Consider the following 72089-nt stretch of genomic DNA (forward strand, 5'->3'; position numbering starts at 1 on the left):
TTGTATCTACTTCACTGTCTGCAGAGGTTTGGGAAACAACTGTTTATCTCAGGATCTCACAATAATCCCGTATCTGTGAATTGTTTGTTTTTGTGGAGTTTTGTCTTTATGGTGAGGGTAACAGCTTACTTGTGTTGCAGGGTTAACTAACTTGTCTATAAGCTGGTTACATCATAGAATTTCTGGAACAAATGAGAACATAGTATGTATTAGGTGATGGTGAAGCAGACAAAGATATCATATATTTTGTAAATAAAGTAAGCACATTTTTTGGCACTAAAATAACTGAATACTGTATTTTTTTTTCATTATAAGCAACATAAAAAAATGTCAATCATGACAATATAGAGCTTTACCATATGCATAGCCTAACAAAGATTAATATGATCAAGCCATGTTAAACAGTCCATTAAAAGTATTCCTTTACTTTCACTAAGGAAAGGAACTAGTGTTTAACAAGTGCTTACGATATGATGTACTGTAGGAGAAAAACAGTCACACAAATTTTCAAAACAAGCCTGTTGTTTTATGACAGAGTAGAAAGGATTAAAGAAGCTTAGAGACGAAAGTCAAATTCTCCTGTGACACACAACCTGTAAAACGCAAAGCCAAGAATTAAAACCTGCTCATCTGATTCCCTGTCCAGTGAACTATGCTTCACTTAAAATTAATGAAAGAGAATCTCAATTGGGAGGGAGATGTTACCTATGGAATTGGATATAGGAATCACACTACACTAAGAAATAATCAGAATTTTAATACAGAGCAAAGTTTTACATAAAACACCTGCTCAAATCTATCAACCTGAGTTTTAAAGGCATTCCTGTTTTGATAATGTAACTGGCAGGAAAATTGTTAAAGTGACATCACTTTTTTTCTATTTTTATTTGTTCTTTTTAGTTATACATGGAAGTAGAATTTATTTTGACATATTTTTACAAACATGGAGTACAACACATTCTTCCACTGTAGAATTAGCTATCTTTATAAAAACCAATTAGTGAATGTTATATAGGCAGAGTAACAACTTAGCATGATTAGCAATAGGTTATTACACTTGCTTATTATTCTATTCACTAAAAATATGTTTATTTATAGCTTCTTCTGAAACTGCTCTGTAGTAGCTGGAAAAACCACAGTGGAAAACACAGACTCAGTCAAATGTATGTTATTTAATGAAACGCATATTGTCATCTGAGTTTTTAAAAAAAGTTCCGATTATTTAATTATTCTCAAAGACTTACTCCTGCTTTCATGCAGTAAGTAGTACTGTGATACTGTATGTCTTCCTAATTTGAGCTTAAAATAGTAGAGTAAATGCAAGGTGGAGATCTTTTCATCCATTTACTCTTTGACTACATATCTCACATTGGCAGTCAGCTATGAGTTGGTGTGAATGTAGTAGAATTCAAATCAGCAATCTGAGCAAATAGAATGTGTGATTCCTCGACTTTCCTCTATAAAAAAAGACAATAGATTCAAACTTAATTGAATCAATATTAATCTAAGGGGAAGAGATTATGATTTTTTTCCTTCTAGCAATAACACACTACTCATGAAAACAACTAAAAATATTGGAAAGTAAAATTTGTGTGTTTGAAAACACATAAATTATGTATTAGGTTGGACCTGATATTCACCTTTACAATCTCTACCTATTTATAAGTGACAATCTAGATACTAAGATGCTAACAGAACTTTTGGCACTCTCACAGAGCAGAGAAGGCAAAAATTAAAGATTTGGAAGGCCAGCTGGGAGGGACCCTGGAAATAGTATAAGACTTCACTTTGGGCAAACAATATGCTAAAGGAATGCAGTCAAGGTAGAACTGGACTAGCCCTCACTAAGAATAAAGCTAAGCTTGAGTCTGCTCAATCCCAAATTAGATATCTACCAGTAGCCGAATTGCATACCAGAAACAAAATACAGTCTCTCTAGACAAAGATGAATTCACCCAGATTCTTGAGTTTTCTGTCATTTTTTTATGCATAATGTTCAGCATTTGCTAGAAAATCATTTGGACAAAACAACAATTGATCAAAAATCAGAAGAAAATAAAAGAAGCATATTCACAGAAGGTCCTGATTGACTTTAAAATAAGTGTTTACTATGTCTAAGATATGACATCATTTTAGAATTTTAGCAGAAAGTCTAATCACATGAAAAGAATATAATTGGAAAGGAAAAAATATATAAAATTTTAAGAGCCCAAACATACTTTCTTTTCTGATGAGATAGCCCTGAACTTCTAGTACTATGCTCCTTATTATGTCTAACTTTTCTATATGAAGGATTAACATACTTTAGTGTTTAGAGTCCTGAAGTAAGACCTTGCTTGATCTGCCTGCCACATCCTTCTACAGACCCTTAACTCCACTCAGTTTGATTGCTTTCTGGTCTGAATTTGTAAAATTGCTTCAGATGCAGTAAGCTGAGTTCCATGTACCTTATCCATGTTATGCTCTCATTGAACTGTAAACTTTCCCTACCTTCTCACTTATTTTATTAATGACATCACTGTTTCCCACAAGACTCTTAAGTTCAATGAGAACAGAGAGCCAGGTACCATATTGAAGAGTTTATATTTAAAATTTACCACAATATCTTACACAAATAAATGTCCTGTGACTCAAATAAAGCATTTCAACTCACAGCCTGACTTATCCTGGTGTTCCATGTTCTCACAAAGAAATACAATTTAATTTCTAGAAATTCTGGACCAAGATTATCCCTGTGATTATTGTTTCTGTGATTATTCTATTAAATTATGAAATGATTTGAGGAAGTTTATTTTCTCAGAATGTTTGTTGGGTTGTGCCACAGAAAAACATAAAGGAAATTTGGCAAAAATACATCAGCATTCCCTAACTTTCAGGGAAAAGTCTAGCAACCAAGATGATTCATGAGTCAGATGAATCATGGGAACACTGCTGAAGAGTTCTTTCCCTACTCCAAAACATCCCTATTTCTTCTCCCAGATGTAAGAAACTGCCGTGCCAGGGAAATGCATGTAGGCATCTGAAGTTCAGCTTGCCACAGAGGATGTAAAGCCAGGAAGGAGGGCAAGTTTAGCTGTAAGCTGGGCATTGAGCTGGGACTGCCAGGGAAAACAAGATATCACATCCAGGGGAGAAAGCATAAAATAACCAAAGTCCTGTTACTGATCCTTTTTCATACACCCAACCTCCTACAGGGTGCTCAATCCATCCTGTGGTTATTTTATATTATAGTAGCAAATTCTCACACATAAGAAACAAGAAAACCCTGGCAGGAGAGTGAATGGATTAGAAAAGAATCTACCCAAATAACTTTTCCATAAATATAAGACCTGGCTAGGTGTCTCCTCATTCAAAAAAGAGTGAAAGAAATACATAGCATAAGGTTTACTTATAGCAAAAATTACTATAATGGCAAAGAGGGGGGAATTTTCGGCTTGAATGTGTGTTCTGGAAAAGTTTTACAACAAGCCAACAAACAAAAAGCAGAACAAAATGAGTTGATTAGGTTCTGCTCTGTTCAGCCAATGAAGAATTAACTCAGGTATTCAACAAGTGAGATTGGACAAGAATTCATAATAAGGACAATGAAGTGAAAAGGGAGATGGCTGTAGTTAAGAAGAAAGGTAAACTAAATATTCAGAAGAATTTTAAATAACATACAAAACAATAAAGATCTATACAAATTGAAATTTCAAAAGTGATGCAGAATATAAATTTGAGACATTTCCCCAAAGTGTAGAGAAATATACCAGAGGTAAAAATAATCAGAGAGAAGATAACACAAATGACAGAGGACATCAAAGTATCTAACAGTAGCTCTCATGAAGAAGAAATAAGAGCAAAAAGAAAACAGTGAAATGATCAACAATGTACTAGAAAAAAATATTTCTGATGTGAAGATAAAATTTACAAAGTCAAAATGGATTTACAGTGGGCCCAGTAAAGTTGAAGGAACAATGCTTATATATATGCTAGAAAAACAATTAACTATTATTTTATTAAAAACCACTTCCCTGTTTCCAAAAAAACCCAAATAAAAAGTTTTATTGTAAAAATGAGACATTAGGCTATCCTCATATTATTAAAAATAAAGCGGGAATGAAACAGATTCCATCTATGGAGTTTTGAAGACAAAAAGTTTGTGACCAGAAAGTGTTTTACCCAGATAATTTGTTATTTATGTCTATAAAAGTCACAGTAATATAATCTTAGATGGAAAATTGTGCATCTCTTTTATGGAAATTACTTAATGTTATATCCCAGGCAATGGATGATTCTTCAAAATAAATTCTTAAGAATGGGAAGTCATCAATAAAATTTTAAAAAATAAGTGAGTTGTATTTATGAGAAAAATGTAATCTAACTTGAAATATGGTTATAAATAAGAATTCAAATGCCATGAGTAATTCTTGAAAGAGGCGAGTGATATAATAATCATCATTATAAAAACAAAAGAGGGTAGAAGATCTGAAACTATGTAGCTAATATAAACAACAGATGAGAGGAGAAAGGTGCAGATTCAGTTGACATAGGTATAAGTCATTGAGTAAATTCATAAAATTAATTTTTGTTAGAAATTAAAAGATATTAGTCCCAATATTTTAATTACTATCATTAATTAATAATTCACTTAATAATTTGTTTACTTACTATTAAAATTCATATTCATGTTAATATAGCATGATAAAATATATATATAATTTTATATATATATAATTTAGAAAGTTGGCTCAGGAACAAAAAGAGTTAAATTATCCTCACAATATTTTGGAGAGGTGATATTAATGGAACTTATGAAGAGAACACTATATATAATTTATTGACAGACCTAAAAAATGTGAGATTATACTTGTGGTTAGATAGCAACAGTCTTTAATCTTAATATTTTGAATACTAGTAATAAATTTTAATCCTAATTAAAATTTCTGGTTTATTTTAATTATATACTCAGCAATGGAGCTATCAGTACAGAAAAATAAATGTGCTGGGAAGTTTATGGTTTTGTTGCTTATTATAGTGAAAAAATGGAAACAACCTAATAATTATGGCTAAAGGATTCATTAAACAATATAAGATGTAGGCCTACATTCCATTGCAGGCATTTGTAAAAAATGGGCTCTGTGTTTTTTGAGATGGAGAGACCTACATAATATTTAATGAAAAATACTGAATACTGACATGTATTATGATCCCACTTATGTAAATGTCCCAAATAAGCATATACAAAACAAGTTTTAAAAAGTATTTCTAGTGGAAAGCTCTAGGAGAAGAAAATTCAGGGAGTTTTGCCTTGTGCCATTTAGTTTTCTGTATTATGTTAACTTCCTAATACTGTATATATCCTTTTAAAAATAAAAATATATGAATATATATATTCAAATATATGAATAAATTTTATTAAAAAGTATACAAAACTGGAAAAATAATGTCAGGCTAGAGTATATGATGGACAAATAGTTGCTATTCTATCTTGAGAATTTTTACAAAGCATTCAGGGGAAGGGTGAAGATTTTAATACAAAATTGCAATAAGAAATTGCAAATCACAACAGGAAAAATACAAATGGTGAATACCAAGCCTCTAATACTTTTTAACAAATTGAAGAATTGATGAAATATTTTATTAGCAATAAGTTTGACACAAAAAGATTCACTTAATATATATTTTAAATCAAAATGAATGAAATATCTGCTAGCTCCAGGTTTACAAATGCAAATTAAAGAACCAAATAAAGTTTTGTCTCTTTTACTTATCAAGAAGAAAAAAAGTTGTGGCTCAGTGTAGAGCACTTGCCTAGCATGTGTGAGGCCCTGGGTTGAATTCTCAGAACCACAAATAAACAAATGAATAAAACAAAGGTCTATCAGCATCTAAAAAAATTTTTTTTAAAAGAAGATAAAAAATATTTACATTGCTCTCCAATGTTAGTGAAGGTGAGAAAAAAAATAACAAAATAACTAACTCTCCTGTAGGGAACATAAAGTCTTAAAAATACATACAGATATAAATTGGCCTGTATTCATAAAAATCTGTACTAATCTATGAACCATTAATCCCATATAAAGCATGAAAACATGTTTAGGTGAAAATAATTCATAATAGATTAAAATAAAAAATAAATGTCAAACAATAGGAAATTATTTAGATAAGTTCGTGTACTAGAGTTTTATAAGACTGTTGAAACATACTGAAAGATCTTTATGAAGTAATATTAAATGAAAAATAAAAATAAGGACAGCATAACTTTAATTATAATTTCTTTTCATACATTTTATTAATTCATAAAATGCTGCAAAGTTAAAGTCCTTCATGTTACCTGCATTTATATGTGTATCAGGGGATTACTGTTGATTGGGTGCACACTCAAGGTTTTTTTGTCTTCCAAGTTTCCATAAAGGAACATTTTTACCTTTTTAAATAAAAAGAGATAGCTTTATAAATGTTATAAATGTATAATACAACCCCCCCCCCCCTTAAGAATGGATAGGTGGAAAGAATTTCAGTGCACATTGGTTTTTATTCTCTTGGGGTTTCCTGTAACTCTACTGGACTGTAGGTGCATTATTTATGCCCAAGTGATAATGGACTTACCTGTAAAATGATTCTTCAAATGACTGTCGAGATCATTATTCTCAATTGCCACAAGGTAAAGGGTCTTTGGATAGTGATAGTTGACACTGTTGAGTCCTATTTGTGGTCTTGGCAGCATCATAGGAACTTCACGTGGGTTACCTCATTTCATCCACGTGAGAGACCTAAGAGGTAGATATTATTAACATCCTCATTTTTCAGAGGAAGAAATCTAAGCTGGGATGGGGATATAGCTCAGTTGGTAGAGTGCTTGACTCGCATGCACAAGGTCCTGGGTTCAATCCCCAGAGCCACAAAAGGAAAAAAAAAAAAAAGTAAGCCTATATAATTAAGTGCATTAAGTTCTGTAGTTAGTACATAGAAGATGTTGGATTTAGATTTAAGTAATCCAATGCTCAACAGAGGAATGCTTATGAAAATACTTTTGCTATTTGAAATTTAGTAAATTCACTTCCTTCACTTTTTAAATTTTGAGGCTAATCATGCAGCATGTCTACCGAGTGTTGACAGCCAGCCTGTGGTGTCGTTGGAGGTTGCAGGACAGAATAATCTAAAGTGACATGGCTGCCTCAAATCACTGTCTTGGAATTTGTTGAGAAAGATTAAGAAGATGGTTTGCTCAGGGACTACATGTATGAGGCAGTGTCCTGTCAAGGAGCTGTCCAATCATGCCAGGTCTCTCAGAAGCGCATTCCAAGAGACACCTGTCACAATAATGAACTGGCAATCTGGCATTCTCATAAGCGCATGAGGAAGAAAAGTGTTTATCTCTCAAACATGGTTTCAGTATTTTTATTTACAGTTTTAAGGGTGATGACTAGTTTTATCCTGTAAGTCAGAAGAAGGGCTGGGGATATGGGCTTCAATCCTAAATTTCTTAAAAGAGGGTACCTGTTTGAGGAAAATGTTATTTTTCTTGGGCATAAATGTTAGTTTCTCAAGCGTAATAACCTTTTTCTTCTGATTATTTCAAGTTAGGCCATTAGCAGTCATTAAATTAATGTTAGAGTGCAATGTGGTATTGGAATGAGGGCATCTGAGATTGGAAGCATGAAGCTATACAATTATTTTCTTTCTTTTTAAAAATCAATGTACCCAGATAAATTAAAATGTCAGGAAACCTCAAAACAAAAAGAAAAAGTGCTAAACCATATTTTATCTGAAAAAAGCAAACAAAGAAAAGGAGGCATATTCCCTGCGTCTGAATTCATTCCACAGCATTTACCAAGAATTTACTGTATTAGGTGTTAGGGAAACACAGATGAATAATCCAGACAGAATTGGCAGTCAGGAGCTCAGAGTTCAGGTAAAGACCCAAAATGCAAACTAATAATTAAGCATACCACGTGGTGTGCTTTGGAATGAGAGGGATTTTAGTAAGCACATTTCTACAATGAGGAAACACCTCTGGTAGCCCTGTGGCTTGTGTTACAGAGGGGTGGAAGCAGGATCACCTAACAAGTTTGGTAACATGAGGGATGGGAGAGGAAGTGAGGCTGGAGCTAACTTGTGGCAATTAGATAAAAAGAGAAAGAAGGGGAAAAAAAAGAAGAAGAGAAGGGGAGAGGAGGAGTGGTAGAAAAGGAGGAGAAGAAGACAAGCCAAAAGCATGAAATTAAATTGCTTTCATTTCCACAAATGTGGCTGACTATGTAGTTTGGCCAGGAAATGTAAAATTGAAATATCTGTTTTATTTAACATTCAATTAACTGTTAGTACTCTTATGCCTTCTCTATGTTTATTCATTTCCATTCCCATGACTGAATTTTAAGCATTATTACACATTCTTGTAGCAGCAAAATCAGAATTTCTGGACTCACTGGCTTAGACTGGCTGAGGTAAGCAGAAATGGCCATGGCCATACCATGAGGGCCTTTGATGTTACTCTAAAAAATTATGGTAAGAACATCTATTATGAGAGCTATTCTCTAAACAGTGTTTTAGTGTACCACATACCCTTGTTAACTGTAGGTTCATTGTTGAATAGCAGATTTAAACCATCTTGCATAACAAAATTTTTTGTATTGACTGCTTAACAAAGACATGCAACTAAGAAAATGTGAAAAATTCTCTGCTCTAATTTAATTGTTAATAAGTAAACAAGATCTTTTTGGACTCCAGATGCTAAATAGTCAAATCTTGGATCTTTATTTATAGTGTATTATCAGAAATTTCCTTTTAGAAACTGATCAGGATTCTATAATGGCATCCACAGAATTTACTCTCTCACTCCATAAGCAGAGCTCCATTTGACATCTTTATAAAATCATATGTGAAGGCCAGATGAAAGCAGCATCTTTGGAATACTACCTGGCCATATGTCTTGCTTTAGCTAAAAAGTGAAAACACAGCAGGAAATAGACAAGGAGGGGCTCTGTGAATTGGGTCAGCTTTGTGGAACAATCAGCTGTAGGTGTTTATGTTCTTAGGTGTTCTTAGGTGTCTGTTATGTAGGTGTCTGTGTTCTTAGCTGGTCCTTGTACAAATGTATTGATTTTCTCTTCAGGGTCACTCTCCGGTCAATGTTATCATTGCTGATCCTGAGGGTTAAACACTGACAGTATATGGAAAATGAGTAACAAAGGCTAAAGGAGGACCTGAGAGATGCCATTAAAAAAAAGGTAAACAGTCGGGAGTGATGGCTGAATGATGGGTTTTGAATCTGTCCTGTGACAGAGGCTATGCCCCTCTGGGAATATTCTCAACTGTGTGGTTTGGGAATGTCTTCCCTGCGAGGGTGCCGATTGAGATGGCCCAGTTGCATGGTGCCGCCCAGTTCTAAAGGAGGTTCTGCACTAGCCACAGAGCCATTCAGTTCTTGATCTAGATTTCAGACTCCCAGGGATAGAGGATCCTGAGCATAGCAAGATAACTACAATATTTTGTCAGTGCTATAACCTTCAAGCCTGCCAGCTTAGTAGAGACTTTGAACAATGGTCTTCCTCAGTGCCACAGGAAGCCCCAGGCATTGCAACAGGGAAATAGCTGTGGGAATGTTTCTAGTCCTGTAACTTTCTAATGCACAAAGAACAATGCCTCTATAGTCTTTAACTTCTTGACTGTGAGACCCTGTATAAATAAATTTACTGGGCCAGCTCTTCAGACACTGTTTCTCTACAGAGCACAGTGCTCCACTTGATCCCAGCTTTTTATCTTTTAAAAATTAAAAAAAAAAATAAAATTTTTATTTTTACCGACTGCATTTTGATTCATTGTACACAAATGGGGTACAACTTTTCATTTCTATGGTTGTACACGATGTAGATTCACACCATTCGTGTAATCATACATGTACATAGGGTAATGATATCCTTCTCATTCCACCATCTTCCATACCCCTACCCTTCCTGCATCTCATTTCCCTCTACATAATCTAAAGTCCCTCCATTCATCTCTTACTCCCCCACTTCCATTATGTATCATCATCCACTTATTGGGGAAAACATTCGGCCTTTGGTTTTTTGGGATTGGCTTATTTCACTTAGCATGCTCTTCTCCAACTCCATCCATTTACCTGCAAATGCTATAATTTTATTCTTCTTTACGACAGAATAATATTCCACTACACATATATGTACATACCACAGTTTCTTTATCCATTCATCTATTGAAGGACATCTAGGTTGGTTCCACAATCTAGCTATTGTGAGTTAAGCTGCTGTAAACATTGATATAGCTGCATTACTGTAGTATGCTGATTTTAAGTCCTTTGGGTATAAACCAAAGAGTGGAATGACTGGGTCAAAATGTGGGTCCATTCCAAGTTTTCTGAGGATTCTCCACACTGCTTTCTAGAGTGACTGCACCAATTTGCAATTCCACCAGCAATGTAAAAGTGTCCCCTTTTCCCCACATCCCCATCAACACCTTTATTGCTTGCGTTCTTGATAATAGCCATTCTAATTAGAGTAAGATAAAATATTAAGGTGATCTTAATTTGCATTTCTCTAATTACTAGAGATGTTGAACCAACTTTTTATCTTAATATATGTGCATGTTTTTCTTAATCCCCTATTGCCCCTTGCTGGTACCTCAGGTTCAGTTGTGCAGGTTTGACTGTGCAGATCTCTGCAATAAAAAAAGATTTTCTGAAGCTCCAACTATTTCTTTTTAACTGTAACACTATGAATATGTTACTTCTTATATGAACACAGCAGTAATAGAGCAAGTCAACAAAAAAGAAGACTTTGTTCGAACAAATCCTTCTCTGTGATCCACAAATTCCCAAAGGATATTAAAAGAACAATTGGGAAATGATCTTGAAGTCAAAAGCCAAGGATACACATGCTACAGATTTTGAAAGCATTCTGCTGGATAGCTTCTAGATAGGACTGTATTGAAGCACCACTCTTTTCTGAAGAAGAAGATGTGGTATTACAAAAAGTAAACATAGGAGACACTGACAAATGTCACACATGGCCTTTAATATCCAGGGACAGTGCATGTGACAGTACCCTTTAGCATGAGGAATCAATAGTACAAAGAATCAGCTGCACCAAGACCAAGAGCACCAGAAAGATCAGACAGGGGTAGGAGGTGGAATGCTGCTGTTGAGGAGTAGAGAACTATGTTTGGTTTTTCCCTAGGGTACTCAGTTGTGCTGCATTAAATTTCTTCACAAAGATTTTCATATCCTTTGATCCAAAGTCTCTGCTTCTGGAAATGTACTCAGAGAATTGCTACTGGCTATTAACACAGATTTAGTTACATTTCACTAGCGTAGAATGATAAACAACTAATATGACCAAAATTGATAATTGTGAAACTATGACAACTATATAATGAATATGATTTTATTATAGAAACAATGTTTGAAAGGAATAATAACATGAAAAGCACTCCCCCAAATCGCCCTTCAGTGAAAAATCACACTTTAGTATAACATTGTTTTTGTAAAATTATATAAATTACATATGCACTGTTATATAAATTACATATGCACTATTTCTGAAAATCTTTCAAAGATCACATTTTATCCAAATTTCTGAAATCAAGTATGACTTACAACTGATATCAAAAGATTGCTGGCAGTCACTAAGCAAGGGAGACATCTTCCTTTCTGGCTAGAATTCTTCAAGCCTCCAGGATAAAGGACTGGCTTCGGTTCATCATTCCAAAGCTCCAATTCAGCAAAAGACTGCAGCAGGTCTTACCTCATTTTTATGTCTCCTGTGGGGACCTGAGTCAGTCCTGTGCCTCCGGAGACTTTGAAGGATGCTATTCATCCTTAACATTCATGGTACAGGATCTATGGGAAGTATTTCTCCATAAGGTGAGAGCAGCCTTCACTGTGTTGCTTTTTTAGGTGCTCTTACTACTTCGGCAGCCACTCTGTATTAGGAGGATGCCAATGAGGATTACCCTGAATTTCTGGTATTTTTTCTTCCAGGACACTGGACTTCTGCTGAAAAGGAGGTGTGTGTTAGCCCTTAACATCCCTCTTCCAGACTAGTTCTCTCTGTGCCAAATATCAAAAAAGGTGATGTGTGTTCACAGTGTTATCTAGTCCTTCCCAAGGGTGCAGGTAGGATTTTCCAGATTTGTGTATTTTGTCATCTCTGCCTGCTTCTAAATGAAAGCAATATGGAAGTGAGAGAGTTGGGGTATGAGAGAGGAAAGGTGAGACTCTTACATTTGGGTGAATCTACCGGAGCCCTGTAGTCTCTGCCTGCCCCCAACTCCCATAATGCTAGACATAGCACTGAACATGCTTCATATTACACCAGGAAAACTGAGGCTGAGGATGATCTCCTGTAATTTGACAGCTTCAAATCTCCAAGCAGAGTCATAGGCTTCCAGCTTCACCTTCTGTCCTCTAGTCTGACTGAAGGTGATGCCCTTTTTGATCAAAGCTATTGCTTTCACCTCAACTCTGATCACCTCGAATGTCTTAGTCATTTCCTGTATTTTCCATTCTGTGCTTCTCTCAATTTTCTTTCTAACAATTTACAAACATATGCAAGGAGATTCTTCCATATCTGATTCCACTCAGGGGCTATACTCCTCTTTCATTTCTTTAAAAAATTGCTCCTAATTATTGCAACTTTAAAGTTTTCTGTCTCTTTAAATCCTTCACTCCTTGCTACAGCTCTTCCCCATTATTCTTGCCAAAGAATTGTCAAATCATTTTGGAAAGCTTTAAAAAACCCTTCACAATCCTAATAGGAATTTTTTATATTAAAATTGATTGAAGGATAATCAGTTTTTTTTGCACAATTCAGCTTCACCATCCAGAAACATGACAGGTTGGCTTTCTGTGGAGTTAAACTGAGAGATGTACAAGAAGGTTTGAAGTGTTACTTTTCTCTATCTAGATTACTTACATTTCTTATTACCATTGTTCCAACACATTTTATGATTTTTACAGTTTTTAATGAGTGGAATTTTCTTGTTAAATACTATAAATTTACTTTTGGCTCATAGAAAGTTACTGATTTTTATATGTTTTGTATCCTTCACCCAGTTTGTGGTTTCGTCGCTAGTGATTAAAACTGTAATTTTCACACTTGTGATATATTATTTAATACACTAGCCAGTATTACTCCTGTTTTCCTATTTAATTGATGGTGTTGCAAAATATATTTTTAAATTTTTAAATTTTATGCATTCTCTCTTCCTGAGGAGAACTCTGTTTGGTTGTGGTATATTGGTCTTTAATATGCTGTTTAAATCTATTTCCTGATTTTTTTTAAACAAATTTTGCTTTAACATCCTTAAATGATTCTTGCCTCTGTTTCTTTGTACTGATTGCCATATTTAAGGTTTTTCCAACTTCAGAAAATAAATTTAATAGTCTTTCATCTTTTCCTGTGCTCCAAAGAAATCACACAATTGAAATTGTTTTGTTTTTTTTTAAGTATGAAATAAACAGTTCTTAAAACTATAAAAGGGACCTTGGTGCCCATATATTGGAATAACTATTTTGAAACTGATTTTAGACTTACAGACATTAGGAGATACATGGCTGTGCATAACACCAAGAAGTAATTAAGTTCATAGTAATATTAACAGTTAATGATTTGAGGTGAAGCCATATTGGATAATTTTTGAGTTGTTGTTTTTCTATACTTTGCAAATTATCTGTAATGAATGTGGTATTCTTAAACAGTTAACACTTTTGAATGAAGGATTAGGAGCCTTCAAAATGACAATTCCCACTAATTGTCTATTTCATGTAATGTTGTAATATACATAAAGTTATTTTGTGGAAAAATACAATCAGGGGACTACATTTATTCTATAGAACTTTGTTAAATAAACCATTTATTTTCACAAAGACATCATCCAAGAAAACATTCATAAAAGACTTTTTAAATAAAAATATTTAAAACATTTCTAAACATTGTGAATATTATATGGTGTCATTATTAGAATAGTTGCGTAAAACTCCACCTATTCCTTTAATAGGACCTGTGTCTGAAAAGCATGAACTTTCAATATATCAAGAAGGAAACTGGCACATCTTATTGATGAAGTCTTTAAAGTATAAGGTTCAAAGGAAAGTATTATTTTCCACAAAATGATTTATCAAAAATTATGCAGACACCTCAGATGCATGTTCTTAATATATCTTGTTTCACAAACTGAGTTATAAATTTATTAAAATCCTAATAAAAAATACCAATTTATATGAACATAAAAGGGTCTAGACAACCCAGACAAGGTGGAAAGGCTTTCTCTACTTATTTTCATTATTTTTATAAAGTTGAAGTAATAAAAATAGGGTGACATTAGTACACAAGTAGGCATAGCAGAATAATGAACAAGAAATGGACCCATACATACATTAATTCTCAATATATATGAAAGTCTTTCCAATAAATTATGCTGGAGCAATTTGAGGTCTGCTTGAAAAAAATGAGATTGGATAGCACAATATACTTATATTGTGGGTACTTATAGACCGAAAACGAGAAAGGCAAGCTACAAGACTCTTAGGAGATAATATAGAATCTTTACTAACTAGGGGATATAAAAAGATATGACAAGATGAAATGTCTATATATATTAAGGAAAATGAAAAATCTGATTATGCTATAGTTTAGTGCCAATCAGAAGATATCATAAAGACATATATGCCAATGGATGGGAGAGAATATTTACTTACAATAAATGTGACCAAGGCAAGACCTACATACAGAACATTTACAAATAAAGTTTTTTAAGGATAAAAAACAATAGAAATATTTGCCAAATATTTGAATGAGCATTTCATGTAAGAGAAAATTCAAATGATCAACAAACATAGGCAGAGGTATTAAACTTGAAATTTAAAACTTCAGCCACCATATTGTCAAATTTGTCAATTTTGGAATTTTCATACATTGTTTTATCATTGGTATGACAATTTTGGTGAACAAGTTAGCAGTAAGTCTAATGACACACATACCTTATAACTTGGCAGTTTTCCATGTGGTGGTATACTGGAAGAAACATGTCCATATGCCATGAAACATGTGCAGAGATGTTCATAGTAACATTGTTTGCAATAAATGAAAATTCAAAGCAACCCAAATTCATCAATAGCATTCTGTATAAGTTACTTATAGACTTTTCATACAGTGGCATTTATGCAATAATTGATAAAAGAAGTGAATGCACTACAACTATGTGATACAATAACACAAGTGCATTTCAAATATAAAATGTGAAATAAAAGAATCCAGCCAGAAATATGTTTTTCTACTTAAAAATTATTTAACTGAATACCTAGTTAATTTTTATACTAGCATTTATATCTAGATTTAAAACATGAAAAACTAAACAATGTGCTTTGCGGATGCTCCTATGGACTAAACTTATAAATACAAGCAAGAAAGTTATTACTTGGAGTTACCTTGCTAATTACATCTTCAGGAGGACATGTGTGGAGGGCATCCCAAGGACAGGAAATGTTCCACCTGTGACTTGCAGCATGCTACACAGGTTCTCAATAAATAGTTGTCATTTGGGATTATCACTCTTCTGGATGTGTTTATTTTTCACCATTTTTTTTTTTTTTAAAGAAAAAGGATCAGAAAGGTTTTTATCGTATAGTAATTCATGGAATAGTTTACAACCTAGGGAAGTAAGTTTTTTTTTTTTTAATTCTCTTTTTAAAGTTTTTTCTTTTCTTTTCTTTTTTTAGTTGCAGATGAACACAATTGCCGCATCTATTTCCTACCACTCCAACACTTGACACGGTTCTGTTGGAGTAGAGGATCTAATACTTGACACGGTTCTGTTGAAAGATCATTCTCCCTCTTGGGGGCCTTAGGCGTGGTATGTCTCCATGTGCAGTTGCTTTTAATATTAATAATCAATATATCCTTAGATTCAGATTATAGAGAATACTGGGGAGATTTCATGGTGCTGGAACACAAAATAACATACAATAATTTTTAATATTAATACTTAGATGAAATCATAAATAAGCAATTATGATTTACTCAAATTTGTAAGGAGCCTGTGATTTCTTTAGTATACAAATTCTCTAAAAGTTATATATAAGCATATGAGAATGTATTCCTCTGAGCTTTGATGTGGTGTTTGGTCTTCATTGCTTTCTTAGTGTTTAAGTTTAAGGATATTTTTCCCACTTAATAAAAATAAATAGGTTAATCATAAGTACAATTTGTATTCTTCCTATGTCAAGTTCTTTAAAGATCAAAATAGAGTTTTAGTCTGCCATTGAGTACATGAAATAAAATAAATATTAACTCTAAGCTGATTCCTCTATTCCCTGTTAGTAATAACAAAAACTTTCCACTGTTAATAACTAACATTAGAGTTCTTGGAAAGGGTAACTTCTATAGAAACTTAATGACGTATTCTTTCAGGGAAATTAGAACTAAACGGAGCATGGTGCTCTCTACCTTTCTGGGAACTGGGTTTTTTTTTTTTTTATTTAAGCTATCATGTAGTAAGAACATGTTTCTTTAAAAAAATCATTAATTATACTCTTAAAAGACTTTTTTTACTTAACATTTCATTGTATTAACCATGAAATGATGTAATCAATACCAAAGAAAAAACATACAAAAAGATTCTGTGAATAATAAAGATTTAGATTCAGCCTCAGAACACTTGGTGTCTCTGTATGCTGTTTCTCCACCGTGCCGACACTTCCCATCCACCTAGGACCCCCAACCGCTGCTAGGGCTGGATCCGGGCACACAATACCTTTATTTTATTTATTTTTGTGTGGTGCTGAGGATTGAACCCAGTGCCTCACACATGCTAGGCAAGCACTCTACCACTGAACTGCAGCCCCAGCCCTATGGGAAGTAATTTTTCCTTGAAGATTTGGTTAATTAATTCATGCAAGTCTCTGGGCTTAGATGTTTCTTTAGGAGTAATTATTTGACAGTGTCTTCTGCTTTCCACTTAACCTGCTCAAGTGTCTAGTGCTACAAGACATTATTTTCAGTTTCCAAGAGAGTTATCCTTTGGAGGAATTTTTCAATTGTATTACCCTAAAGTTCAACAAAAATTATGTATTTCAGATTTTACTCACATGTGTGAGTGCTGTCTTTTCTGCCATTCCTCAATATTACTATTTGTATGTAAAATTATATATGTACTATTCCCTCTTTGGAAGGAATTTCCAGTTTTTACTACCAGAAGAATTGCTGCCAAATATATCCTTGTGTATACATACCTTCACTTACTCTGTCTTCACTTCTGTATGTTGTACCAGATATTTCAGTTCACACTCTGGTAGTGAATAAGAGTGTCCATTTCCTTTTATCCTCCTTAATCTTAATGTTTTTATTTTAATATTGTCAATTTGAAGAATAAATTAAATTCTCATTTTATATTTGCATTTTCCTGATTATAACAAGTTTGAACATGTTTTCCATTGCTTGTCCATTTCCATCATTTACATTTCCCTTCACATGAATTTATGTTCTATTTTCTTTACCCAATATATTTCGTGAGTTGCTTTTTCTTTTTTTTACTATGAACTTGCAGTTAGTGTATATGAATATTATCCCTTTGTCTATATACATGTGCAAATCTTCCCCATATCAACTCTTTTCTTCTTCTTTTTTAACTGTCATGGTTAATGTCTTTTGCTATGGAAGATTTTTCATTTTTGTGTAATGAGATATTCATAGTTTTCATTTAAGACTTCTGGATTTCCTTCCTAACTTAAAGTGTCACTCATACAAAACTATGCCAATATTATTTTCTAAATGTATAGAAGTATATTTTCCATTATTTTATTTGTTTCTGTTGTGATAGGTAGTATATTCTTTCTTTGTCACTAAATATTTTTACATATCCAACTTCTCCATGACTGATTTTGTAAGCCTGTGACCTTTCTTTTGCTGATTCTATTCGAGGAGATTTAATGAAGCATTTTAAAATCTGGTCTTTGAAACCACTGGTCTTGCCTCTTATTAAGTATGTGAATGGGAGTACATAAACCATTAATTTCCTGGTTTCTAATTCATCAGACTTACTTTATCTTTAATAATATGTTTTTCTACTTAAAAATTATTTAACTGAATACCTAGTTAATTTTTATACTTTGCTAATAATTAAAATATTTAATTATCTTTTTTTCCCCCATGATGTTTTTACTTTTATTAAAACAGTATTGGTATGGAGTAGTATTCTTATCCTATTGCTAAGAATTACTTACTTGACTTTTTGATTTCTTCTGAAGTGTTTTATAGGATAGAGGTTCTTCATATGCAAATGTTCTAGTGTTTTTAAAATTTTATAAATAAGTGTTTACTTATTGCATAAACCTTAATACTTAAAGCTTGCTTTGGAGGAATCACTGAGGGTTTTTCCCTTGTCTAATATGTGATTGGATTTTATAAATGCTCCATGAGCATTAGAAAAGAAGTTACTTTCCAAGTCTCTTTGCAATTTGTAATCTTAATGGAGTTTATATTTTAGATTTATATTTAGCATGCTCCCTAGCATTTTATAATGCTTCATCATTCAAAATGTTAGAAAGGTATATTAAATCTTCTGACTACTATTGTTCAAAGTAAACATATTTTGTTTTTGTTTTATTATTTATACTGTCCTTGCCATTAAAACAAATAGGTACTTGGTAGCCAAAATAATATTTCTTTCTGGCTACAAAAATTCTTTAGGATAAAGAGAGAGAGCAGAAATCTTTACTTATATTGGAAAAATTGCCACCATGTGTGAGTTTCATACCTTCTTATGTCCAACTTCAGAATAGTGGAATTTAGAATACAAAATGTGGTAAAATAAAGCAAGATGAGAGTGTATATTATTCTGGTAACCTTTCATTTGAAAATTTAAATTAGTTTATTTGAACAGAGAAGAAAAATAAAATTTGATCAACTTAAGGAAATAATCTGTAGAAAAGAATGAGGTAGACACCCCCTGGTACAAATAGTTCCATTATCAAACAATTGTCAGCATTCTTTCTCTTACTGCTTATTTCTCTTTTTTCCTCTGCATATGGTCTTGGTTTTCTTGGACAGAGTAATCTCATGAGTTTAGAAGCATTGCTTATATATTTTCAAACTCACAATCAAAAATGTAGAGAGGAGCTGCCTCCATTAACTTTAATTAGAAAAACTCCAGTGAAGTCTTCTGATTAATTTGCTGGCCTCTGAGCCCATCAAAGAGCAAGGGCAGCAGCCACTGCCATTAGTGGTCAAATCTCAGTCATATGTCACTCTCTGTGGCCTAGGAGATGGGTACTAGTCCTTGGCCACACCCATGGAGTTATAGTGGGGTAGAAGTGACTGGGCTCCCCAAAGTGAGGATGGGATTTGAGCCTAGAATAGAAATGCAAAGTGGTGCTTGGAAAAAAACTAAATATGGTGTCTCTCCAAAGAAGAAAGAAAAGTGGGAGAACTCTATAGATAGTTTAATTTACAGGTGAGAAGGGGATGTGGAGTGAGAAGTACTCATTTAAATAAGACTCCCCCAGAATGGTGGAGCCCTGGGTGTTAGAAGGGCTGCATTCCAGAGTGACTTAAAGGAGCACTCTTCCCCTTGAGCTGTCTGTCGTGAGGTGAGGTTATGGACCAGGGTAAAAACATGCCATCTAAACTCTGGGCTTGCAAATACTTATGCAGCCAAAATGTTATAATTTTACAATGTCTTACCCTATGGTAGCACAATAAGAAAAATGAATACATTTTTTAAAATTTAAAATTTTTGGTCCTTTAAAGAAGATGACAATAAAATTATAAACTTCATAAGGCTGGAATTAAAGAATAAAAAGCATCCATGAAATTAGACTATGCATTTAGAAGGTCCTCTGTCCAACACTGACAGGTATTAGTGGAAGAAATACTTTTCTGGTTTTCTGGGTGTTTTTTTTTTTTTGTTCTACTGGGGATTGAACCTAGGGTGCTTAACCACTGAGCCACATCCCCAGCCCTTTTTTTTTTTTTTTTTGTATTTTATTTAGGGACAAGGTCTTGCTGAGTTTCTTAGAGCCTCACAAAGTTGCTGAGGCTGGCTTTGAACTCATGATTCTCCTGCCTCAGCCACCAAGCCACTGGGATTACAGGTATGCGCCACTGCCCCCAGCTTGCTTGGGTTTTTAAAAACAGACTCTCTTTGTTCAAAGGCTGGTTCAAAGACTCTAAAGTGAATTCTATAATGACCAAAAGGAAGCCTACATTCAAACAACAGGAACCATGTTTGTTTCAGTTATATTTGGAATTTTTTAAAGGTCCAGTCATACATTTTAATAAGACGCATTGAACTAGGGAATCATCACAATGAAATTAAGTTAGAATTGTATCTCCCAAATTATTCTTCAGGGAATCTTGGTGATAAACAAAAGGATAGGTTAAGTTACAGTGTAATTATGGAATATCTTCCTGAAACATGTTATGTTCAAAAATACAGTGGAAGCTTGTGGTGTGTCTAAGCAGCAGTGGGAATCAAGTAGTTCATCTAGCATGTAAAATAAAATATTATTATGTTAAATATATTTCTATTTGTGATATAAGACAAAATTGAATGAAAATGATCTGTCTTTACATAGAATAAATATTTGCATAATAGACAATAGCAGTATAGTAAGTTGTAAATATATTTTCCACTTACTAATTCTTGGTGTCTAGTACTTCTCCCTATGGCAATGTTATCAAAGTTTTAAAATTTCTTAAATTTCAATACAATTGAATGTATTTACTAATATTATTCTTTATCATGATTTCTGTTTATTATATTTAGCAATGTTTTAAAAATCTTACCATTTTTTATTTTACCTAATGCCATTTCTTTCACTGTATTTATACTTTAGCATTGTATCTCATGTGGTACTCAAATGATGGTGTGTTTTAGTCTAGCTTTGTATAACTTGATTATTTCCATTTAGAGCTGATCCATCTAATATACATTTGCTTGTACAGAGGAAGATAATTTGACTTAATTATTCCTCCGAGTGTTCAAAAACCTATGTCTACTTTTTTTCACTAGCGTGTGATTTTTTTCTCATATTCTAAAGTCATGTGCACAAAAAATTATTCCGTGTGTTTTATTCTGACAGTTAATCTCTGAATTTACAGTGATACTGAAGTTTTTGTAATGTATATTTTATCTGATTATTAGAGTAGCAGTGCCTTATTTCAGAATATTTATAAATTACAACACAATATAAAAAGAAAAATAATGCTCCTGAATGATTTTGATCACTGTCAACATCCTGGTTTATTCTATTCAGTCATAATTTTGTGCACACACACAAAAACACAAGCATACTGAAGAGACCTAAAAGAATTATTTCCTGTTTTGTCCTCTAAATCACTGCTTTAAATGAACTCTAATTCTGTTGTTAAAACTTCAGTTTTCTTGCAACCCAGTTCTGCTACTCCTTATTGAAATGCTATGTTTTCAAACATCCTAATAAAGGTGTGTAGTTATTGCTGAAGATTATCTTTGTGTTGTTTTATAGCAAATCATTTCCAGATGCATTTGTTTTTGCTAACTCTTTAGGATTATGTGTGTGTTAACTTCATTGTTCTTTGTCTGTCTAGCTCTAATTTATCAGTCACTATACTCACCTGCTTATTTGTTCTCATCCTAACACAGGAAAGATTCAAACAGATGCACTGTCTGTTAATAGGTAAACTCTTACGTATATCATGATCAGTTTCTCTATTTTTGGTATAAAATTGCAATTTTGTTGTAGTTCTTTTTTCACACCAACAACTGTAGGGCAAGGTGACCAGTGCCCTCCCAGGATGTTCTTCCCTTATAGCAGGAGTGCCTTTAGAATAGCATTCACTGATAGACTGCAGTTGGAACTTCTCTGCCTCCCACCTCCTGTTTCTGTAATACAACAAGCATCTGAAATAATTTCAGAGCATAGTCACCTCCATCAATTGTTGCTAGAGGTTTTAAAATATATCTTCTCCCAAAGTACTTTATCTGTTGGAACTTTACCTCCCAGGACATAACATGACATCACAGGCCACCATTCCTCCCTTCTCTTCAATATTTTTTCCTTTGATTTCCTACATGGATATAGGAGAGGAAACACAAAGAGGGAGGTAGAGAATAGGACAAAGCACCATGATAAAGAGAGAAGGATGTGGTGTTTGGGTTGCACAAACTTGAATTATCAAAAGAGGAGGAAAGAAGTTAGAAAAAGGCCAGGTCCTCTGAAGACTGAGTTAGTGAGCATTCTTCTAGTGTGGCCGGTAGACTAAATGTGTATTTCTATAATCTCAAGAGCTTTCCTCTTTCCATGACTCCATTAGAATTTTAGTGTTGAACTGGAAGAGGCTGACTCAGAAAGTATGGGCTCATGAAATTTTAACCAGAATCTTCCAGTGCATTTATATTTGTCATAAAATGCACAAGGCACTAATTTATAGAAATCTGGTTTTTATGCTCTAATGTACAAAATGCACAGACTTAGAAAGGAGACTGCAGTGATGTTGTTTCTTTGAGATAATGATTCTTTTACTGTGACCCATTTTCAATTAAGAATAATGGAAAATAGCAGTATTTATACTAGCTAACTAGTTATAGTTAATATCTAAAAAAAATTTTTGTGTTCATTTTTACTGCTTTAGAGTCTAAAATGCAATATATAATGGGGATAATATTCCAGTTTTTCTGTAGTGTGAAAACTATAAATACCTTTTCAAAATATCTTTATTAAAATACTTTTACAGTTATAATTCAAAGTACAATAATATAACTAGTAATCTAAAAGTATTTTCAGAAAATTATTTACATAAATATATAATTTTATTTCTTATTTATTTAATGCCAGATAGAGGGTACATTTAATATTCTATCAGGAAAAGCTCCAATTCTTCTCATTTTAGTGATTTTTCCTTCCATGAAAGTAAAAGTTTAGAATGTACTCATTTACTTATATTTTTATCCATGAGAAAGATCTTATTTTCATGAAAAAGATTCCACTTAATTTTGAACAACTGCAAGTATCCTCAATAAGATGTAACTCTAAAGTCAGATTAGTGAGAGGTGGGTTTTGCAAAAGCATTTCAAAAGGTTTTTCTTTACCCTTTTTCTGTGACTTTTCCAGGGAAATCCCTTTATATGTCATGAAGGGTCCCTAATCTTAATGTTCTATTCATATAATATATTGAAAAATTACTAACTTGGTCTAAATAAAAATGATTGTTAAAAGTAGAAAGACTTAAAAAAAAAAAAAACATCAAACTCCACTTCTTTATTTGGATTGCACCCTACAGTGGTTAAGTGACTTGCCCAAGTCTTCCCAGGTTTTGGCTAGCCTGTTGATGCCCGATGAAATGGATCAATGTAATTGATATTTAATGTTTTAATGCTGTATCAAGATGTACCCATTTAGTCTGCTTCAGGTTTGGGGGATTTCCCCCCATTATTTAGTTTATCTTCACCTTAATTTGCCTTTGCCAAATGCCATTTGTACCTAACAGCTATTAATTGGTTCCGCCCACAAAACACCAGCAAAGTCTTGGTAAAAATGTATTAAGGTAGTAAGGCAGAATATCCCTAATTTGAAAATCTGAAATGTTCCCAAATCTGAAACTTTCCACAAATGGAAAATTCCACTCCTGACCTCATGTGACATTGCAGTCAAAATGTAGGCACACAGAAGAGCGTGGTGGCATGGGCCTGTAATCCCAACAACTTGGGAGGCTGAGGCAGGAGGATTGCAAGTTCAAGGCCAGCCTCAGCAACTTAGTGAGGGCCTGTCTCAAAATAAAAACAAGGACTGGGGATGTTGCTCAGTTATAAAGTGTCCCTCAGTACCAAAACAACAACAACTCAGCAATGACACATAGATACATTCTGTTCAGCATCACCAAGGGGAAAAAGAACTTTTAGGTATGATTTATAAACTTTGTTTCAAGTACAAAATTATTTAAAATATTGTATAAAATTACCTTCAGGCTATGTGCATAAGGCATATATGAAACAAATGAATTTTGTGGTCATATGTAGGTCACCAAGTTTATTATGTATATACTAATATTCCTAATTCCATAAGAATTCTGAAACATTTCTGGTCTCAAGCATTTTGGATAAGGAATACTAACCTTATAATGAAATGATGTTAAAGATATGGTGAGTGAAGTTCATTTATCTTCACAGTATTCAGGCACATTGTTTTACAAATATTATATCACTATATTCTTATTACCTTTTTATTCTTTTTATAAACTTGCAAACCACCTAAACATCCTGTCCCTTATTTTGTCAACATCAAAATTAATTTTGCAAAATATCTCTACATATGTCATTGGGTCCTGGGCCTTGTAAGAGACTTAATCATCAATAATAAGGGAATTTTTATTTACCTCAATTTATTTATCCAGAAAAGAATGCCAGAATTTTATGTGGAATCTCATCTATTATGCAAATTATTACAAGCCTGGTCTTAAATAGTAACAAAGAGGCACATTCTGCAAAAGATGTGCAAAAGTCTCAGCCATAGACACATGGAGTAGAAAAAGGGCAACTTTCTAGATTTAAGTGCAATCTCCTATGCCTAAACCAACACAAGCACTAATTAATCCAAAGTAGAAGAGAAATCTTAAGAGCTGAAATACAGAGAATTCTTTCAACCAGTTTTAATTTAGATGACTCAGAATACTAGCAAAAAATCTTCTTAGAAGAAATGCAATGGAGTAAAGAACAGAGACACAAAATCTGCCCGTTTTTTGCATGTGGTAAAACAGAGAGACTCTTAGATGACTCTGATGACCTCAATAAAACCATGAATTGTATAAAACTCTGCTCCTAAGAAGTCCTGAGTTTCTTAGCTCATCTTGGAAGGTTAGAAGAGGAATCAGCCCTTTTCTAACAGCATGGTACGAAAATCAGTACAACAGCATTCTTCAGTGGGCATATTCTATACTAAACCAATGTTACCAAGAAACAAAGGTAATTTCTGGTATTAGCAGCATCAGTTTAAATTCAGTTGCTTTGAATTCTTTTTTTTTTTTAATTTCAATTTATTTTTATTGTAAACAAATGGGATACGTGTTGTTTCTGTTTGTACATGGAGTAACAGCATACCATTTGCGTAATTATACATTTACATAGGGTAATGATGTTTGAGCCATTCTATTATTTTTTCCTTCCCCCCACCCCTCCCACCCCTCTTTTCCCTCTATACAGTGAGGGACTGTATAGTACATTCTTGCCCCCCTCCAATCCCCCATTATGTGTCATCATCCCCTTATCAGTGAGCTCATTCGCCTTTTGGATTTTTGAGATTGGTTTATCTCAGCATGATATTCTCCAATTTCATCCATTTGCCTGCAAATGCCATCATTTTATTATTTTTTATAGCTGAGTAATATTCCATTGTGTATATATATATATATGTATATATATATATATATATATATCACAGTTTCTTTATCCATTCATCAATTGAAGGACATCTAGGTTGGTTCCACAGTCTGGCTATTTTGAATTAAGCAGCTATGAACATTGATGTGGCTGCATCTCTGTAGTATTCTGATTTTAAGTCCTTTGGGTATAGACCGAGGAGTGGGATAGCTGGGTCAAATGGTGGGTCCATTCCAAGTTTTCTAAGGAATCTCCACACTGCTTTCCAGAGTGGCTGCCCTAATTTGCAGCCCCACCAGCAATGTATGAGTGTACCTTTTTCCCAACATCCTCGCCAACATCTATTGTTGCTTGTATTCTTGATAATCCCATTCTAATTGGGGTGAGATGGAAACTTAGTGTAGTTTTGATTTGCATTTCTCTTATTACTAAAGATGGTGAACATTTTTTCATGTTTGTTGATTGCTTGTAGATCTTCTTCTGTGAAGTGTCTGTTCATATCCTTAGCCCATTTGTTGATTGGGTTATTTGTATTCTTGGTGTAGAGTTTTTTGAGTTCTGTGAAGTGTCTGTTCATATCCTTAGCCCATTTGTTGATTGGGTTATTTGTATTCTTGGTGTAGAGTTTTTTGAGTTCTTTATATATTCTGGAAATTAGTGCTCTATCTGAAAAATGAGTGGCAAACACTTTCTCCCACTCTGTAGGGTCTCTCTTCTCATTGCTGATAGTTTCCTTTGCTGAGAGAAAGTTATTTAGTTTGAATCTATCCCAGTTGTTGATTCTTGCTTTTATTTCTTGTGCTATGGGAGTTCTGTTAAGGAAGTCTGATCCTAAGCCAACAAGGTGAAGATTTGGACCTACTTTTTCTTCTATAAGATTCAGGTTCTCTGGTCTGATTTCAAGGTCCTTGATCCATTGTGAGTTGATTTTTGTTCAGGGTGAGACATAGGGGTTTAGTTTCATTCTGTTGCATATGCTTTTCCAGTTTTCCCAGCACAATTTGTTGAAGAGGCTATCTTTTCTCCATTGCATATTTTTGGCCCCATTGTCTAGTATGAGAAAATTGTATTTATTTGGGTTTGTGTCCATGTCCTCTATTCTGTACCATTGATCTGCCTGTCTATTTTGGTGCCAATACCATGCTGTTTTTGTTACTATTGCTTTGTGGTATTGCGATACCCCTGCTTCATCTTCCTGCTAAGGATTGCTTTAGCTATTCTTGGTTTCTTATTCTTCCAGATGAATTTCATGATTGCTTGCTCTATTCCTGTAAGGTACATCATTGTGATTTTAATTGGAATTGCATTGAATCTGTATAGCACTTTTGGTAGTATGGCCATTTTGACAATATTAATTTTGCCTATCCAAGAACATGGGAGATCTTTCCATCTTCTAAGGTCTTCCTCAATTTCTTTCTTCAATGTTTTGTAGTTTTCATTGTAGAGATCTTTTACCTCTTTGGTTAGATTGATGCCCAAGTATTTTATTTTTTTGAGACTATTGCAAATGGAGTTGTTTTCCTCATTTCCCCTTCAGTTGTTTTGTCACTTGTATATAAAAATGCTCTAGATTTATGTGTGTTGATTTTATAGCCTGCTATTTTGCTGAATTCATTGATGAGGTCTAGAAGTTTTCTGGAGGAGTTTTTTGGATCCTCCAAATATAGAATCATGTCATCAGCAAATAGTGACAGCTTAAGTTCCTCTTTTCCTATTCGCATCCCTTTAATTTCTTTAGTCTGCCTAATTGCTCTGGCTAGAGTTTCAAGGACAATGTTGAATAGAAGTGGTAAAGAGGACATCCCTGTCTTGTTCCCGTTTTTAAAGGAAATGGTTTTAGTTTTTCTCCATTAAGAATGAGGTTGGCCATGGGCTTAGCATAAATAACCTTTACAATGTTCAGGTATGTTCCTACTATCCCTATTTTTCCTAGTGTTTTGAGCATGAAGGGTGTTGTATTTTGTCAAAAGCTTTTTCTGCATCAATTGAAATAACCATATGATTCTTCTCCTTAAGTCTATTGACATGATGGATTATGTTTATTGATTTATGGATGTTAAACCATCCTTGCATTCCAGGGATGAACCCCACTTGATTGTGGTGTACAATTTTCTTAATATGCTTTTGGATATGGTTTGACAATATTTTGTTAAGGATCTTTGCATCTATATTCATCAAGGATATTGGTCTAAAATTTTCTTTCCTTGACGTGTCTTTTCCTGGTTTGGGTATGAGGGTGATATTAGCTTCATAGAATGAGTTCGGTAAGGTACCCTCCTTTTCTATTTCCTGGAATACTTTGAGAAGTATTGGAATGAGATCTTCTTTGAAGGTCTTGTACAACTCAGCTGAGAATCCATCTGGTCCTGGGCTTTTCTTGGATGGTAGGTTTTTAATGACTTCTTCTAGTTCATTGCTTGATATTGATGTGTTTAAATTGTGTATGTCCTCCTGGTTCAGTTTGGGAGGAGCATATGTCTCTAGAAACTTGTTAATGTCTCTGGTAGATTCTATTTTGTTGGAATACAGATTTTCAAAATAACATCTCATTATTTTCTGTATCTCATTGGTGTCTGTCGTGATATTTCCTTTTTCATCATGAAGTTTAGTAATTTGAGTTTTCTCTCTCCTTCTCTTTGTTAGTGTGGCTAAGGGTTTGTCTATTTTGTTTACTTTTTCAAAGAACCAACTTTTTGTTTTGTCAATTTTTTGAATTGTTTCTTTTATTTCAATTTTATTGATTTCAGCTTTGATTTTAATTATTTCCTGTCTTCTACTACTTTTGCTGTTATTCTGTTCTTTTTCTAGGGCTTTGAGCTGTAATATTAGGTCATTTAGTTGTTGACTTTTCATTCTTTTCTGGAATGAGCTTCATGCAATGAATTTTCCTCTTAGTACACTTTCATAGTGTCCCAGAGATTTTGGAATGTTGTATTGTCATTCTCATTGACCTCTAAGAATTTTTTTAATCTCCTCCCTGATGTTTTCTGTTATCCATATTTCATTCAATAGCATATTATTTAGTCTCCAGGTGTTGGAGTAATTTCTGTTTTTTGTTTTGTCATTGATTTCTACTCTCAGTTCATTATGATCTGATAGAACACAAGGCAGTAGCTCTATTTTTTTCGCATTTCCTAAGGGCTGCTTTGTGGCATAACATATGGTCTATTTTTGAGAAGGTTCCATGTGCTGCTGAGAAGAAAGTGAATCCACTTGTTGATGGATGGAATATTCTGTATATGTCTATTAAATCTAGGTTATTGACTGTGTTATTGAGTTCTATGGTTTCTTTGTTGGATTTTTGTTTGGAAGATCTATCTAGTGGTGACAGCGGTGTGTTAATGTCACCCAGAATTATTGTGTTGTGGTCTATGTGATTCCTGAAATTGAGAAGGATTTGTTTGATGTACAGGATGCACCATTGTTTGGGGCATAAATATTTACTGTTGTTATGTCTTCCTAATTTATGGTTCCCTTAAGCAGTATGAAATGTCTTTCTTTATCTCTTCTGACTAACTTTGGCTTGAAGATCACTTTATCTGATATAAGGATGGAAACCCCCACTTTTTTACTGAGTCCATGTGCGTAGTAGGTTTTTTCCCATTCTTTCACCTTTAGTCTGTGGATGTCTTTTTCTATGAGATGAGTCTCTTGCAGGCAGCATATTTTTGGGTCTTTCTTTATAATCCATTATGCCAGTCTATGTCTTTTGATTGATGAGTTTAGGCCTTTAATGTTCAGGGTTATTATTGAGATATGATTTGTATTCCCAGCATTTGGCTTATTTTTGGTTTTTAAGTTGGCTTGGTTTCTCCTTTGAGTGGTTTTTCTCTAAGGTAATTCCTCCCTTTGCTGACCTACGTTGTTTTTTTTTATTTCCTCCTCATGGAATATTTTGTTGAGAACATTCTGTAGTGCAGGCTTTCTATTTGTAAATTCTTTTAACTTTTGTTTATCATGGAAGGATTTTATTTCATCTTCAAATCTGAAGGTTAGTTTTGCTGGGCATAGGATTCTTGGTTGGCAACCATGTTCTTTCAGAGCTTGAAATACATTGTTCCAGGCCCTTCTAGCTTTTAGAGTCTGGGTTGAGAAGTCGACTGCTATCCGTATTGGTCTCCCCCTATATGTAATCTGATGCTTTTCTCTCACGGCCTTCAAAATCCTATCTTTATTTTGAATGTTAGGCATTTTCATTATAATGTGCCTTGGTGTGGATCTGTTGTGATTTTGTGCATTTGGTGTTCTGTAAGCCTCTTGTATTTGATTTTCCATTTCATTCTTCAGGTTTGGGAAATTTTCTGATATTATTTCATTGAATAGGTTGTTCATTCCTTTGGTTTGTATCTCTGTGCCTTCATCAATTCCAGTAATCCTTAAATTTGGTCTTTTAATGATGTCCCATAGTTCTTGGAGATTCTGTTCATGATTTCTTACCATCTTCTCTGTTTGGGAAACTTTATTTTCAAGATTAAATATTTTGTCTTCATTGTCTGAGGTTCTGTCTTCCAAGTAGTCTAGTCTTTTGGTGATACTTTCCATTGAGTTTTTTATTTGGTTTATTGTTTTCTTCATTTCAAGGATTTCTGGTTTTTTTTTTTTTTTTTTTTTTTTTGAGAATCTCTATCTCTTTGTTGAAATGATCATTTGCTTCCTGCAGATGCTCTTTCAGCTTATTGGTATTATCATTCATTGCCTGCATTTGCTCTCTTTATCTCATCCTTTGCTTTGCGAATCATCTTAATCATGTATAATCTGAAGTCCTTTTTTGACATTTCTTCTAACATACTGTCATTGGATTTTATTAATATAGAATCTAGATTTGTTTGGATCATTTTCTTCCCTTGTTTTTTCATGTTGTTCATGAAAAGCAGATCAGTGGTATTGCAGATTTCCCCCTATAGGCTTATAGTGGCCCTATAGGTTTCCAAAACCCTTTCTTTAAGGGGAGATCAATATTAGCAGTGCCCAATTCAGACACGATGGAATCCTAGACCAAATAGCCCCTATGAGGACATTAACAAAATTGTCATAATAAACAGAATGAGTTCAAATATTATCTTCAGTAAAACAGATTTGCAATAAGGTCTGCAGTTTCTAATGGAGGACAAAGAGGATGCAGAGGAATGCAGAATGTGGCTGTTAATGGGATAAGAAAAGAATATACAGAAGTTCTAGATAAAAGAAAGGGTGAGAGTGTAATCAAAAGGAATTGGATATTAGTATGCAAAAAAGGGAGAAAGAGACTCTGAGGGAACAGGTAAACAAAAGGAAAAGAGAGCAAGAAAAGTAAAGATATAAAAACTTAAATTTTTTCAATAAGGAGAAAAAAGAAAGTCTTCAGTATAACAGTCATATAGTAATGAAGCCTCCCAGTGTTCAGTAGACTGATGCATGAGAAATACCTGACAATGAGCTTCAAGCCTCCAGCAGGCGACTCAGGATGGGATTTGCCCCACCTAAAAATCGGAACTACGGCTTCCAGGATTATCCAAGATGGCCGTTCTGGTTTCAAAATGTGTTGGCAAATGGGGAGCTGCAGCTCAGGGTGTTGACGTGGTCAGCTGGAGGTCCTAAGGCGGGATGCGGTTGGTCAGGCAGGGGTCCTGGAGTTCTTGTGTGTTTGGTGTGGTTGTGGAATCCTGGAGGCCGGGTGCAATCAGTCGATCTGGGGTCCCAGTGATAGGGCGCAGTCAGTTGGGCTGGGGGTCCTGGTGGCAGGGAGCAGTCAGTTGATGTGAGGGCCCCAGAGGCAGGGAGTGATTGGTTGGGCTGAGGGATCCTAGAGACTGGGCTCAGTCAGTCTGGCCAGGGGTCCTATGGGGCCTGGCTGTTGTCTCAAAATAGTGGCAGCCACATGTAATCAAACCTGCAGGTACTGTGACAGAGAACTTCCAGGCAACAGCAGGCAGCTGGTGCTCCACTGGCGGTCAGCGATCAGTTTGCTGACTATTGTCGGACGATTGCGAGCTGAAACTTGGGCGTTGGGTGATGGATAGGTGTAAGGCAGGCGATGGACAGGCGAGAGGCAGGCAAATGATCTGCCTGAGAGTGAGCAATCTGCACTCAAAAAAGGTGTCGATATGCTGGCAGACTGCAGGTCATCACAGCAGACAAATGGGTAAACACCAGGGGATCGAAAAGCAGCAAAAACTGCCTCACTGAGAAACAGATATCCTCTGCTTGAAACCGGAGTTACGGAGTGACAAGGAACGCAGCCTCTCTCTAGTCCGCCATCTTGGATCCCCTGCTTTAAATTCTTAAGTGACGGCCAAATAGAAAAATTAGATGTTTGTCACATGCTAGAATATAGAAGCATTGTGGAGCTAACGTTAAAAACCTGGGACATAACCCAAGTTCCTCATCTGAAACACTTCCAGTAAGGCAATAAAAATACATAAGACAAAGTCCACTGCTTGGCCTCCACTCTGAAAACTGCCAGGTAACTGACCCAGAGGGTTAATTTGCTTGACAATTTAACATTGCTGTACAACTTGTAAGAAGTAGTAGTTGAGATATGATGTATCCACATATGACTTTTTTAACAAAATTGAGCATTAATCATGTCAATTTCATGTTTTACTCAATATAAAAAAAAGGACTTCCTTTTCCTAAGTCATTGTTAGAAAGAACCATCCTCAGACTACTCTATAAAGTGACTGTGTCAGATGACAATTGTGACTTTGTCTTTTTTTGCCTTTCTTTTACTTGTCCCTGATGAAAACTGTCACATGAGGGTTGGAATTTATCTCAAGACACAAAGTAAATATGTGTGACATTTCATCAAGAAAAAGGTCAATCAAACTCATCCAAGAATTCAAGGGTGGCAACGAAACACTGGAAACAAACAGTTGCTGTTCCTAAAGGTCGTTTACCGTCTTTAGGTATTAGTGACTGGTTGTCCTTTGATGTCTCAACATATTCAGAAAAGAATCTCCAAAATTGGCTTTATTTCCATGGTGTAAACACATTACATTGTAAGACAGAACAAAAACTATGCTATAAATTGCTTTCTCAACAGGGTGTTGTTGTGGGATAGGGGTCACATACCTTTATTAGAGGAAAAAGTTCTTACCTCTGAATTCTTTGGATGAATGCGATTGATTTTTTTTCTTAATGAAAGTCACACGTACGTATGTAACTTTGTGTCTTGAAATAAGCCCCCATTCCTGTGTTCTTCCCTCAACCCAAACTAGATTATATGTATGTATCTATAAATATATATATTTTTTGGTCAGAAATCATATTCAAGGATAAAAACATTTACAATTGATATTGACTCTACAGGCAGACTGAACCCCTCTTAGTAGAGTTTCCTTTAAATACTTGTAGAATTAATCCCAAGCTTGAATGATTTCATGTGTATGTATAGCTTCTCTTCCAAGTTTTATGGGCTTCTTAATAACAGGGACAATAAGTTTTACTCATTTGATTTCCTCTGCTATTGCTCATCTGTGTAGATAGGTTGATGTTATAATAATTAACAGATTTTTTTTTTGTTCAGAGGCAACAAAACTTTTCTCCTAGTTTTGTATTTCATTTTAAAACTGTATGAGTATTAGCAAAGCAGTAAAAAAAGCTACCTTAATTTCTTACACTTTTAAAGGAAAAAATAGTAAACTCAAATTTCATTTTATAATTTCTTCTTTGAAGGTTCCCTTCAACAACAACAATGTGATACTGCGTCAGTGGACTCTAATTAGCTGTCTGTAAAGAAACAGCACTCCACTAAATCAGTTCTGCTCTCAGGCAGGGTCAAGGAAACTAGCTCCCAGCTACTTTCCGCACTGCGTCTGCTTAGTGTCTCCTTACTCTTCCAAAGAGATTCCTACTCTTTTCAAAACCAAGTGTATTTTTCTATTCAACAATGACTTTTTGGAATCCAACTACTATTTAATGTTTAAATATTAATGTGTAGAAGGAGTTAGGTTTTACTGGCCTCCATTCTCTTAGTAATATTTTAAAAGTAGAATTCCCTTACACAGAGAATATTCAGAGCTCACTACAGACTTCAAGGTCACCACAGTAAACTGCTGGTTACCATGGACCCTCTGCCCTCCATACTCTTCTCACTGTAGGATTTGCCATCCTTGGTGAGACCTAAAAATTAAGGCATGACAGCTGCAGCCTATTAGGCAAGAATTTACTGAACAAATGTTGTGGCACTTTTCCACTGCTAAGCAACAGCGTTGGAACTGAGTAAGGAACCCTAAGTTTGCCAGACTCAGACTGGAAAAGGTGGTTCACCCCTGAGGAAAAGATCCAAGGAGCACATTGTTTGAGTGAATTGACATGAAAACCAGTGCACTCTAAAGCAAAATGAGGAAAAAAAATCTTGGCTAAGCTAAATATTCATTATGTGCAAAGAACTATCAAGGAACAGAATAAAGACTAAAAATAAAACTTTAGAAATAAAGAATTGACCCTTTAGAAAAAAAAATGGTCAAAAATGGCAACCTTCCTTCTGCAGAACCTATAATTAACATATAACATTGTCCTCACGTAATTAATGCACTCTACTATTTTCCATTTAACCAGAGTCACACTGAGATTTTGACAAGTCATTCGAGTTCCTCCTTACAATAAATGCTCAGTGTTCGTATTACCGATGAGGATTATTCTATTCATTATTTTTTTTTAAAGAAAATGATGCTCTCCATATTAAAAAAGAAACCATTGCAGTGGAGGAGATAGAATTACTCTGAACATGTAAGCTCCAGTGTGCGATGGTGTGGTTTTCATTTTGAAGTCTATACAACCTAGTGAAATGGAAAGAGAATTTTGTTCTTCCAACTCATAGTCATAGGTGCCCCCTTCTGTGCCACCCCACCAAGTGTTGGACCCGTCACTGGAACATGTGGTTTCAAGTCAGAGTTGTACTGCACAAAGGATGTGTGACTTTCCCTAGGTTACTTCCCTCCTGTCCCATGTTACTTGCATCTAGATGAAGGGCAGAGGTTGAGACTCAAATTGAGCAGAGGTTAAAAAAATCAAAGCATCTGATAGACATGATTCTGCTCCACTTTTTCCATGTTCGTGGCAGAAAATTCTGTTCAAATATCACATGTTGTACTGAACCCAGATGAGGCTTCTCAGAATCCTTCCTGCCCCAGTAACCTGTGTTCATAGTTTGGAGTGTGAATCAGGCCTCCACTATGGGTCAAGGTTCATATCGCATCCCACAACCACAAAATCAAAGAAGCAGACAAACACCAGACAACAAAACTGTGTACCTCAAGGATAGTCAAACGGAGTCACTGTTTAATTCTAGACTCAAAATAAATAAAACTTGAGGTGGTCTCCATAAGTTACTGACATGCTAACAAAAACTTCTTTATCTCTTACCTTTAAAATGTTAATACTGGAATTTACGTCAGGATTTTCTTAGATATATGATAGTCATGTCAGAATTTTGTTCTTTTGCTATCCTGAACAGACTGACTTTAAATATAACAATATGATTTTTACAGAATTTTAGATATATGTGTTGTTTTTATTTAGTGAGGCTTCTTCCCCCCCCCCCCCCCGGCCCCTTTGGTAAAATCTGGTTACCTTGCAAACCATTTTTGTGATTAAATGACGTTTTCCTAAATGCTTTTGCCTCTACATCTTCCTCCCATAGGGGTTTAAATGTGAAATAAAATCTAGCAAAAAATAAATAAATAAAGAGGTCCACCAGCAAAAGAAAAATCCCTTCCTGAATACAATATTTGAAGGTTAAAAATGTTGGAAAAGTCACTGTTCTGGTAAATGTATCTTTCATCAGGTACTTAAAAAAATTTAGCTGTTATATTTGGAGTAGAAAGATCTGAAAAATAACACTAAAGTCCAAGGTCAATATTCCTCATGGAGTAAGAAAATAGATGACCCAGGTTTCCTCCCTTGCTTTCCAGTTCATATCATTATTGGTGGGCAAAGGGTCAATGGTAGACAAAGTTTTATTGTTACCATTCATAATGTTTGAGTTTCATAAATTATATAGTTTAATAGAATCAGTTTTTATAATAACCACTTGTTCTTCAAAGTCTGAATATAAATAAGCAAAAGGTCACACAGCAATTGTTAATGGTAAACACACCTCAGAATCAATACTCTGTATTTAGAACCAACAAACTTCATATTTAGAAGCAATAGCATCTGTTCATGAAAAAACTAAAGAAAATTGTACAGTGCTTTTTACTTTTCTCATTATTTTAAACAAATTCCAGGTAAAATTATGTCTTGCTCTATCATGGAATAGCCTCTCTTCCTCAAGACTTCATTTCAAATTAAATATTATGTTTATGAAAGCTTACTCTAATTGTGAATTGCACACTCATATGAGAAATCCTGTATGATAGATAAATATTTTCTTGATGAAATCAGGGTAGAATATTTGCATTTTCATGTGTGTCCAGTGTTTTAAACGGATGCTGGTCCTCAGCTCCAAGGGTGAGTCAGCTCTAAGTCTAGTCCTCCTAGAAGATGAAGTGTGGATTTGTTCCATGGTTTTTAGCCTGGTAGCATCAACCTGAAGAGGAAATGCTGGAGGAACCTGTTCTGAAATAGAAAAGAAAAATGGAGTGTATCAAGGCATATATGTATTTAATTATTTCATGTCTTAGGAAGGAAGAGGAAGTGAGGATGCTAAGTGGATGGCTGGAATTTAATGGAGTTTTTCACATTAAAGCTGGGAGAAATGAGAGGGGGTGCTGTAGAAGAAGAGAGGTGATGAGTCCCCTTTGCTGTTGTCCTTAACAGTTGAGTAGCAAGTGAGGAACCCCAAATAGAAACCATTTCTACCTAATTGCTATAGAAACAAAACAGTTCAGGCAACAAGGGCCAGGGAACATTTGAGTCTCACAATTATCACCCAGTATTGAACCTGAGGGAAAGAAGACCAATGAACTTCTCCAGTAAGGACATGGAGAATGAATGCTAGCCCAAGCCAAGAAAGGAAAGAAGGATTGATGAAAATAGAAATCATCACACTAGTCAGACTTAAAATACAGACTCAGGGTGAAAGAAAAAACAATTCTCTAAGGAATCTGACAGAGGTAATGCAAGTACCGGGCACCAACTCTGGTATGTCAAAGACTTTTTTTCCCCCAAAATCAAGTTCCTGGCTTACTCCTCATAGAGCAACCCATAGCAAGATGATCCAGAGTTCAGGATCATTTGGGGAAGCTTCACAGAGAGTTTAACAGAATGCAAAGTGGGGGTGAGAGGAACAAAGCAGATGTATAGGAAGCCCGAAGGAGGGATTTCCTGACTTGGCACTAAGGGTATGTACAGGGTGTGCTTAGTCCAGAGCCAAAGGTACCTTAATCCTGTGATACATTTTGGTGTGGTTTGGTGTTGCTCTTGGCCATATTCATTTCAGAGCTGATAGTCACAGAAATTAAATTAAAAGAAATTTAATATCATATTTTGGAGTTTGACACTTCTCCAACTTGCCAAAGCCACAAATCAAAGCTTTGAGATGTAAGCTTCTCAGTGATGCTTTCTGTTTCATCAGTGTCTGGGGGAACAGGAAAATCTCTGGGTTAGACATCCAGATGCAACACTGATCAATACCTTCTTCAAATTACCACTAGAATAGGGACCAGACCTACATGGATACGGAGGTTACTTTCTAGGTTCAGCTTGTGTGATTTTGGGCTGAAGATGGAGCTTGTTGGGGGCTATGCCATGCAGACTTGCCAAGATGGCGCCTGGCAGCCAGCCAGAAGCTGTTTTGATCACATGGGAGGTACAACGTGCACAGGTGTTCCCGAATGCTCCTGCTCGCGCCTGCTCCTGATTGGACAGCTGGCTCCTCGCCTGATCTCAACTGGCGCGGCCCTGCCCTCTGCCTCCTGGAGGGAATATAAGCGAACAGTAGGTAGAAGGCGAGAGCAGCAGCTAGCAGAAAGAAGCAGAGAAGCCATTAGCAGAAAGGAAGAAGAAGAAGTGGCAAGCAGATAGAAGCAGCGAGTAGGGGCATCGGCGGAAGGCAGATCGCAGAGCGGAGAACTGAGACCACATCTTTAGGTTGCAGATCACAGATCACAGTACACAGGACACATCACTAAAGCACCTCAGATAGACGCACGCTTAGCTCACAGGATGCAGGATGCACCTTTAAGAAGAAGCAGCAGAACTAAGATCTCTGAAAGTGTAGTCTCTCTCTCTTAAGCAAAGTCTCTCTCTTAAGCAAAACCTCTCTCTCTCCTCTCAAAGCAAGTAAACCTCATTTCCTCTATCCTCCATAAACAAGCAAACAAGTAAGGAAGTAGCTCAGAAATAGAAGTAGCTCAGTTTCCAGTCCACCACCCATAAAAACCCGCACAAATTGTTGCTGCAGGCGGTGACAAATATCCGCGGATTTGGTACCGCAAAGAGCCAGCGACAGGAGTTCATATTGCACAGGAGCATGTAAAAGAAATTGTAGGCTGAGACTATGCCTGGCATACATAAGCTTACTCAAATTTTTGAAGCAGGAAAGGCTTAGATCTGGCCTCTTCTACCTCTCTCTATGAGGCCTTGCTTGAACTTTCTAAACCTTTCTCACTCTCCCACTCCTAATTCAACATATCCTTTTGCTGCTAACTAAAAATGAATAAGGTATTGGATGATGGCTTAAGCTGCAAGCCTTTTCAGACATGTAAATAAGGCGTGCTTGGAGATCTTCTGCAGAAGTTTCCTGTATTGAAAGAATTGAGTGCCTGCCCCCCCTTGATGGTTCCCAGAACCTATGACTGATGAACTGGAATTATAGCTCAGATGCTATTTTGATGTATTCCTGTCAATAAAATCTTTCCTTTCCTTGAGTGACCTGCTTTTGGTGTGAATAACTAGTTTAATTATGTGGTCTTCTGCTATGCTAATGGAGACTTTCTGGAGAAGTGAGGAACTGACAGTAATGTGTTGGTTTTTAAAAATATAGTTCTGCATATGTGATGGGAGTAAGCAGATATACAAGAAACTTGTGAATATTTTTTGCTTAACCTAAAAAGTACCTGAAAGAAATTGAGTGGAGAAAAATACTCACTTATGCCCAGGACTCCTTGAGGTCATCAGAATATAGTGTTCACAGCACTTTTGAGTACCTCACTTTTAGAGGGACTCACTTCCAAGCACTTTTAGCCAGCATCTCATCCTCCCCAAAGAAGTCAGGGACTTGGGGCTCTTGCCTGGCTACATGTGTAAAGAGGTGGAGAATGCCCAGAGTGAACATATAATTATCCCAATCCCCAATCCATGCTGGAAGACTGTTTTTTTTTTTTCTGTACTGGGGATTTAACCCAGGAGTACTCTATCTATCATTTACCACCACCCCACCCCTTTTTAATTTTTATTTTGAAACAGGGTCTCCCTAAACTGCTGAAGAGCCTCTCTAAGTTGCTGAGAATGTCCTTGTACCTCCTGCCTCAGCCTCTGCAATTGGAGCTACGGGGATTACAGGCAAGTGCCATAGCACCTGGCTCCTGGAAGACTTTTGAATGTGAAAGTTGAGCACTACTTACAGTTGTCCTGGCATAGCAGGAGTAAACCAAGGCTGTCCCAGACAAACCAGTAAGTACAATCTCAGCAGTGCACCCTGTCCAGCTGGGTAGGTTGATGATTAAAATACTTCCCAGACCTCTTGCATTCAGCCAAAGACAGGTTAGAATGCCCCAGAGGACACTCCATAGGTCACCACATACAGAATCCGGCAAAATCATTGACCTCTCTGCTAAGATATGTTCTGATCCTACTTGTAATGAAATGGGCCTGAAAGATTTTGAAGTAAATCAAAAAATGAAGAGTCATCTGATTAGTGGGTAGATGTGGGCACAGGTCTCAAGTTTTTTGGAATTAGTGAATTTTATTAGAAGTCTTCTGAGGCCATCTGGGGAAGCCAATCATCTTTTAATGGTCACTCACCAGCTCCTACCTCCTACCAAATTCCTAGACTAGGAACTGGGAAATTTGCTATTGGTAAATAAATGATTTATAGCACCTGCTGTTAGAGGGGTGGGCACATTCTGTCTTCACATCCTGGAAAGTGCTCCATGGCTTCCAAGTATAACCTCTAGAATCAGACTACCTGGGTGTTCATTCTGACTCACTACCTGGGTGGGCAAGGCACTGAGTTTTCCTGTGCTTTCCCAAATGATATGAAAATAATAACAATACCTAGAACATGGGCTGTTTAAAGGATTAGAAATTTATAACAGTGCCTGGAAATGAATGTCAGCTGGTACCAATAAAAGGAACACCATGGTTCCTGTACCCTCATATCATTACAAGGAGCGGAGGTGGAACAGGTGCAACCCATTAGACAGCCCATTTGAACATCTGAGTTTTACCATCTCTTAGTGAAATTTATGTTAACCATTTTTGTGCCTCATTAACAGAGGCTTGGTAAGATGCCCATTCCCAGCTGGCTCATTAGGATTTGCTAAAGTCAAGAGTAAGTCCCTTGCCTTGACTCTGCCTAATTTGAGCTCTTTTGAGATAAGTGATGTTACAGAAATTTCAGGACATCAAGAGTTCTGGAAACCATTCTGAGAATTGTTCTGCTGCCTTTTTATTCTCTGTTCACAATATTATTGCACAACACTCAGATGTTATCACATTGGTTTTTGCCCACTGTGTATGAAGTGAATTCTTTAAAAGAGCAAGCAGGTTTTCCTCCTTATTTTTGTGGGTAAATACCAGTAGATGAACTTGTCTACTGAAAGGATAATTCTAAGTCAATTGTTTTCTGACTCATTTCAATATTCCTGAGGGCAGAAAATAAGTTGAGTTCCATAAGTAGTTCCCTAGAGTCTCAGAGGCAGTTTGCAAACATTTCATTTGCTACAATAATGGAAATTTTTTCTTTCTGAGAAAAGATATACACAAGTCTTGGTGTGATTTTTTTTTTTTAAAGCTGTCATAATTTCTTGTTTCCTGGAAAATAAGAAAAAGAACTTTGTGTATATGGTTAAAGTTAAGAGGCATTTCAAGGCTATAACACGGCATTTAACATTTTACTGAAATTTTGCCTCAGATGAGGGCAATTTGCGGTTTTTACTTTTGTGGTTGTTGTTCCTTCCCTTCCACATAATATGTGGCCCCATTTGATAAATGCTTATAGTGGAACATTCTTTAGCTCCAGTGTCAGCCATCTTTCACCAGGTTGCACTCACCTTGGCAGTAGAGACTCAGTGAGATCCACATGAACCTGGGGGCTGCCTTGGAGCTGTGAAATCCTGGGAAGGCAGACCAGGGAAGCTGACTGCACAGATTATATGGAAAATCTGTCACCTCCCTGCCCTGTGAACCAAGATATCCCTTTTTCTGTCCCATAGGTTTTTTCCTAAAGGGACAAGTGCAGATCAGCACACACACACAAAAATATACTGGAGGCTTAGTTTACAGCTCTGCCTTTCTGTCCTTAGGTGTCTTTACTTAATGATCTTGTCTTATATTTGCCTTATTCTTCCTTCCTGGCCCCATTAGTCTTTGTTTTGTTGTTATTTGTTTGATTTGTACTTTTTGGTTTGTATTTGATTATTAGGGTTTGGATTTGGAATGTCTCCCGAAGTCTATTGTGGTGACAGTTGTGTCCCCAGTGTGGTGATGTTCATAGGTGGGGTTTTTAGGAAGTGATTGGACCATGAGGTGCTAACCTCATCAGTGGATTAATCCGTTAATGGATTCATAATCTGAATGGATTATTGGGAATTGGTGGAAATGTAGGAGGTGTAAATCTGGTGGAGGGAATGGCTCCTTGGAGATGTGCCCTTGGGGATTATGTCTTGTACCCAGTCTGTCTCTCTGTCCCCGTCTTGACTGCTTTGGACTAGCAGTTTTCCTCTGATATATCCTTCTGCCACGTTTCTGCCTTCGAGCAGCTGACCGTGGACTGAAACCTCTGAAATTGTGAATAAATCTTTCCTCCCCGACAGTGATGGAAAGCTAACACTTTGATTTTGGTTCATTTCTGCATTTTCTCCAATATTTCAGAGGTGAGAAGCCCGGAAACTACTTTTCCCATACTTCCTTGCTAGCAGAGTTCTGGTTTCTGTAGTTTCTGTTCTTATCAGTGAGAGCCTCTCACATGATGTTCGGAAGGTGGAAAAGGCTAAGCAATCACTTCTCCAACTGTGGCGAGCAAGAATTCAGCAGCTGTGAAGTTTGGATAGTAGTTTTGGAGTGCCAACCTGTGATTCAACAGTGACAGTTCTCTGGAATTCTTAAATCTTCAGCACTATGATTTGGGAGTTGTTTAAAAGCTTTATGAGTCAATGTTTGGAGCCCAGGGTGGCACTACTGTGACCTGTTGTGGGAACCTCTAGGGGACGGGGTGCAGTGGGGGTTCCTTAGGTCATGGGAGTGTGACCTCAGAAGGTAGTTCTGGCAAGGAGTTTGGCTCTGTGCCCTCTTTCTCTGCCCCTGGTTGGAGATATAATCTCTCGCTTACTACGTACGTGCCATCTGTGCCTTGGGGTACTGGAGGCAAGGAGCAGCCCTTGCCAAGTCTGTGCTATGCTGTTCAGACTCAGACTCCAAAACTGTGCTGAATAAACCCGTTCTCTTTATAAATTAGTTGCCTTGGGCTTTTCACTGTAGAAACACAAAGCTAATATATTCAACTAGCCAAAAGCTACCAGAGGGTATCCTAACCTTTACTTGCTCATCACTATCACCCCTTTTCAATTTTTTTGTGTGTGTGTTCCTCTGATACTTGGTATTAATTCTTTCCTATGCAAAATAGTTAGAGTGGCTTCCATTTTCTAGATCAAAGCAATAAAATTTTAGATAGCCTTTGTAAAGACTGGACGGGAAACCCATTTGGATAGCAACTTTAGCAATTATATTCACATACCAGTATTTATGGTGATGAGAGAACTCAACAACCACCTTATGACCCCAAAGTCCCCAAGGTAGATATCTCCAGCTTCTTCTCTATCATGGAGATAGAGGAGAGTATTTCTCCTATTTTTCCTTATAGTATCCCTCCAGAAAGTAGTATTGTTTTCTTCCATTTAATAAGACTGGAAACCAAAGGTCAGGCAGTTTAAATAATATGAAGCCTACTGAGAGAAAGTCTGTTTCAAATTAGGTTTTCTGTGCTATTTTCACTACAGACAACTCTGAATTCTCATTCAGAATTAGATCTTCTAGGAATCCCTTAAATCTAATTATGATTGTTATTTCACTTTAATATTTTGACTATGGTTATTTATTGCTGTGATATTTTAAAAATTGCCTCCTAGAAAACTTTAGAATTATGAAAAAAAAACTAGGATGGTAGTAATAATATTTAAAAGTATCACTTATTAAGTAGTTATAAGTATCAGAAACTGTGCTAAGCATTTTAGTTGCTCATGAAATCATTTTAAAAATCCATTCACTTTTATTATTTCTGTGTTATAAAAATAAAAACTGAGACACACAGAGATAAGTCCAAAGTAATATAGTTGATTTGTAGCAAGTCAGAATGGAAGTCTAGTTCTCTTCAACTCCAGGGCTTCCATTGATTCATTTTATAAGCATTTATTGAGCACCTACTTTGTACCAGGCACTCTTTTAGATGCATGGGATGGGTTGGCAGGGTAGGGACAAGTACCACACAAAAATCTATGTGGAACAGGAAATGAGGAGGAATGTAGCAGAATCCTGTGTGAAAAAATTTTCAGTGACTATAATAGGTATGTGTAATTCAATAATATAAATACGATGATTCAAGAATAAAATGATAATATTTTTCTTTGAAAATATATGTTTGAGTTTTTCAATAACTAGAACTCTGTCAGGATATAGATACTGTGTTTGTCAGTTTTTTATTTCTATGACCAAAATACCTGATAAGAATAACTTAGAGGAGGAAAAGTTGGGAAAAGTTGATTTGGGGTTCACAGTTTCAGAGGTTCAGCCCATGGATGGCTGACTCCCTTGCTCTGGGCCTGAGGTGAGGCTGAACATTATGGTGGAAGGGCATGGGAGGGAGGGAGAGAGAGAGAGAGAGAGAGAGAGAGAGAGAGAGAGAGAGAGAGAGAGAGAGAGAGAGAGGGAGAGAGAAGGAGAGAGAGAGAGAGAGAGAGAGAAAGAAAGAAAGACAGAGAGAGGAAACATGAGAGAACAAGCAGAGAGAAAAAACACAAGAGAGAACAAGCAGCCAGGGATGAGATGTAATCCCCAAGGGCACGCCCCTAGTGATTTACTTCCTCTAGTTACCACCCAGGAATCTCTTCCTATTGTTACCCCTCAAATGGATTAATCCACTGAGGATGTCACTGCTCTTCTTGTTGCCTAAAAGGCCCACCTCTGAACCTTTTTGCATGGGGGATGATACTTTCAAACAGGAACGTTTGTGGGGAACAATAAAAATCCAAACCACAACAGATATTTTTAAGTAGTTTGGAACTAACCATTTAATAAACGAAGGTATTTGATCTGGGTGTGCCATGGAAAACACACTGAGATACTAAGAATGCCATGAACTGAGAAAGCTGGGGAAGCTCTGGTCTATAGGTTAAAAGTGAAATAAATTTCAACTCTAAATTGACCAATGTGGTCTTAAAATTTATTATTTAAAATTTTATTGATTATTCAATTTTATTGAAATCTTATTGCTTATTGAAATGAATTATCCTAAATTTTGGGAAATATATCTCAGTTCCCATTAAATGTGTTGGCTATATGCTTTGATTTTAAAATATCCCTGAAAGCAAAGATATACCTGAAACACAGATGGATTTTTTAAATTAATAAAACAGTTCATTCAATTGCTATTACTTGTCTTACAAAACTTTTTCATTTTGCAAGTCTTTATTAAAATGCCACTTCTACAGAGAAGTTAATTATGAGAAAAAGAATTGGTTTTTCAGAGTCACAATTTGGGAATGGGCAAAAGTTGTTCTCCTGAGAATACTGTGTTTTTTTTTTTTTTTTTTTTTTTTTTTTTTTGTACCAGGGATTGAACTTAGGGGCACTTAACACTGAGCCACATATCCAGCCCTATTTTGTATTTTAATTAGAGACAGGGTCTTGCTGAGTTGCTCAGGGCTTCTCTAAGTTGCTGAGGCTGGCTTTGAACTCATGATCCTGCTGCTGCCTCAGCCTCCCAAGCCACTGGAATTAGAGGCATGTGCCACCATGCTCAGCCTAGTACTCTGATCTTTAGCCACCATTTGGTGCCCCACCCCCAGTGTTTAGAGAGATCACAAGAAAAATACCTAATGCCTATTATGGTCCACAAACTGAATAAAGGTGTTCTTGGCACAACTCATGAATAAAATTCTTTCTCTTCCACACTAATTTAAAATTACTTATACCCTCAAATATACATAAGTTGATTTCAGGTTCCAGACAACTTAGCATGTTGTTCTTTCATTTACCCCATCACAGTGCTTTAATCCCTGTCACTTCACATACGTTTTACTAACTAGTAGGGTAAGTTGTCTCACTTCTAAAAAGGTATTGTCGTTGTCATAGATCAATTTTAGAGTAACACTTGAATTTAATTGAACGATAGTAGGTTCTACTAGATAGTTCTTTGTTTCTTACTGTGCATCCCTTCATGTATTGCAGTCATTCTGAGTTTCCTTAGTGATATGTTCTACTTTTTGTATGTGACAGGATATTTTATGAACACCACTTTTGTATCCTTTATATAGTCTTAAAAGTGGAGAGGTTCATTCTGAAAGAAAAAGACAGGTGAGCTACAAACACTTTAGCATTTATGAAGTGCAGCATAGAAAGGGAGGGGGTTAGAGTATGGGCAGCGTAACACACAGGTACTGGTATTTTAGATACAGACTACCTGGCTTCTAATTTCAGCTGAGATCCCTATTACCTCTGTGACCTAGGTCAAGTTTCATGTCCTCTCATCTGTAAAGCAGGACAATGATATGATAATACTTCCTTCACAGGGTGGCTGTACTCTTACTGCAGTCTCTCAGCACCTAAGTGCTCACTAAACATAGCTTTCCTACAAGTGATGGTGTATCAGTAAGATGTTTTAGAAGGCAATGCCTTTACTAGAAATATATGGAATGCTTGCTCTGGCTGCAATATGAGGGATGGATCGAGGGTGTGAGATAGGAAGCAAATGAGCTGATTACATGTGTGGAATGTTGGGGAGATATAATTAACAACAAAACTTTCTTCCAACCCTGGAATCCTCCCCAAAAGGTAGGAGAGAAGGAACTACTTTTTTTTTTTTTTTTTTGAATAGGCATTAAATCATAATGTAATGTGTATTGCAGGCAATGTATTAAGAGATTACAAGGACAATAAGGAACCTCACCCACTTTTTTTTTTAACCCAGCAGATGCAACCCATCACATGCATGTTTTCAAGATGAAGATGGACCAGTCCTCGGGTGAAAGGACTTGACCACCATTTGTCACACATCGTTTATCCTCACTTTACATTTATAATTGGGGAAGCCATCCGTGTTAGCTAATTGGCTTCATCCAAGGGAAAAACAAACTTCTCAAGTTTATCTAAATGATTCATTTTTTCTCTTGTTGATCAATTATTTCTGTTTTGTCCCTGGTGAGTTTTCTGATATCATTCTCACTGAAGTTTTCAGGGTTTGTGAACCAATAAAATCATAAAATAAGCACTCTCCTGACAGTTTATCTGGTTTTGTGGTCATTGCTATTTTTTTAATTAAATGTATTTTTCAATTAATACATAGAAACAAAAATGTACATAGTAATGGGGTAACTGTATACATGTCTGATGCTTATATGTAAAGTTAAACATATCTATCTCCTCAAGAATTATTTATGGTGAAACATTCAAAATTCTTTCTTGTAATGGAGGAACTTTATATTATGTAGAAGGAAATGAGAGGGAGGGGGGTATGTAAATGGTGGAATGAGACAAACATCATTACCCTATGTACATGTATGATTACACGAATGGCATGAATCTACATCGTGTACAACAATAGAAACGAAATGCTGTACCCCATTTGTGTACAACGAATCAAAATGCAGTCTGTAAATATAAATAAATAATTAATTTAAAAAATTATTTCTTCTAGCTTTTTGAAATATGCAGCGTATTATAGTTATCTATAGTCAACCTACTGCATAATAGAACACTGTGACAATACCTACTGATCAGACTTTTCCCATTCCCCCTCCTGGCTGCCCTCCTCGGCTTCAGGTAGCCATCATTCAACTCTCAACCTCTCTGAGATAAGTGTTTTTAGATTTCACATGAGTGAGGTCATATAACCCTTGTATCTCTGTGCCTGGCTTATTTCTCTAGTGCTACCCATGTTGTCACAAATGAGGGGATCTCATTGTTTTTATGGACTGAATAGTATTCCATTGAATATATGTGCCACATTTTCTTTATCTATTCATCATTTGGCGGAAACTTAGGTTGTTTCAATTTATTAGCTATTATGAATAGTGCTGCAATAAACACGGGAGTGCAGATATTTCTTTGACCTACTGAGTTCATGTCCTTAGGCTATGTACCCACTAGTGAGATTGCTGGATCATATGTTCTATTTTTAATTATTTGAGGAAATCTGGTGTCTTTCAGAATGGTTGTACTAATTTTTATTCTTACCAACAGTGTGCAAATGTTCCCTTTTCTTTACATCCTTACCAATATTTATTTATTTATTTATTTTTGTCTTTTAAAATAGCTATTCTAACTGGGGGGTGGTGATAACTCAGTGTGATTTTTAATTTACATTTCCCTGATGATTAGTGATGTAAATCATGTTTTCAAATGCCTCCTGCCATTTGCATGCCTTTTGTTTAGAAATGTGTATTTGTCTCTGGCCCATTTTTTTTAAAAATTTTTCTTTGCTATCTAGTTTTTCCAAATTCCTTTTCGTAAAAAGCCGTGTGGTTTCCTTTCAAAGTCTCTGAATCCTACATTGGCCCCAAAACACTTTAATAAGTTTATGAGATAGAATTAGAGTTTCTTTTTTTAAAAAGGGAGAAATGGAAGCACCAAGGGACTTAATAAAGTAGTGATGGGAACAGCATCAGCCCTAACTTAAGTCTCATGTAAATAAGCACATTTATCCTTCAGGTCTCAGTTGGAATGCCACTTCTTCGATGAAAGTTTCCATTCCTTCACAAACCTGTTGAGTAATTCAACTTCATGCTCCCCTAGTACTAATACTTTCTAAAAATAATTTTTATTATTGTATTATAATTATTCATAATAGTGCAATTCATTTTGACCTATTCATACATGCACTTAACATGATTTGATCAATTTTATTCCACAGTACTTCCCCTTTGCCAGCTCTCCTCCCTCACCTAATCCTCATTTTCTATGATACCCCTTCTTATTTTTTATTTTTCCTGTACTTAGGCTTTGAAACACACATTCAAACAGAGAATCACCAATGTAATGACTTCTTCCCTTGTGACTCTTTGTCCTCTAAGGCTAAATACAAAAGCTGTCTTGTTATTCTTGTGTCTCTAGCATTTGTTACAGTTCCTTATACCTCGATAAGCATTTGGGAGGAAGGAAGGAAGGTAGGGAGGTAGGGAGGGAGGGAGGAAGGAAGGATGAAGAAAGGAAGAAAAGAAGGAAGAAAGAAGTTATGGAAGAAAAGGCTGAGATAATCAGAAGGACCCAGGAACCTGTTCTTAAAATATTACTTCTTTACTAATGGCAACAACAGACCTTGGATGGCAAAGAAATAGCCATGTTAATGGCACCGTCTGCTTGCCAAGCTCCATAGATGAGAAATAAGGGGAATAGCACAATCAGCAATTAAACGAGTCCATCAGCTTTTATATAAACCCATTACTATTCTCTCAACAATAAAAAAAATGTATAGACGGAACAGAATAAGTGCAAGGGCTGGTCTCATAGAACCAGCAGACAGGATGGCTCAGACAAACAGGGAAATCATTCTCAAAATAACCAAAAAGCATTAATAGCAATAGTGAAGCACAGCAACTGTGGCTCAGAGATGCCAAATTGGACTGCATTATTTTTCCCCTCAGACTCTACCCACTGGTCACAATTAGCCTCACTGACCTTCCTTAGAATGAAAGCACTGGGAGATCAGGAAGCTAGTTTTTAATCTTGGTTGACTTTTACTTCTCTCGGATAAACGCTTTCCACAATTTATTTCATCAAAGGTAGCTTCCATCAGGAGCTATAATGTCCTCTTAACATGAGATGAAACAATGTTTTGGATTTAAAATCTTGATGGCTCCCCAAAGGTCTCCTAAGTGAATTGATCTCTACCTGAGTGTGTATGTCCAACAGACCAGTAGCCTCCTTTCGATTTATTGACCTAGGTATAATGGTCACCCTATCATCATTTAAGCATGAGCAGTTGATCAGAGGAGTGCAGGGGAGATCCTATGAAGTCATCACTGCTTTTTGGAAAAGCAAAGAAGTTCCAGGCCAGACTCTGTCATATGGAGTCATCTGCATATGAATTAGTAGAGTCATTAAATCCACTTTCCACCTTGGTATATATAACAAGCTAGAGTGATTAATCAATATTTTTATTTTTTAAATAAGGAAAAACCATAGATAAAGAGTCACTCAGGATGTCCAAAAACCTGAACTTATTCTTTTGTCTTGCACGAACAGTTAGTAGAAGAACTGGGAAATAAATTATGCAAACACGAACAGCAATGAGTTAGACCACAGGAGAACTACTGAAAAAGAGAAATTCAGAAGCACAGTCCACACTGGGGGAAAATGGAGAACCTTAAACACTGATGCAGAGAAGTCATGGCGACACAAGACTCCCAGTGAAGTCAGTCTCCAGGTGACTTCTTGGGGAAAGAACTAGATTCATTTGTTTTCTCTCTTCTTTCCGTCCTCCCACCCCCAGATAGGTTCTCCCTAATAAGTGCTGGCCAAGTTCTTCACTGCCACATAGTTGGAAGCATAGTTCCCATCTGATACCCTTTATTTTGTACTTCTCATTGACTTACACTATAGCCTCTTGTTAGCTGCTTCTTCCCTCAGTGACACTGCCTTCGAAAGTTAGTCTCCACAACTAAATCCGTTAGTTATTATTTTGTTTAGAAATAAATTTATTTTATCACTAAATTTAAATGACACGTTTTTAGTTTTCAACTTATTTGGCCTTACTGTAGTATTTAACATTTGACTACCATGATATCTTAAAACTCTCCTCCATTGACTTCCAGTGCATCTTATTATCGAGTTCCTCTGTCCTGCTCTCTCCCTGGCCCCTCTTCTTTGTGATATGTTCTGTAGTTACACATTATACAAGTTTCTTTCCTTTACTTCTCTATATATTTTCTCAAAGAGAGTGAGAGAGAGGCCTTAAATCTTTATTTATCTGACCATTTATTAGGAACATTTCATAGAAGGCAAGTTGCTGAGAGTATATCTATTTTTTAAATCTCTTAATTCACATTGCACATTGATTTCTGGGAAGGTTGTATTAGTTTACATTCCATTTTTGGTTCATTAGATATCTACCCTGATAGTCCCACATCAAGACTAAGGGCTAGTCTTAAAATATTTGCTAATGTAATAGGTAAACTTAATACCACAGGGATTTTTTTTAAGTAATTAAGCATCCCATAATGCTACATACTCTAAGCTGCTCCATACTTTCTGCCATTTTTATGTTGAGGGCTCTCTGGGTGAAAGTGAAGAAAAAGAAAGTGTCAGGGGTCCACGGAAAGGATCATTTGTGGAATTGATTTGTTTGACAAGACAGTCTCATGTTTGACATGACCTTCTTTTATGACTTACTTAGGTCTGAGAATCCTGAAATAAGTAGGAAGAGTAGAGGTGAGGAAACAGTGTTTTTTAGTGACCTCTGACTTGCTGTAGTTTAGAAAGAACTGTGTGGAGTACACAATTTAAGAAGGTTTTGTTCATTAATAATGAAATATAAAAATTCTGTCCAGATTTTGGCAGATATTTTTTATGTTTAATATACAGGGTTACTACCATTATTCATAATTTTGTATCTTCACAAAAGTTGGGAGTAGGCACCTAAACTCTCTTGTCATGCATATCTATAAAGAATGCTTAAAGTTCCTCAATTTACTTAAAAATACTGCTAGCACAGAAATTTTGGGAAAGATGTAATCATCTTACCGAGCGATTTAGGAAGATAAGACCCACACTCTGCTTTCAAGTAGCCCATGTAACCATTTAAAGAAGTGAAACGGATGGAGCACATCCATGACTCTGTGCCAAGTGCCATTAGACATACTACAAATGAAGAACCATAGAACAGAAAATTGGTAATCAAATACAAGTGATCAAAATTTTACAAGAAGTATGGCATTTTATATAAACCTAAATGACGGACAGGGTTTTCACAGGTAGAATGAAGCTTGGGTGTGGGGAGAGACAGCAGTATTACACATTGAGGAAGTTGTGCATGATCAAAGGTTATGAATTTATGGAGAAGAGCAGTTTTAAACCTGGTAAGTTCATATTCAAATAGTGGATGCTAAGTGTTAAGGTGATGAGACTGCATTACATTCAGTAGCCATTAGGAGCCATTGAGAGCCCCTGAATAAGGAAGAGATTTGATGTTAAGTTTTATTGTGAAGTGGTATTCTGCAGCAATGTGAAGTCTAGATTAGAATAAAGAATGGGTGCATAATGCCCAAATACCTGGCTATTCTGTTAGTCCAAGAAGAGGGTAAAGTATACTTCAATTAGGGAGGCAAGAATGAGAAGAAAAATGAGGAAAGAGATGTAGAAAGTTCTGGTAGAAGCAAAAGTTTAATATCTACCTGAATTTGGGATAAGGGGATAGGTTTAAAGTATAGGGACCTAGGGACTATTCAATTTATGACATTATTGATAGACAAAGAAAATGGAAGATGGAAATCATTTAAAGGAAAGAAGTGAGTTTGGATTTGAACATACTCTTCTTCTGCCAGTTTTTATTCATTTATTTGCTAGGTAGGCAATGGAAAATGAAGGTTTGGGAATTAGGGAGAGAGAAAGTAATTAGACACATTTAAGAGTAATTAGTGCATTGATCTTGAGATAAGCACATGACCAAGATGAGCAAATCAGATTTCTTTCTGAGGAACAGAAGAAAGGAGGGAATAGGCAATTGCTCTTTGGTAGCACGGGTTTCTGCCAGCTACATTCCTTGCCAAGTGGACAAGCTGGTAAAAGAGAATGAAGCCAACATACAGGGAAGAATGAAGAAGAGGTATTGAGAAAGTCCTGGTGCCACTTGAGTCCCTATGAAATGCTTGCATCCCTGTCCATGGTTACTTAAGACTTTTAACATGTTTATTCCTTTGAAGAGAATTGCTAAATTAGTTTGAAGTGAATTGCTATAATTTGCAACCAAAGAAATCTTGACTATTACAACATTAAAAAGTCAGAAGTAGTCTTCAGTTGTTTCATTCCAGTTTTAAATGAGCTACAGAATTTTATTCTCTCATTCATTTAACATTTATTAAGTGCCTGCTTGGTTCTGGGCATTGTGATAGTCTCTGAAGACAAATTGGATATTGAATTGGAGAAAGAACTGAATGGAACAGGAAGGTTTTGAAGGAACTCTGGTCCAGTAGTAAAGACAAACCCCAATTTATGAACAGGCAGAATTCCAAATGCCCTTTAGCAAATTGACTGGTTGGCAGTCAGAACAGATTACTCCACAGAAACCTCATTGTGAATGGTGGTGATGTGCCCAGGATAGCTTAGAAAAAGCCAATTCTATATAAAATACATCAAATTAGACATAAAACAAGAGTTTGACCATGTGTAGTATGTTTCTGTATAAAGCTTGTACTAGGTAGCACTTTAGGAACCAGGTATAGATTGGTAGATTCCCATGGGTTTGGAGGTCATTGTTTCTATCTCCAAAAGTGTGACTTTTGGATGCAGTGTCCCACACCTGTAATCCCAGCAATTTGGGAGGCTGAAGCAGGAGGATCACAAGTTTGTGGCCAACCTCAGTAATTCAATGAGACCTTGTCTCAAAATAAAAAAATAAAAAGAGCTGGAATGCAGCTCAGAGGTATATTACTCTTGGGTTCAACCCCCAGCACTGAAAAAAAAAATTAAAAAAAAAAGAGCTTGCAACTGTATTGTGTAGAATGGGATTTTAAAAATTTATAATGAGAAGGAAGATTAGGGCATCCTAGTAGTGGTAGAAAGTTCCCTAATTGTTCCAACTGTGCTAAGAAGGGGATGATCTCAGTTGAGTTCCCAGTTACAGTTATGTAAAAGATATTTGTAAGTCAGGCTTTTTAGAGTAAGGCACATTCATTTATTCAAATAGCTGAATTTAAATCTCCACTATCTCTGCAATAAGGATGTGTACCTCATACTAATTTAATTGCAAGGTTTTGTGTTCTGAAATAAAATATAAATAGAAAAGATAAAAAATTTAGAGTGCATGAATTACACATCCACTCAGATATTATTTCATGTATGCAATCATGGACATATCTAACAAGTCTTATGTATCTTCTATACTTTTCCTACATCCAGTATGATGTCAAACCTTAGAGATCTAAAGGTGAGTAAACTTGGGAACTCAAAATGTAAAAATAGAACAAGGACTGGGAATAGCTCAGTGGTTTAGCACCTGTTTAGCATGTGCAAATCCTGGGTTCAATCACAAACACTGAAAAAAGAGTTAAAAATAATAAATATAATAGCATTATTGAAGTAAAGAAGTCATTTGCACAGTTGTGGATTCTTTCAAGATGTGGTCTTTTTCTCCACAATACTTATTACTACCAGATATAAATTATATACTTATTTCCTACTTATTTTTCCCTACTTGAATATAAATCCCATGGAGGCAGGGATAAAACATGAACTCAGGTGTTCCTAGACATTTATAGAAAAAACTATGAAGACCATCAAGGAGAACAACATGGAAAATCGTGGGAATGAAAAAAACACCTCACATGTTCATCTCTCAGAGTCCTTGTGGAAGAGGAATAATATAACAACAACAGTATGGCAGATGATAACAGCAAGTTTTGCTATCAGGCTGATGATATGTACAACTGCTGTGAGCACTTTGGGTACCTCAACACAGACAACTGTCACGAGCCTGTGTGTTGGTGCCATGATGACCTATTTGACCCTGAAGTACACAGAGACAATAAGCAACTCACCAAATATATCATGTGACTGGTAGGAATAGGATATAGCATTTGAAATTGGATGATCTAGTGGGAGATCAGGTTGATTAGGTCAGATAGGGACCAGATCTAAGAGACCTTGGATGTCATACAAAAGGATCTGGTAATTGCTTGGAGACAATGGGGAACCACTGATAAGAATTGCTTCAGAGGATCAGCCTGATCAGATTTGGCTTTGAGTGTTCTGGAATAGAATGCATGATGATCTTGAGAAAGAAGAGGAATGGAAATAGGGAGAGCCACAAAGTAGTTATGACAGGAGTTTATGGGAGAAATAATGATTCTAAATTAGGGTTTGGTGAAGCGGGGTAGAAAGGAAAGAGTAAACAGTATTGAGTAGCTATACATCACAAAGATGAAATATTTTCCCAAATAACACACCTAGTAGCAAAGTTTAAGGTTGTTCATTTCACTGCCATCTTATCCACACTGAATGATACTATAAGTTTCTAATTTTTTCAGTTCAATAGACAAGTACATCAATGTTATTTATGATTTTATTTCTTGGTTTGTTGTTGTTATGGTTTGGATCTTAAGTGCCCCTCAAAGATTCATATGCTAAAGGGTTGATTACAAGTCTGTGGCACTATTGAAATGTGGTGGAGCTTTTAGAAGATGAGGACTAGTGAAAGGAAGTTAGGTCATTTGGAGCATGCCCTTGAAAAGAATACTGGACCAAGACCCCTCCACCTTTGTTCCAGGATGCCATGCACCAAGCAACTTAGCTCTAGAACGTGCTCCCACCATGGCATGTTCTTCACATGGTGTTCTGCCTTGATGCAGGTCCAAAACCAATGGAGCCAACCAACCACGAACTGAACCTCTGCAATCATAAAGCAAAAAGAAGCCTTTCCTCCTCTGAAGTTGGTTTTCTCAGGTATTTTTCTCAGATGTGGAAAGTGAATAGCACAATTGGGGATAATAATTTTTTCATGTTTAGAGGTCATTTACTTGTATAGTGTTCTTTGCCTGTTTTTTCTCTAAATAATGTATTTTCCTTTGGATTCCTAAAATCTGTTATTCTTTTCTATGACCTGTACACCATTCTAACCTTTCTTCCCCTTCTTTCATTAACAGAAAAGTATAGGAATTCTGATTCCCTCTCCATCTCTAAATCCTGTAGAACAGTGAACCAGGCCAGCACCTGATTTGACTTTTTATCAGGAAAGGGACATTAGGCAGTATCTTAAAATGACAAAATTTGATGTGAAGATAAAGAACTTTATGATATGTCTAATGTTTCTATTGAATATGCAAGTGAGTCAAACTAGACTAGGAGAATGCAAGTTTGCAAATAATTATTTGAGAATTGTCAGTATGTAATGATGATTAAAAACATGGACATGGATAAGATGCTCTGGAGATGTCCATTTATGCATCTATGGGCTGAAAGGAAAAGATATTACAAGGAAAATCAGAATTTTTGATTATAAAAGTGGGAATGAGGGAAAAGAAACAAATCATAAAGTTTATGATAAGAAAAAGAAGTTTTCCAAATTAAGAGAGCAGTGGAGAGATGTTGCGAATGAAGACAAAAATGCAACCTTTCTTATGTAGTCTTTGGTGAGTTTAGCCAGAGAGGATTTCATATATTGGTAGTGATGAGACTGGATTTCAGTATGTTGAAAAGTGAACAAAATAATGAGTATTAAAGCCCTCAAGCATATGCCACTTTTCAAAAAATTTTGCTGTTGATGAAAGTATGTAGGAACTAATGTCAGAGTAGTGAGTAGAAACGGATGAAAAATCAGGAAGGGGTTGTATTTTAGGATAAAGAAGCTTGAATATTTTCCATGTGTGATGGGGGAGCAAGAATGACTGACTGCAATATAGGAGATGGAATAAACCCACAAATATGTATTGAAAGTCTAAGCATAAAATTATTGCTTGATTCTACAGACACAAACATTATTAATCTTTGTTTATGTCCTTTAGAAGCTTATAGTCTGGTGGGGGTATTGGTAATGGGGAATGGGAAGGATGATGAGGAAACTCCTGAAAGATGTAGTATTTTTTTCTATGAGACAGTCAGAAAAATTGTATTTTCTGAAAGTGACGGGTAATGGGGTTGGGAAAGGGACTTGACAGTGTGGGAAAGATTCAGAAACATTGGTGAGAATAATGAGTGAAGAAATGGATTGGTGCGGGCAACAGGATTACTGGAGGGACTAAGTGCCCAGAAGAGCACAAATCATACTTGAGATGTCTCCCATTTGGGGGCCTGTATGAGTTCCTCTAATACTTCCCTGGAGGAACGGAGTGGATGTGCATTAATCTAGGTTTAGAGAAGACATCTGCAAGGTGGAATAGACCTGATAGAAGGAAAAAGGGAAAGGGGGATTTCATTAAAATACAGCTGAAGTGATAAGGCATTTATTCTGGGCTGGATGAGGAAAGAACTCATGCAGAAGCCTGTTAGTAGTGGGTAAAGAAGACCGAAAAACAGAAGAAGCTCTTGATAGAGTTGACATTCATAACAAAGGAGTGAGAGATCTGGAAACAGATTTACATCAGGAATCCAGACAATAGGGTTAAGGATTAAGGATTGGCTAGTTGAAGTTTAGTAAAAGGAAAGACCATTGTCAGAAAAAAAGAAAAGGAAAAGGACACACATCCATTGTGTGCCTATTTTGTTTTGTTTTACTTTAGACCCTACAGATGACAACCTTAAGATAATGGATATCCATTATCTTATCTTATCCTGGATTATCCATTTTGATGCCAAAGACACCCAGAATAATAGCTGAGAGTTGAGGTAGAAAGAAGGACTATAATATATGCCAAGTGACATAGCAAGTAGAGGAGAATGAGCTGGACTGTAAATAGCAGTAAATTGTGTGTAAGGCAAGAGACAGTACAAATCACGAGAACTGAAAGAGAAAGAGCTTTCCTAAGAGGATAAAAAAGTCAATTATCTAGAATTGACACTGGACATCAGGGAAAACTCTGAATGCACCTACTTACCCTCTGGCACATAATTCAAGGGGAAATGATCAGTCTCCACTTAAGATTACTTCAGCACAAGTACTGTCTTTGAGGAGAGAAACATGTATCACTTAAGGCCAGATGATAAAGAGTTCAGAGAAGGCGGATCCATTAGCTATTGCTGCCTAACAAGGAACTTCAATACTTCAGAATAAAATAGCATGCTTTTATTTAACTTAACATCTCTATGGTTGATATTGCCTTCTCTAGGTCAGGCTAAGCTCAGTCAGTTTATCTAGGGCATCTCTATACCATGTGTCTACTATTCTTTCCCTCAGGCTACTGGAATAGAAAGTCATGTTTTTCTCAGAGCAATAAGGGAGGTGCAAGAGAATACAAGTTCAACTGCAAAATGAGCTTCTGCTGCGTTATGTTTGCGTGCTAGCATCACATTGGTCAAAGCAAATTACATGGTCAGATCCAACAACCTTGAGGAGGAGAAAAATGCTACTGCCATGGAAGTGAAAGAAAGGAATGAATAACCAGATGCACCACAGAAGGGGAATTTATTTATGATCATTTGTATTTCTGAAGGGTTTAAGTAAAGTGAGGGACACACAGAGGGTCCAGAAGTGTGAAGAACATACAGAAAGATGTACCAGTTAGCATGGAGAGAATTCAGAGGAACATGCATTTTGCATTGTACAATGTGAACTGCAGAGGAGAGGAACTCTGGTGAAAAGTTCTTTTGGAAAGTTTTGTTTTTAGGCAGTTTCCCAAGTTGAAGGGCATTTCCAAAACTTCTAGAGAAATATTAACTGACCTGGACACATCAATCATACCAGTATAATATGTAAGTAATCTGTACTGCTTAATTATTTCAGGAATGCTATATGTGCATCCTCATGTATACCTAGATTATATAATGAATCCTGGATTTCTCAGTTCATCTGGATGGCTGAAGTACTGAGGAGGAGTGTTGGATGTGATCACACGCTAAACCCTCCACTTAATTATATGCATACTTAATGTGGGTTTAGGATATTAACCACATTTATTAACCACACAGTCTATTTACCACTACCACTAATAGAAAGTTTAAAATACTAAGACAGTGTGAGACAAACTTAAATCTAAATAATTCTTACATTTTCTGTTTGTTCTCTGCCGTGTGATTAGACCTGAAGCTTTTGATAGAGGGGGAACTGTGAACATGTGTTGCCTGTGTGTGATAATTACAAATGCCAGAAGGAAAGTCTTGAATTTTTCAAGAGGTCTTAATGACTCCCAGGACATTGGACTGCAGCATGGATCTTGTTGAGAGACTATAAACTCTGTGTTACAGGAAAATAATTATCTGTCAGAATGGAGGGAAGGGAAGGATCCCCGTCATTCACTGTGAATTGTCTGAATGGTCAGTGGGGAATTTCATAATTTTACAAAAGACATTTTTTGTCACCTTTCCATCTGACAGAATCATGGCCAAATGGATGAAGGAGGGATGGAGGTACAAAATTCTATTATTTAAATTATATTTATAAAGACCGCAGATTTATTTCATCTTTCTTTCTTTGAGCGAAAAGACATAGAAGTTATATCCTGACGGCACGTATGAACTGATGGAATGAGTAGGCAGTGAATAATAATAAAAACTTAAGAAACATATAATCTGTATTATTTAGATTATTCAGATAGAGAATGCTAAAAATTGTTAATAAGATCAATACGATTCATAATGAATATGATACATAATGACAATGTGTGAAATGTTAATTTTATGTGATCTCTGAAACATAAATCTTTGTGTAAATTTTGGGAAGGATACAAAAATATTGATGAAAGCAAGAGTTAAAATCCAGAAATAAAGTTAAAAATTGCTGTTGTTCCCTTTATATTGCTTTTTAACTATTGTCGGCTGGTTAGAAAAGCAACAATCATTCATCATTCAGAAAATATGAAAATGAAATACAGTGTAAAATAAACATCACCTGTAGTTCATCAGGCACAGATAATGATTAGCATTTGGGGCTACATATATATTTCTAGTCTTTATGCATTAAATATGCATTTCCTTTCCAAAATAAAAATTTATAATATATTTACAGTTTTATTTTCTTGATAATGCATTCTGAACATTTTGTATGTCATTAAATATTCGTCTGCTCCCCCCTCCCCGTTTTAATGATTACATGCATTTGCATTATGTTCCAGACATCAGGCATGGAGTAAATCCACTGTTAAGGAATAATACTGTGATGAAGATGAGGGAGCATGTACCCTGTTATTTTTTCTCTAGGGCAAATTCTTGGTTCATTAAAGCATTTTTTTTTTTTTTTTTTTTTTTTTGCGGTGCTGGGGAAAGCATTTTTGATAGAGATTTCCAGTCGTTTCCCCCTGTGGTTGTGCCAGATTTCCCTATCATCTGCAATTCTTAGTAGGGCCACTTCTTCCACAATTCAACATTACCACATCTTGGTATTTGTGAAACCTTTGCCAAGCAGATAGTAAATAATAGCTCATTCCTTAATACTCATCTTTAACTTCAAAAAATATGTTTGACGTGTAAGTTTTATGTTTTATTTAGATGTAGATTACATCTCCGTGTGCTCAAAACAGGACCTTTGTTTTATGATATGCTAATAAATTCATTTGCCTTGGTTACATTTTTTCAATTAATATTCATGTTAAAAATAATGTTGAAAATAAACAGGCAGAGACCAGGAGTTGTTGAACACATGCATAATAGAATATTTAGATTTTTCTTAAAATGCCCAGATAGGTGAATTACAAATTTATGCAAAACCTTTCTGATTCAGATTAAGTGCAGTTTTTATTTTAATGATAAAAGATAATTGACATAAAAAAGAAAAATGTGGAAAGAGAACTTTTTAAAAAAGTCATTATTGAATATAGTATAAGCAGACACACATACCACTAAGGGCTATTTTATCAAGTTTGGGATTACATGGATTAATGATTTCTATAAAGTTTTTAAAAATTTCTTTAAATGGCATTAACATTTCATGATCTGTTCGTTCTTGCTCAGTTCTCTCCCTGTTTTGATAGACAGTTCTTTGACTTCCAAAGACCTCTGTTCTTTCACACAGCAATGTTTTATTTCTGATATCTTTCTTTTCTTTGTTCACTTGTTGGTTCCTTTTCCCCTTCCTCTTTTCCATTGTTTCAAATAGTCAATGTTTTTTAATCAAAAATCCAAGGGAACATATCTGAGGATTTGACAATCCAAAATCACCTTCCTAAGTGTTTTAATAAATGTACTCACTTTCATTGTCTCAAATTCTCTCTATAAAAGTCCAGACAAAGCAAAAATTAACTTATCTCATAGTAAGTTATGAAGATGTTAGCTCGTGTCTCATTGCTATTACTTGGTTGTGTCAGGGAACCTGTTACTTGCCATAGATTGTAAAGAAAAATTTCCTGGACAGAATTAAATGCTTAAGGAAGACTTTACTCAGGATTACTGAAACTGGCAAGAAGTAGGGGGAGGATTTACATCTCAAAGGGTCAGAGGAAGGATTTATGATTTTAAGTTTCTAAACAAAATGCTCTAAGAATAGGAAGGTAAGGGGTGTGTGTTTGGGGGTGCAGAGCATTGAGGAACCTGACCAAAATTCATTCAAGCTGGAGATGTTATGGTTGTTTTGGTCAAAACTCACCAGGAAAAATAATTAAAAATTCCACTGCTCCTTCACACCATAACCCCACTTTCCAACATGATTAGAGAGCTAAGCATCATATTCTGTTTGATTTAGAAAAATATGGGCATTCCTGGGGTAATTCACAAAGGTAGTTTTAAAATAGGGAAAAAGGAAAAAAATGAAAGAAGAATAAAAGAAAGAAAAAATATATACCATTAGCACTCCTCTGGGTTTAGAGAGGAATGCTGTCTTGTCAGTGATCGTGATTAGTACATATACATATGTATATATATATTTTATTTTCTACCCCAGACGTCTGTATACATGTTGAGTAGCCCCTTATCCAAAATCTTGGGACCAGAAGTGTTTTGAATTTTGGAATATATGTGTATCTAGAAGGGAATATCTTTTGGAAGGGATAGAAATCAAAACACAAATTTTGTTTCACATATACCTGACATACAGTCCAAAAGTAATTTTTATGTGATATTCTTAATAATTCTGTGCATGAAAAATATTTCATGTAGAATTTTCTATTTGTGGCATCATGTTGATATTCAAATATTTATTCAAGTCTTCAGACCATTTTAAAATCTACTTTTTGTTTTTGTTGTGTTGTAGGAATTATTTATGGACTCTAGATATCAATTCTGTATAATTTCTATGATTTGCAAATATTTTATCTCATTCTGAGGGTTACGTTTTATTCTTTTGCATTGTTTAATGCACAAAAGTTTTAATTTTGAAGGACAATTTGTTTCTGTTTTTGATTGATTACTCAAGAAATCATTGCTAAAACCAATGGCATGAAGATTATCCCTTATGTTTTCTTCTAAGAGATTTGTAAATGTAATTAAACATTTAGGCATTTAATCCATTTTAATTTTTTTATTTTTAAAGTTGAAAAATTTTTAAAAATTTAAATTCAACTTTAGCTAATAGATAAAAACAAAAATAATATAAATTTATGGGGTTTGGGGTGTTTCAATGCATGTGCACATTGTATACTGTTCAAGTCAGGGTAAATATATTTATCCAAAAAAATATCATTTCTTTATGACAGAAATATTCCAAGTGTTTTCGTTTTTAAAAAGATTTACACTACATTATTGTCATCCTTAGTCACCCTACTGTGCATTAGAGCACTAGAATTCCTTGCTTTTGTATAACTATAACTTAGTACCCATTAATCAACCCTTTCCCATCTTTCTGATCTCCCTGGCTTCTGATAACCACCATTTTACTCTCAACTACTGAGGTTGACCTTTTTTTTTTTAATATTCCATGTATGAGTGAGATCACATGATACTGGTCTTTATGTGCTTGATTTATTTAACTTTTCATTATGATCTCTAGTTCCTTACATGTTGTGGCAATGTTAGTATTTCACTCCTTTATGTGGGTGACTAGTATTCTGCTATGTGTATGTATGACGTTTTCTGTATCCATTCATCACTTAATGGATACTAAGACTGTTTCCATTTCTTGGCTATTGTGAACAGTGCTGCAATAAGCATAGATTTAAAGATATATCTTTGACATACTGATTTAATTCTCTTTTAATATACAGTCAATAGTAGGATTGCTGGGTCATACGGCAGTGCTATTTTTAATTATTTGTGGAATCTTCACAGTGTTTTCCAAAATGGCTGTACTAAGTTACATCCAACAGCATGCAAGTGTTCTCTTTTGTTCACATCTGTGCTAGCCCTTGCTCTCTTTAGCCTTTTTTGATACTAGTAATTCTTACTGGGTTGAAGTGTCATTGAATTGTGGTTTTGATTTGCATTTCCCTGATTATTCATGATATTGAGCAATTTTTTATATATCTGTTAGTCATTTGCATGTCTTCTGAGAAATGTTTATTTAGGTCTATTGCCTGTTTTTTGGATTCAGTTACTTTTTTTTTTTTTTGCTATTGAGTTCCTTATAATTTTGGACATTAAAATCTTGTCAGATATATAATTTGCTGATATTTTCTTCCATTCTGTAGATTGTCTTTTCACTTCATTGATTCTTTCCTGTGTTGTGCACAGATTTGCTTGATATAATCATATTTGTTTATTTTTATTTGATCCTGTGTTTGGGGAGGTGTTGACCAAAAAAAAATCTGTGCTTATTTCAATGTCCTGAAGCATGTCTTCTCTTTTCTTCTAATAGTTACATAGTTTGGGTCTTACACTGAAGTTGTATTGAATTTCTTCTCTGCATCTATTGAGATGATTATGTAAATTTTAAACAAACTTTGTTGAATTTAATTTGTAAGCATGTTGTTGATGATTTTTGCATCTATGATTATCAAGGACATTGGCCTCTAGTTGGCTAGCCTCCTCTGCTCTTCATTCTTTCCCTGTGTTCTCTAGTTTTTTTTCCAGGATGATGCTGGCTTCATAGAATAATTTTGGAAGGATTCTCTTTTCTTCAGTTTTTATCTTTATTAAAATAACTTAGAGGAATTGGCATTAATATTCCTTTAAATGTTTGAAGTAACCCAGAAGAGACATCATCTGGTCCTTGTCTGGGTGTTGCCTCTGATTGAAGATTTATTACTGATTCAATCTCATTACCTGTTTACTGGTCTATTTAGGTTTTCGATTTCTTCATAATTCAATCTTGGTAAGTTGTGTGTCCAGGGATTTGTCCATTTCTCCTAGGTCATAAAATTTGCTGATGTTTAATTTTTCATAATAATGTTTAAGATCCTTCATATTTCTGTAGTGTCAGTTGTAATGTCTCTCTTTTCATCTGTGATTTTGAAATTATATTGAATATATTTTCCAATTAGAAATCAATAAAAGGAATACTTTGGAAACTATACAAATACATGGAAATTAAAAAATTTACTCTTGAACCACCAGTTCATCAAGGGAAAAATCAAGAAGGAAATTAACAGATTTCTTGAAACAAATGAGAATGAAAACACACTATTCCAAAATCTGTGGCTACAGCAAAAGCAATCCTAAGGGGAAGGGAAGTATATAGCAACTAATGACTATATCAGAACCTATTGCTGTATCTCAACAAACTAGAAAAACAAGAAGAAAACAAATCCCAAATTAGTAAACACAAAGAAATATAAAAGATCAGAGCAGAAATAAATGAAATAGAGACTAAAAATTACAAAATATCAATGAAATGATGAGCTGGTTCTTTCAAGAAAAAATTGACAAACTCTTAGCTAGATTAAAGAGAGGACTCAAATACGATCAGTGATGAGTTAATGTTTTAGCTTATGTAAGGTAAGGATCCAACTTAGTCTTTTTGCATATAGATATCCAATTTTCTCAACACTAGTTGTTGAAAAAATGTCCTTTCAACATTTAAAGGTCTTAGCACCCTCATCAAAATTCCTTTTACTTTTATTCAAGGGTGAGCTTTGGAATTCATTTTATTCTATTGGTTTGCATGTTTGCCTTTATGTCAGGACCAAACTGTTTTAAAGTGTTCCTTGGGGAACTTGGGCATAGAGCTTCCTCCTCTACCAATGTGCTGACATCACTCCTCCCCAGTTTAATTTTTAAATCATGCTGCTTATTTTTATTTAAGCATTAACAGTAGAAAATGAAGACTTCTCATTATTTATTTATTTTTAAAATTTTTTTCATTTTTTTATTATTTTTTTTCATTATTTTTATTTAGCTTTTCATTTTTTACAGACTGCATTTTGATTCATTGTACGCAAATGGGTACATCATTTCGTTTCTATGGTTGTGCACAATGTAGATTCATACCATTCATGTAATCATACATGTACATAGGGTAATGATGTCTGTCTCATTCCACCATCTTTCACACCCCACCCCACTCCTCCCTCACATTTCCCTCTACAAAATCTAAAATTCCTTTTCATTCTTCTCTCACCCGCCCCATGCCCCTACCCCCATTATATATCATCATCCACTTATCAGGGAAAACATTCAGCCTTTGGTTTTTTGGGCTTAGTTTATTTCACTCAGCATGATGTTCTCCAATTCCATTCATTTATCTGCAAATGCCATAATATTATTCTTCTTTATGGCTGAATAGTATTCCATTGTGTATACATACCACAGTTTGTTTATCCATTCATCTGTTGAAGGGCTTCTAGGTTGGTTCCATGATCTAGCTATTGTGAATTGAGATGCTATATACATTGATGCGACTGCATTACCATAGTATGCTGATTTTTAAGTCCTTTGGGCATAAACCAAGGAGTGGGATAAGTGGGTCAAAAGGTGAGTCCATTCCAAGTTTTCTAAGGAATCTGCATACTGCTTTCCAGAGTGACTGCACCAATTTGCAACTCCACCAACAATGTAAAAATGTGCCGTTTTCCCCACTTCCACACCAACACCTATTATTGCTTGTGTTCTTGATGTTAGCCAGTCTAATTACAGTAAGATGAAATCTTAGAGTTGTTTTAATTTGCATTTCTGTAATCACTAGAGATGTTGAACACTTTTTCATATATTTATTAATCACCTGTATATCTTCTATAAATTATATGTCCAGTTCCTTAGCTCATTTATTGATTGGGTTCTTTGTATTTTTGGTGTCAAGTTTGTAAGTTCTTTATAAATTTTGGAGAGAGTGATCTATCTGAAGTACGTGTGGAAAAGATTTTCTCCCACTCCGTATGCTTTTTTCACATTATTGATTGTATCCTTTGCTGAGAAAAAGCTTTTAGGTTGAATCCTTCCCATTTATTGATTCTTGCTTTGATTTCTTGTGCTTTGGGAGTCTTGTTAAGGAAGTCTGATCCTAAGCCAACATGATGAAGAATTGGGCCTATTTTTCTTCTATTTGGTGAAGGGTCTCTGGTCTAATTCCTAGGTCCTTGATTCATTTTGAGTTGAATTTTGTGCAGTGTGAGAGAGAGAGATTTAATTTCATTTTACTGCATATGGATTTGCAGTTTTGCCAGCTCCATTTGTTGAACAGACTATCTTTTCTCCATTGTATGATTTTGACTTCTTTGTTTATATGAGGTAACTGTATTTTTGTGGGTTTGTCTCTGTGTTTTCTATTCTGTACCATTGATCTGGCCATCTATTTTGGTGCCAATATTATGCTGTTTTTGTTACTATTGCTGTGTAGTATAGTATAGGTCTGGTATTGTGATACTCCTCCTTCACTCTTCCTGCTCAGAATTGCTTTGGCTATTCGAGGTCTCTTATTCTTCCAGACTAATTTCATGGTTTCTTTCTCTATTTCTATGAGGAATGTCATTGGGATTTTAATTGAAATTGCTTTAATCTGTATAGCACCTTTGATAGAACTGCCATTTTTACATTATTAATTCTGCCTATTGAAGAACATGGGAGATAATTTCATCTTCTAAGGTTTTCATTAATTTCTTTCTTTAGTGTTCTGTAGTTTTCATTGTAAAGTTATTTCACCTCTTTTGTTAGATTGATTCCAAAGTGTTTTATTTTATTTTTTGAGGCTACTGTGAATGGAGTGATTTTCCTAATTTCTCCTTCAGAGGATTCATCACCTATGAATAGAAATACATTAGATTTATCTGTATTGCTTTTATATCCTGCTACTTTGCTGAATTCATCTATTAGTTCTAGAAGTTTTTTTTTCTTTTTTTTTTTTGATTCATTTTACACAAGTGGAATACAACTATTTTTTCTCTGGTTGTACACAAAATAGAGTCATACCATTTGCATAATCATACATGTACATAGGGTAATGATGTTTGCCTCTGTCCATTATCTTTCCTCCCCCCGCCCCAGTTCTAGAAGTTTTCTAGTGGAGTTTTTTGGATCCTCTAAATATAGAACCATGTCATTGGCAAATAGTAATAGCTTGAGTTCTTTTTTCCCTATTCATATCCCTTCAATTTATTTGATCTAATTGCTGTGGCTAGTGTTTCAAAGATGATGTGGATTAGAAGTGGTGGAAGAGGGCATCCCTGCCTTGTTCCAGTTTTTAGGGGGAATGTTTTCAGTTTTTCTCCATTTAGAATGATGTTGGCTGTGGGCTTAGCATAGATCGCCTTTACAATGTTGAGGTATGTTCCTACTATCCCTATTTTTTCTAGTGTTTTGACCATGAAGTGGTGCTGTTTTTTATCAAAAGCTTGATCAGCATCTATTGAAATAATCATATGATTCTTAACTTTAAGTCTATTGATGTGAATTACATATATTGATTTCCGGATGCTGAACCAATGTTGCATCCCTGGGATGCAACTATCTTTTTAATATGTTTTTGTATGTGATTTGCCAGAATTTTAAGGATTTTTGCATCTGTGTTCCTCAGGGATATTGTTCTAAAGTTTTCTTTATTTGATACATTGTCTTTGTCTGGTTTTGGTATCAGAGTGATACTAGCTTCATAGGAGTTTGGAAGGGTTCCCTCTTTTTCTATTTCCTAGAATACTTTGAGGAGTATTGGTATTAGTTCTTCTTTAAAGGTATTGTAGAATTTGACAGAGAATCCATCTCATCCTGGGCTTTTCTTGGTTGGTAGGCTTTTGATGGCTTCTTCTATTTTGGTGCTTGAGATTGATCTGTTTAAATTGTGTGTGTCTTTCTGATTCAATTTGGGAAGATCATATGTCTCTGAAAGCTCATCAATGTCTTCAATATTTTCTATTTTATTGGAGTATAGATTTTCAAAGTAGCTCCTCATTATGTTATGTATTTTAATGGTGTTTGTTGTGATCTTTCCTTTTTCATCATGGATTCTAGTAATTTGAGTTTTCTCTTTCCTTCTCTTCCTTAGTGTGGCTAAGGGTTTATCAATTTTGTTTACTTTTTCTAAGAAACAACTTTTTGTTTTGTCAATTTTTTGAATTGTTTCTCTTCTTTCAATTTCATTGATTTCAGCTCAGACTTAAATTATTTCCTGTCTTCTACTACTTTTGGTGTTGATCTGTTCTGCTTTTTCTAGAGCTTTGAGGTGTAATGTTAGAAGTCCACTTTATCTGATATGAGGATGGAGATGCCTGCTTTTTTACTGGGTCCATGTATATGGTGTGTTTTTCCCCATCCTTTCACCTTTAGTCTGTGTATGTCTTTTTCTATGAGATGAGCCTCTTGAAGGCAGCATATTGTTGGGTCTTTCTTTTTAATTCAACCTGCCAGTCTGTGTCTTTTGATTAGTGAGTTTAGGCCATTAACATTCAGGGTTATTATTGAGTTATGATTTGTATTCCTAATCATTTTTGTTTATTTTTGTGTTTTAACCTGACTTGGTTTCTCCTTTGATTGGCTTTTCCTTTAGAGTACTTCCTCCCTTTGCTGACTTGTATTATTGTTTTTCAATTCCTCCTCATGAAATATTTTGCTGAGAATGTTCTGTAGTGCAGTCTTTCTATTTGTAAATTCTTTGAACTTTTGTTTATCATGGAAAGATTTTATTTCATCATCAAATCTGATGGTTAGTTTTGCTGGGTACACAATTTTTGGTTGGTATCATGTTCTTCAGAGCTTGAAATATATTGTTCCAGGTTCTTCTAGCTTTTAGGGTCTGGGCTGAGAAATCTGCTGATATCTGTATTGGTTTCCCCTTATATGTAATCTGATGCTTTTCTTTCACAGCCTTTAAAAATCCTAACTTTATTTTGTATGTGAGGTATTTTCATGATCATGTTCCTTAGTGTGGATCTGTTGTGATTTTGTACATTTGGTGTTCTTTAGGCCTCTTGTATTTGATTTTCCAATTCATTCTTGAGTTTTGGGAAATTTTTAGATATTATTTCATTGAACAGGTTGTTCATTTGGTTTGTCTTTGTGCCTTCTTCAATCCCAATAATTCTTAAATTTGGTCTTTTCATGATATCCAATAATTCTTGGAGGTTCCATTCATGATTTCTTACCATCTTCTCAGTTTGGTCAGCTTTATTTTTAATATTAAATACTTTTTCTTCATTGTCTGAGATTCTGTCTTCCACGAGATCTAATCTGTCAGTGATACTTTCTATTGCATTTTTAATTTGGTATATAGTTTCTTTCATTTCAAGTATTTGTGTTTTTTTTTTTTTTTTTTTTTTCAGAATCCCTATCTCTTTATTGAAATGCTCTTTTACTTCCTGCATTTGCTCTTTTAACTGTTTATTGGAGTGATCATACATTGCCTTAATTTGCTTTATTATCTCATCTTTTGCTTCATGGATTGTTTAATTATGTAAATTTTTAAACTCATTTTCTGTCATTTCTACTTCTGTGGTGTCATTGGATTCTATCAAAATAGCATCTTGGTTTGTTAGGGACACTTTCTTCCCCTGATTTTTCTTCTTGTTTTGGTATGTTCTTATTTTTCTCATTTTGAAATATACTGAAGTTTTATGGTTGTGACTTGAAATGAAGGTATAACCTCTGCCTCTTGTGACTATAGAGATTTTTTAAATCTTAAGTCATGGAAAAATAAAGAGACACATTTGTTTTTATTTTAATAGTGATAGAGTTTCTAAGATGAATAGCACTACCCAGAAAAAGTAAAACTAAAAAGAGAAGTTTCAAAGTAATGTCATTTTCTATCTTGTTTATATGGAAGACATTATTGCTATATGGGTATTAAAAAATCTTTGTCCTTTTTCAGATGCTTTAAAAATGTTTAGTATCAAATATTATTAAATAATTGGTGTTAAAGTATGTTTTAAAACTTGCATTCGCTTATATAAAAGATTCAGTAGTAAACAAACTAATCTTTTCCTAAAGACACCTATTATTCAAAACATGTGATGTTCTAATTTAAATTATAGAACTAAGATGACGTATATGGTTGACCAATTTCCTTTTGCAATCAATTTTTACTAATGTGATTTCTAAAATTTATATTCTAAAAATTGAAGCACACTATACACTTTAAGAAGTTATATTATTTTGACCCTTTATATACCTATTTAGGTCTATCATTACATCTTTATTGCTGTCATTTTGTATTTATATATGTAACAGGTTTTATTTTTTCATAGAAGTTCCCAATTAATCAGGGATAACTGATATAAAGGAAAGACCACTTAAAGTGTCACATTTAGAATGAGAGCCAAAATTTCATAGGATTTTGAGATTCAGTGTTTTGGTTCAAATTAAATTCAACAAGAAAAAATAATTTTAAAATTATAAAAGTAACATTTTATACACCATAGGCTATGTTAAAGAATATAGTTCTCTTTGCACTTAGAAATGTAAGTATGTTAGAAAGAGTGAATAAAGGAGAAAAATATTGGTTTTGAGGAAGACCTAATTTCTGGCAATAATACAATGTAACAGCTTTCTCTGGGCATGATATTGGCAATAGTATGAGAAAAAGGGCAACTTTAAAATACAATATTTCAGGGCTTTGTCATTTTCCCCACAAGCCTCCTCTATTCCTTCAATCTTCAAATAATTCTGTTTTGAAGTATCTGACTCATCACATGACCATTGAAACTGGTCTCACTCTATTGTATCTTAAGAGTAAGACACTATTTTTGGAATTTCAGCAGATCTCCAACATTACTTTTATCCACTTTAAGAAATTCTACATGGTTTTCAAAGTTTGAAATTTATCCTGCATTATATTTGGGTAAGACCCTTGACATAACAAAGTTGAGTCAATGACTAGGGGGATGCTTGTATTAAGCAGGGAGGGATGTCAGGAAGGAGACTGACTTTGTATATCATTAGTTTTTTTGGAAATTCTTTGACAACTTCTGACTTATTTTTCATGGTATTGTAGACTTTTAGGGAGCTGAATTTTAATAAAATTTGATCCTCAGTTTTTTTAATTAATGTTTTTGGCATATAAATACTCATAACTTACATTGTCATTTAGTCTATACCATTGTTTTTCTGCTTACTGCTTTTTTTTTTTCTTTTGCTTACTGCTTTTTAAATTGAATTCTATTTTGTCTGAGATCAATGCTGCAATCCCTGAAAATAATGAAGCAAGCACATATTTCATTTTTCCCCTTTTTAATTTATCAAGTATACTTTTGCTTACTTTTCTACATTTTCCACATTACACAGCCTTAGATTTCTTTAAATCATCAATATTTATAAATTAATTTGACACATTAAAATAGTTTATTCCATTTTAAAAGGAGAAAGTAACTTGGATATTTTATTTATTACCATGACACATTCTTTAAGAACACAAAATCATATCTTATTAGTTTAAGATGTATAATATGCTGTTTTAACACATTCCTACACCAGCAGATCATTCTTTTATATTAAAGATATTTCTCAATTTTATGTCTCCTTTTTGCAGGATTATATTGTAATATCTGAACAGTGAATTTTCCCAAAGTAACTAAATATAGAGCAATTTAACACAAATAAAATTTTCTTCAAAATTATTATGATTTGGAGTGTTCTATACGTTATCTCTCATGACAGTGATTATGCTATAAAAACATTCCAATGGCCTCACAGTTAAAATATCTCAAAGTGTCAATTGTTTATTGCATATTCCAGATACAATATAGGTCTTGGGACCTCAATGATGAATGCCTTATCCCATCCCAAGGAGCCATGGTTGAGCATACTTTAATACAAATCAATGAATACTGTGCCAAAAACATAAAGGAAGTATCACAGAAGAGAGTCATTAATTTTACTTTAAGGACAAGCATCACAGCTGGTTTCACAGAGGAGGTAATGGTTTACTAGATCTTCTAACTTCCTAGTTAAAAAAAGAGAGAGAAAAATGTGTAGAACTGGCATTTTAATTTAAAAAAAATCAGAACAAATGGGAAGTGTTTTACACCTGTGATTTTCATTTGGGCTAAGACCTGTAAAAAAAAGGTAAAGTTGATAATGGTGATGGTGACGATGATGATGATGATGATGATGATGATGATAGTGGTAATAATGATAATGATGGTGAGGATAGTGGTGATGAAGAAGGTAATGATGATGGTGATGATAGTGGTGATGATGGTGATGATAGTGGTGATGAAGATGATGGTGATAGTGGTGATAGTGGTGATGATGGTGATGAAGATGATGGTGATCATGATAGTGATGATAGTGTTCTTATTATTTATACTAGTTGATTTGACTTTTCCATTGCTTGCCATCAAAGGCATTCTAACAAATTTAATATTTAACAACTGAGAATAAAAAGATCTAATCTAAGAATGAAGATTAATATATAATATTTTAAAATAATATGAATGAAAACAATAATAATGGAAAGGTGAAATCAGAAAAACTAAAATATTCAAAAACTAAAATACATGAGAATTAAAAAATCAATGTAAAAAATATTAAAAGTTATGAATAAATTTGGCAAAAAATTCCTAAAACTTAGCAGAGGGACAGACTAAATCACTGAAAAACTGTAACTCCCCCATTTTCTGGTGTATTAATAGGATTTTTTCAGATTTAAAAAAACAATCAGCATGTTCATTTCTTTAGGGGTGATGAAAACTTAACATAAGAGCTTTCTGCATGCCTGTGCATCTCTATGTGTGTCTGTGAATCTCTCTTTAGTTTTTGGTTCCCTGTCATTTTTCCTCTGCATGCCTCTGTATTTCTGTGTGTCTACTTTCTACTGTCTGTGTCTATGTTCTGTATATCTGTGCATTTCTCTATCATGTCTTCTTCATATCTCTGTGTTTATGTCTATGCATGTGTATCTCCATCTCTGTCTTTCTTTGGATCTAAGTATAGTTTAACTCTGAGTCACTGTGTATGTTTGTGTGTAGTCTTCTCTGTTCATTTGTGTATCTCTGAGTTATTCTTTACATGTGTCTCTTTCTTTGTATCTCATTCTCTGGCACAGTTGAGAAAAGAAAGACTCCATCGAAGAAATCCTTTCTTCTTCCTCCCTCTGTACCCCAAATAGAGAAGAAAAAGAAAAAGATATATCAGAATATCAGGAATGTGACTGATATTCCTTAAGGTGGTGACTTAGTTAGCTAATAGGAATCTCTGCCCCAACTTCCTCTGTTTCCTTCAGAGTAGTAAAATCACTAGACAATAAATAGTCCCACATCTGACAAGGAAAAACTGTGTCATGTGATTATCTAACAGTATAAGACTCATCAGTTCGGCATTTGTCTCAAACATATAATGCAAGAGAAAAAAAAAAACAAAACCCTAACATAGAAGGTAAATTTGTTATTTCTTTCAATTATCCTAATCATTTAAAAATCCTA

Source organism: Sciurus carolinensis, chromosome 14 (genome assembly GCF_902686445.1).
Source record: "Sciurus carolinensis chromosome 14, mSciCar1.2, whole genome shotgun sequence".
NCBI lineage: Eukaryota > Metazoa > Chordata > Mammalia > Rodentia > Sciuridae > Sciurus > Sciurus carolinensis.